The 72,089-nt window shown below is 39.3% G+C and overlaps 3 protein-coding genes across 3 annotated transcripts in view; all 3 read left to right on the forward strand.

The window, feature by feature from the left end:
- The window catches only part of LOC139738277 (serum paraoxonase/arylesterase 2-like), an 11,741-nt gene extending 722 nt beyond the window's left edge, over positions 1 to 11,019 (forward strand). Inside the window, exons 2-9 of the mRNA XM_071648923.1 lie at positions 2,968 to 3,038; positions 3,637 to 3,692; positions 4,320 to 4,491; positions 5,177 to 5,300; positions 6,666 to 6,866; positions 9,065 to 9,149; positions 10,077 to 10,217; positions 10,837 to 11,019. Coding sequence (XP_071505024.1) covers positions 2,968 to 3,038; positions 3,637 to 3,692; positions 4,320 to 4,491; positions 5,177 to 5,300; positions 6,666 to 6,866; positions 9,065 to 9,149; positions 10,077 to 10,217; positions 10,837 to 11,019 — 1,033 coding nt within the window. The remainder of the gene's footprint in view (positions 1 to 2,967; positions 3,039 to 3,636; positions 3,693 to 4,319; positions 4,492 to 5,176; positions 5,301 to 6,665; positions 6,867 to 9,064; positions 9,150 to 10,076; positions 10,218 to 10,836) is intronic.
- Positions 11,020 to 21,603: 10,584 nt separating this feature from the next.
- On the forward strand, positions 21,604 to 43,453 carry LOC139738278 (serum paraoxonase/arylesterase 2-like). Its single transcript, XM_071648924.1, has 9 exons — positions 21,604 to 21,668; positions 23,476 to 23,546; positions 25,048 to 25,103; positions 25,477 to 25,648; positions 26,244 to 26,367; positions 27,215 to 27,415; positions 28,637 to 28,721; positions 29,431 to 29,571; positions 43,197 to 43,453. Exons 1-9 carry the CDS (start codon positions 21,604 to 21,606, stop codon positions 43,377 to 43,379), a joined length of 1,098 nt encoding a protein of 365 aa, XP_071505025.1. The 3' UTR covers positions 43,380 to 43,453.
- A 13,580-nt stretch (positions 43,454 to 57,033) lies between these two features.
- LOC139738279 (serum paraoxonase/arylesterase 2-like) lies at positions 57,034 to 67,893 on the forward strand. The gene is made up of 9 exons (XM_071648925.1): positions 57,034 to 57,259; positions 58,792 to 58,862; positions 59,340 to 59,395; positions 60,338 to 60,509; positions 60,908 to 61,031; positions 63,613 to 63,813; positions 65,147 to 65,231; positions 66,203 to 66,343; positions 67,714 to 67,893. The coding sequence occupies exons 1-9, from the start codon at positions 57,195 to 57,197 to the stop codon at positions 67,891 to 67,893; spliced, it is 1,095 nt and encodes a 364-aa protein (XP_071505026.1). The 5' UTR covers positions 57,034 to 57,194.
- The last annotated feature ends 4,196 nt before the right edge of the window (positions 67,894 to 72,089 follow it).

The following is a 72,089-nucleotide window of genomic DNA, read 5'->3' on the forward strand; positions in this document are numbered from 1 at the left end:
ATCATCTGGCTAATTTTACGCAATGCGCGCCCAAGATCTACATTGCTCAAACATGCGCTTCACGCAGCTCTACTGTGCAAGGAGTTGAAAATGTATTGTCAGTCTAATTTTGCAATTGAAAATACAATTTTAATTATCAAAGATTTAGCACGCACTTAGCACACCATAATAAATGTAGGCATTAGGAGATCCAATAATTTGCATGTAAAGTTTTTGCAGATGAGCTCAAATTTTGAACTTTTGGAGGATGTTGAGGTAAACTGTGATACCATCACTGCCAAACTTCGCCCTTAATTCAAAGTTATGATAAAATATATAAGATTTTCTTAAATGAATATAAATAATAATAATAATAATAATGGATGCACACACACACACACATACACACGCTCACATTATTCTATGATCGAAATGCTTGTAATAATAATGTCTTGCTTACAGTTACTGTTTGTCCCACTTAAACCAAACCAATGTTTCACTTCTCTCAAGAAAAAAAAAACCAAACAAACAACGATAACACAAATATGAGACTTATAGGAATATAGCGTAGCAACCCATTATGTGGTTAGCATCAAAAGTCTTTGGGTCCGATACATGTGAGCCCCATTCTAAATATCAGAAAGTTATTCGAGAAAATTCATCAAATCACTATTTTTGTCCCACCTCACCCCGCTAGCTCTCCCCTATCTTTAATTATCACAGACTTACATGCAGGGCAATGATAACAGAATAAATATGTTTTAAAAGGAGATTAATGATAAATCAAACAAAGATAGAAACATGGAGCTACTATAGCTCCATGATATCCTTGTATAAACACGTAAGTTCACTACATTTTGAAAAAAAAAAAATGTTAACGCATGCACATGGACTTTTAGGTCACCGCGTTGCGTCACACACTGCGTACGTCTTAACAATAATGTGCGCGTATGGATCGTTGCGTTACTTTATTCTTCACGCGACCTAGTAGCGCACTGCGTACGTTTCTATTTCTTTGGTTACTAGATCTACATAGCAACGACTTCGAGGGTCACCGTTGTCGGCGGCGAACAGGGTACTTGCACTGCGTCCGCATGACGTTCGGGCCGACGTGGAGCATAATAATAATGATAACAATAATAATGACAATGATAATGATACTACCACTACTACTACTAATAATAATAATGATAAGAATAATAGTAATAATAATAATAATAATTATTATTATTATTATTATCATTATTGTTATTATTATAAATATAATTACAATTATAATTATAACATTAATAATTATTATAACAATAATAATATCTTTTGTTGTTATTGTGTACATAATGTACTTTTGATTTATTTTGTGCCAAATAAATTAAATTGAATTGAATTGAAAATGGCGAAGGCGAACAACAAACAAACACATACCAGATAAAGAATACAATTGTTTCGAACATTATAGAATGCAGTTTTAGAATCCTCAGTGTGAGAGGAACAGATAACTCTGTTATACGATTCATGTTTTTATTTTCTTGTTCATGAACATACAAAATAAGAGACAGTAGGTCGTCAGTAGGCCTATATACGTAATAGACCGGCATAAAACACCCCAGAAAGACTGCCTAGAGGCTATCCTTAATTTTGCTCCTAAAGTTGATCCTACTTGTCCTTACAGAATACCACTTATCTTAAGATCTCATTTACATCTAATTACATCTAATTAACATATCAAGTTACGCCCCTATCCTAAGCTGGGAGAGAAATAAAGACCCCTGACGTCACTATCCTATTTCTCCTCCTACGCGCGGTGTTACAGAATACCAATCGCGTATTTAGGAGCGAGAGCTGTCCTAGGATCCTTACAGAATACCACCCCTGTTCTTCTCGTTTGCCATGTTTCCATGGGAGTTGTAAAACCCGGGGAGGGTTTGGGGTTGGGGGGATTGGGATTTGATATGGCAGCCTTAAAAAAAAAATAGATAAATAAGATCGAAATAAAAAACAAAACTTTTGATTAAATATGCAAGAAAAAAAAATAGAGAGACCACTCACTCCCCCCGTGATTACACAGGATTCCCCACAAGTGTTCTCCATCCGCCAATGGAAAGAAGAGGTCACGTAGACATTATGTCGCTATATGGAATCCCATTATAAGCCTATCAACAAGAAACCATAACTGCAAACGAACCATATGTTATTTACGTTATCGATTTGCATGATTAGTAAATGAACCTTGGCCCTTGGAGTGACGTTTGCCGTGATAATTTCTCAGACAATCAGATTAACAGTCACGCTTTACAGTTTAACAGAGCTACCAAGTCTCACGCATTCTGCGTGAGACTTAAGCATTTAGGGCCTGTCTCACGATCTCGCGCATCAGATGAAGTCTGCAAGTTGTGCCAAAAATAAGGAGCATAGCTCAAAGGATTAAAGTGATAGTTGCAATTGAAGGCATATTTCCCTTTTGTCTTTCAAAATTAGTAAGAAATAGTCACTGAAGTATGCACCAGATCGCTTCATTAAGAGCTAATAATTTAAAAAAACTCCCTACCATGGGAGGGGCGACACCCTCCTCGTTCGCGCGCGCGAGCGCCGAAACGCCGAGTCATGAAAATCTCACTCATAAAAGTTTTTTGAACTTGGCATCTCTGATTTAATGACAATCATTATGATAACATAGGAGATTATATAGCGTCCGATTCTGTGACTCTGCGAGGATAAGTATTGATTCTATCCAGACCAGGTTGTGTTTGAAGTAGTTTTAGATAGTTTTAATGCAATATTCAGGAAAATCCATGTTATTTAGGACTATGATTAAACTCTATAGACAATGCGATTTTGGTTGTTTAATTTCTTTTTAGCTTCCCAGTTCATGGAACAGTTTCAAGTAAATTTGCTTTACATTTATGAATATTCACTCGTTCAGCTGACGGTGTCAGTGGTCAATTGCAATCATTTTTTTATTCTTTAGCCGATCTGTTTTTCTTTCCGCAGGATAATCATGGGATACCACAGGACGGTTTACAATCACGCACCTGGGAAATATCAGTTTGTGTCAGGAATCAGTAAGTCGCCTTGGTTTTCCTATTCCAGAGTAAAGTGCATAGTAATTGTAAACCTTTCATCTCTCTTCCTCCTCTCCTCCATAACACATATCATATTCTTCAGAACATTTCGCTAGAAATTAAGGTGTTTCATATGCCATATTAGAATTTATCAGATTGACTATCAACCTGGTATGTTAATAAAACGGCAAACCTTACGCATAAGTGCACACATTAAAGAAAGGGATGTACAGCGTAGTTGGGAGTAGAGTGAAAAAAAAAAAAAAAAACATGCGTGATTTTACAAATCTATTATGCTGGTGCACTCGCCTGTGCCACTTTGAAACGTGTTGAAGGTGTACATGATGGTGTTCATGATTCATGACTGCTTGTAGGAAAAAATTAAATTGAAACAGTTCATAACAATTTGTTAAAAGTATTGAAAATGGAACGCAGAAATCAATTGAACTGAACTGAAGATGTTCCCCTTCATTACGCGAAGTTCTTACATAAATAGTTGTGCATGTCACTCTGAGAGATATTCCAGTGGGAAAAAAAAGTCAATTATACATTGTATCATGTTTTTCGATAACGGAATACTGTGTTAATCTCTTACAAGATACTGGCTCTGAAGATCTGGAACTTCTGTCGGATGGAATCGTACTCATATCTGCAGTAAGTCAAAAATTCAGAGCAGACATAACCGTCCTTTGTACACTCACAAATAGAGATAGAGGACGAGAAAGAGAGAGAGAGAGAGAAACACATAACTCTGCATGATTGTTTGAATAGGTGGACATGGTTTAAGTGGTATCTCAGCAGGACAAAATATCTAGTATATTTGGCACATATCAATTACGATTATCTGCAACTTTACCCATCGCTACCACGATGCGTCATAATCGAAGACTTATGCACCATGGGCTTACAATCGAAAATAACTTTCAGCCATAGGAGATTTAAAGCTACAGATATGTCAATGAGATATAGCACTTTTTCTGTTCTATAAACTTTGTCCAAGTCCAAGTCTCCTAGTGGACTTGAATTATAGTGACTGACAGTCTTCGATCAGCCAAATTGCGCAGGAATAAGGAAGGAATAACTTCATTTCCTGACCAACAAGCAGTAGACCTGGCAAAACAAATTCCCTTACACTTCACGAGGGTATAATTCGTACGGTTAATATTTTACAACTCTCACATACTAATCCAAGAGAAGAAAAACTTTGTAATAACCGGATACCTGTATCCCTACTAAAACTACTAATCCCTAAAGGAAGCATGCACTCGGCTTTTCTTTCAGGGGTATCTGACATTCAAAGATCGCGTGGACGGTGCACCTGCCGGGCACATCTACGCCTACGACATCAACCGGCACAATGACGGGGTGAAAGAGTTAACGATCACGGGCGACTTCGACGTTGCAAGTCATCTTCATCCACACGGAATCAGCGCGTACGAGGATTCGAAATCGGGTAATTTTTTTGGCAACCTTTGTTTGGTTTAGGGCACGGGGGGAATGGAAATTGCGCCAAAACAAAAATAACAGAAAGCCCGAGTTCATGAATTTTCACGAACAGTGTCGATGTCTGTACGATCTCGGTTCAAAATTTGAGCCTTTTTCTGACATTGAATTAGAAAATGACCAATCAAAAGATGGAATGACAAATCATGAATTCCTTTTTGACTATACAGTTTTAGCTTAGGAAGTTGGGATTTCAAAAAAAAAAAAATATGTTAACACGATGAATGGACATTACTTGGTACGTCGTGAATACGCTGACCTACAGTTTATGGCAGTCTAGTGATTTTTGTATTTCAAGTACATTCTAAGTTTCGTGCTCCAGTTCATTGTTCATACTTTAAGTGTATTAGTGGAAAACCACTCTGCCTCCCCCTTTCCTGTAGTGAATGAATAAATATAATCCGTTTCTATCATATCATAATATTAAAACAAAGAAAGTGTCATTATTGAAATAAAGAATAACTACCGCAAGCTAGATGGTGAATCTCTTCAGCCCTGGGCCGAACCGTGATAAATTATAGAGGTATTTTCATCACCGTACCGTTAACTATCACCAATTTATATCCTTACCAATTTGCAGTTTGTAAGTGTCAAATTTTTCGCACAATTTATAGTATTATTTTTTTTTCATCTAGGAAAGACATATTTCTTCGTTATCAACCACCGCGTCGGGTACGATGTCGTCGACATTTTTGAATTTCATCGCAGTTCGATGTCGTTGTCTTTCTTGAAGACCAGACGAGATCCTCTAATGATAAGGTTAGATTGCATTGATTGTTGGATAATTATAGAAAAGAGATTTGTGAACGTAAGCTAATATGTATATATATATATATATTTCGAATTCAATTATACCATTCTTTGTCTTGTCTTGTCTTTGTCTTTGTCTTTTCCAGGAGAATTCTTATCCAATAAGACAATCTGATAAGTTTCACTTGTATAATCCCAAAACAGTGATGGCTCTGAAATCTGTCAGACACACCGGACCCGATGTTTGGAATTCTCTTCCTTCTGAAATTCGAAGTTTAAAGTCCACGTATTCTTTTAGGAAGGCTGTAAAAACGATGTTGTTATCTGAATATCAGTAATTCCATTGTCATTGTCATATACACGAAATTCTTTCGTACAAATATCGACACAATTAATCTATTGTGTAATAATGATTATGTAACCGACCATGACCTGTATCAACTGTCCACCTGTACCTCGTTGAAGAAATATTTTGTCATGTCTTAATTGCTAATCAGTGATACAGGTGATTTTATTTTGTATAAACCTTTAGTGAAAGCAGACAAACCTCTCCCTTCCCTTTCTCCATTCAACTATCCTATCTCTATGCAAGTCATCCCTCCCTCCTATTCTACTTCCGATGTACATTATAATATTATGTTATGCTACGGGGGCTGCACGCAAATCAAGCCACGGTTATGCTGTAGCCCCTCTGTATTATTCATTGTAGTATGTTTTGTTGTACTTTTGCTGTACATTGTACACAGGCAATGAACAAGAAAATACTTATATATATTATCATATTTATGTTTGTACATGAATGTGTATATGTACAATGATGATACAGACACCAATAAATCAAATCAAATCAAATCAAATCAAATCTTATTCGCAGCTGAGAGACTTTTACGGTCTCAAGCGATGTTAGTTCGTTGAACAATCAAGAAGCAACTAATCGTATAGAAAGTAATTAATCCTTCAAACTAAATATGGTTCCAGCTCTGCATGCGGTCAGTCTTCTGGACTCGAACTCCATGGCCAAATTGGTCATTGGAATTTTTTGAAGTCAAAAAGTACATGAATACAATATGCATATCATATGATGGGTAATTAGTTTTGTGTGCGTGTGAGTGTGTATGATTGTGTAACCATCAGAGACTTACATGTATTTCAAAGGTATGTTATCTTCAGCATGTTTACCTTCGCTGAGATAGATTTTGAAGAGGTTATATTTCATGAGACAAAAAGCCTTTCTTTGTCTATGCTGATATTTAGGACGATGGTATATGTCAATGAGGGTGATTGTGGTACTGGGATTTACATGAGCAACTATTCTGTCTAATAACTCGACTAATTTTCATTTTTCCTTATTTCAATATAAACAAAAATATATAGTGCGAACAATATCATAGCAACTGGCCCAGACTCGTTTTACGTCACGAATGAGGCGGACACGTTGCATCCTACCTTCAGAGTGTCCAAAATGATCTTGATGGTCAAGACCGGATGTGTTCTCTTTTGTGACGTCACTTCCTGCCGACAGGTGTCTGAGGCGTTGTTTGAACCGAACGGAATCGATCTATCTGCTGACGGAAGGTGCATACGAGTAACATATTTGCTCATTTCCTGGAACATGACATAAGACTCTACTATGAATTGATATGCATGTCACAGATAATGTACTTGTGTAAGATATGCAATTGATTTTGAATTTAAAAAAGATGTATAATGTTGAAAAAGCTCTGTCCATAAGTATTGAATAATAACATTTTGTGTTATGACACAATGGAGAGCGTCAGCTAATTACAACTGCTATACATTTAGGACCTACTATGCACATTGCATGGACAGAGCTACAGCTATATTCCCAAGTATTTTTTTTTATCATTACGGTTGGCACTCACAACACTGGGTTGGTAATGTTTGTTTAAATCAATAATGTAGGGTAATATGTCAATAGAACGATTAGTTGCAGTAAAGACAATTCGATGCAAGATTTATTGATTTGAGGAAATTTAACTTGAGGCTCCGAAAGGGAGACTTTTGAGTTTCTGATAACAGACGTCGACTGCAAATTCTGATGATTGAACGCGATAAATGATCATTTTGTTACGTTAATAACAAGCTCATATGACACTTCTGAAACCACGAATTAAACAGTCAAGTGATACTTGATGATATATGCTGAAATTCGGAGGGAAAGTTCACTTTATTCTTGATAATATAAACACAGCTCAATGAACAAAATAGGGAGCAGTCGTTATATTAAAGTTATGTAGGACCTAATGTTTTTGAGCACGTACAACAATGTGATGTGAATTGGCAAGTGTTTCACTTTATTCAGTTATCGTCAGTAGTTGATAACAGTGGCGTATCTAGGGGGGGGGGGGCAAGGGGGGCACGTGCCCCGGGCGCCACTCCTTGGGGGCGCAAAAAAAAAGAAGAAGAAAGAAAAAAGAAAAAAGGAAGAAAAAAGGAAAACAGAAGAAGTAGAAGAAGAAGAAGAAACAACTCACCGGAAGGGGGGGAAGAATGGTGGGGGGGGGGGGGGGCAGAAAACCAAATCAAAAAATGATAAAAACAAAACATAATGATGATTCGGACAAAATGACAATGTTTATTGTGTTCACACAAGAATTCCATGTTATGTAAGCTGAAATACAACAATTTTCGGCTCGCTCGCTGCGCTCGCTCTCTAAATTTTATATAGAAGAAGGTGAGAACAAAATGTGATGATGGCGCGGGCAAAATGACAATGTCTATTGTGTTCACACATGTCATTTTATGTTTAGCAGGCAAAATGTTTCACGGAGCAGCGGCTGCAATTTCTTTCGTTCTGAAGCGATCGCCAATTGGATCAAAAGAAGGCGCCAACGGTTTCGAAAATACGGGGGGCCAAAAAAATCAAACAAGATAAGAACAAAACGTAATGATGACGCGGAAATATACAAATTTCGGCTCACTCACTCGTACTATATTTTGATTAGAATTGTAAGATTTGATAAGCAAAAAATGACAAGAGTTCCATGTTTTGTAAGCTGAAATACATAAATTTTCGGCTCGCTCGCTACGCTCGCTCGCCAAAATTTATCAAAACAAAAAGGAGATAAGAACAAAACGTCATGATGACGCGGAAATATACAAATTTCGGCTCACTCGCGCGTACATGGGGGGCATTTCATGAAGCAATTTGTCAGATATCTCGTCTGACAAATTGTTAAAAGCTACTGAAATCCTTGCTTCTGATTGGCTGAGAGCAAATTTTGTCCGACAAGTTGTCGGACAAAATGCTTCATGAAATGCCCCCCTGATTTAGAATATTTTTTTTTTTAAGTACTCAGTTTCTTGGTATAGATAAATCGTTATCTATAAGGCCGTCACTATCTTGATTAGAATTGTAAGATTTGATAAGCAAAAAATGACAAGAATTCCATGTTTTGTCAGCTGAAATACAAAAATTTTCGGCTCGCTCGCTGCGCTCGCTCGCCAAAATTTATCAAAATTCATTACATTTAAATCACTTTCAAAAGACCCCTTCTAAGGGCTTGAAAAGCATATCATGTGGACTTTGCTTAAAGTCCCTACCGGGATCGGGTTGGGGTTGAACACTAGTCTTTTTTCAGAAATTAGGGACGCAATTTTCGCGCTTGCCCCGGGCGCCGTTTTCCCTAGATACGCCACTGGTTGATAACATTATTTTTGTTTTATCTCTGTTGATATTGGTCCTCGCCGTTGGCAAATATATAGAAAGAAGAGATCTTCACTAAGTGTTGTACTATTTTCGTTCTCTCCAGATATCTTTACGTCAATCAACCGCTTGAACGGAGAATACGGGTTTACGAGAGGAATAAGGCGGACAACAGTCTCAAAGGGAACCAGGTAAGCGGAGTCCGTGTTATCTTCTCTAAACAGCAAACTGTAAGCACGAATGCCTCAAGACCCGGTAAGGTGGGAAAACATCAACGTTCCCTCCGAGGTACATTTGGGAAATTTGGGGTCAAAGGTCAGGCTAAAAAAGCTGAGATTCTGCCAGTCAATGCTGAAATGACATTTCTTTCTCCATGCCTTGGAGATTACTCGATGCATACTCAAACGAGATGTACGCATGATGAGTGCGTTACTTCTCAATAATTCTTTAGGGAAAGATAAAGGCCATATGGTCAAATGTAAGGTGAAAGTGTTAAAATGTCAAAATATTTCCGTATTTGAAACTAGCTAAAATGTTGTAGGTCTGAGGACAAAGGGCAAGGGTGAAAAGTCAAGTGATTTCCAAAGTGCTTACTCTCTGAACAATTTGGCGATCCAAATGAAATCTTGTTAAAGGAATGTAGTTTCTGGTTGTGCAAAACTTTCAAAGTTCACATTTCAGTTTTGTTGTTGTTGTTGTTGTTGTTGTTGTTGTTGTTGTTGTTGCTTTTAACTGATCATGTGAGACTGTGGCTACATGTTGTCAAGGATGCAATATAGCCCAATTGGGAGAGTCGTACGAAAAGACGGAGGCATAAAATACCAGTCGCCATAGTGACATTTGCAGTTTCAACTTATGTTTGCTTATTTTCATTGTTCACTAAGATTGCGTGATGATCACTTTCTTCTGGTTTTAATCCTATTAAATCTTGCTAGTCCACCATGATGATTTACTTGTCCGTCCTGAAGTCCATCTTCTAAAAGGCTTTTTGTTTCAGTAAAGGGGTTTTGAAAAGTGACATGTCTTTGCCCCACAGTGACAGAGATGAATAATGAGTTCACTTTTGAATGCCAAACCTGCACAAATCTCCCTCTTTCGTTCCCTCTTACTCTGTGCAGGCGATCCAGACCATAGATGTTTGGACGTCGCCGGACAATATTTACGTGGATGCGGACGGCGATCTCTGGCTTGGGTGCATACCGGTGCCTCACATAACTGGGGCATACATTAACCACGAGGATGTCCTGGTCCCTTCTCAGGTAGGCGCTATTGCGAGGTCCCTTTTCGCTTCAATTCCCATTTCAGATGACTCTGCAAGGGGGGTGGGGGAGGGAGGTTCAATGATGAAAGAGGGAGAGAAGAGAAAAAGATAAAGAGAGAGAGAGAGAAAAGGGGAGATGTGTGTTTGTTGTGTGTGTGTGTGTGTGTGTGTGTGTGTGTGTGTGTGGGTGCAGTATTGCTAGCAAAGAATATTGCCTCAGCCATTCATCAGGCTCACACACGCATGCTATCCAGATGCGTTCAATAGGCCTACATAATAATTATGAATTTAAAACAGAGAGATAGTCTTTTATGTAAAGTAGGTACATGTACATGTATTTGGAAATCTTTAGAGAGAAATTTGTTACAACTGAATTTGTAGTCTATGTATGTGTTATGTTTCATCTAAAGGGAGGGAGTAGGCTACTGGCTGAGGTCACCATCTTCACGTCCCGAATTTTTGAGCGAACGAAAATGTAGTCGAAGGCAAGGTTATAATCGATTTCAACATAAAGAAAAAAAAATGTTTGAACCAGACAGCGACTTCTAGTATGTTAAAGAAAAAAATGGAATGTTTTAAATGGTGTTTGAAAAGTGTCATCCTTTACGTTTCGCCAGGTGCTTCGTGTAAAACTTGGCGGAGCAAAGGACGCCCCCTATCAGAACTACGAACTGAACGAAGTTTACAGCGAAGACGGGAGTAACCTCACCTTGTCTACAAGTGCTGTGCGCCACGGGAATGTTTTGCTCATCGGGTCTTTGCACGAACGCATGATGCGGTGCACGCTTGACGCGCTGTGACGCAACGTAATCATGGCCGACGTCCACATCGTTGTACTCCCCTAGGACGTTCCGAAAAATCCGTACGACAAATTCGTTATTGTAGTCAATGTACACCATATCACGCTACGTTCGGTGGCATTTCAGGGTCCCAGTGCTCAACGTCAAGTTGCATTTGCTCACTTCCTGTATGCAAAAGAAACCAAACAAAAATACTGGAATAGAGAGAAGTACAGAATTGCGATAAATAAAACAGTAGTGCTTAGATTGAACACAATAGCGCATGGAGCAAATAAAAATCCATGTGAATAAAACCGCAAAAATTACGAAGCAAAGAGCAAAGAGTTCTTTCCCCTGGTCACCCCCCCCCCCCCCCCTCCTTCGTGGTTGGTGGTACGGTTCAAACAATGTCTAAATCCAGATCTTGATGGGAAGACGCAGCTGACAAAAACGACGTTTAAATGTAAGCATCGGAGTAGAATGTAATAATTTAGTACACCCGTTGAGGACGGGCTGATTTGGCGACAACACGCATTTCCCACATACGTATTGTCCGAGTATACTCGGGACTCGTCTTCAACGGGTTAAACAGTTTATAGAGAATAAATCTCCCCCTTTCTATGTAATAATTTGAACCTTTAAAAGCTTTTTATATAGTACTAATCAATGCTGTAAACATACTTGCCTATATAATATCATTGAAGATAATGCCGCGCCAGTAATATTCAGAACAAATTTTGCTTTTCCATATGCAGGTTCCTGGAATTGCAAGTCTGTTTGATGATGCTTGTATACAAGTGCCATACGTTACCATAAATATTATAAACATGCACCTCAAAAGTATTTTATGAAGCCAGGGCCCCATTTTATCAATAAATAAAATTGATTTTGAATTTCCTTACCGCACACGCTGCCATAGACTTACAATTGATATCAACTACATGTATTTATGATTAATTTTAACTCGTCATAAAACAGGGCCCAGGAAAATGAAGACGTACGATTGGTATTTTCTAAGTACCAAAGGTTCGGACGTTTAAACTGACTCCCCGTTTGGGAAATGAAATTGATTGTTGTCAATACAGAATCAATGAACAACAAGAGAGAACCCACGACCTGGTATACGTATGTGATCATCAAGCAGGGTTATATGACTTGTACAGTAATATAGGAGTACTGGATATGACTCATACCTTTACTTGTCTTTCATTTCTGAACCAGTCAACCCGATGAATTATAGGGACCATTTGTAAAAGATTTGTGATGGTTGTGGTATTATTGGTAATATATTGACAGCTATTGAAGTATTCTTCTATCATTATGCATGTGTTTTATAGGGTTGTGTTTATTACCAGAAGGTTTATTATTTTGAAGGTTCGTTAATCCGAAAATGAAATGATTCTCAATTATCCGAAATTGAAAACAACGTTGGATACCAACGAACCTTCGAAGTTGCAAACTTTAACCATTTCTATATAATTATGTGAACTTTTCACACTAAATGATTGTGTATCACGGCTCTCGTGGTGACATTTGTGTTGGCATATTTATTGAATACCAGTATATATGCCTACCTTAATGTGTTGTACGAATTAAGTGCGTCTGTCTGCGCCTGTGTAGTACCAAGTACTGCATTTTCGTCCACTAAAATTGCAGCTCATGGCTGTAAAACGGGAATAAATTTTTGGTACTGGGACGTTCTTCAAAATTGTGTTGTGTTGAATGTGCATTACTTTGTTCTGATTTACTCTTCTTATTCGTGTATGGTAACTAACTAATGTCCACTGCAAGTTTTAGCGTATAAAGTTTTAGCCTCTTTCATATTTCATGATAGTGTTATGTGCATGGTTTCTAATTTTCTCGCAAAAAGAAAAAAAAATAAAACTCGAATCCCCATCTCAACCAAAAATATATCATCCCCTTTAAAGGGACTGTACAGTAGTGGTTGAGGTGGGGATTCATGTTTTGAACATTTCTAAGTGAGATAATGAGAAACCTCTTATGAAATATGAAAGAGCATGTGATTTTAAGAAGGATTCAACGTTCATTTGATGAAAATTGATTTTCAAATGGCTGAGATATCCCCAAAAGTGATAATGATAAAAGGCGACATGCCCCACCTTTATTAGGATATCTTTGTTTCACCTTGTTTTTGGATATCTCACCCCTTTCAAAACCGATTTTCATCAAATGAACTTTTGATACCCCTTAGAATTGCATGCTCTGTGACATCTCATAGAGTTGTTACTGAATATCTCGAAAAACGTTAAAAGCTAAATCCTCACCCCGACCAGTTTACACACCCTTTAAAGTGTGTTGCGGAGCATTGTGACATCAGCCTGCATCGTGAGCATGGTAACATAAAAGTGACTTGCTGACTTGCCGCAGCAGTAATACACATGTGAAGAGAAAATGAGACATCTTGAAGATTTCCAACTAGCTGGCTCTGCTAAGTAGGCCTACATCCTGATTCTACTAAAAGCTGAGAGACCTACATCCCACACACAGTGGGCTAGAATGGCTGTAATGTGCGCCGAAATTTATAATCACTGAATTTAACTATTTGCTCATTTTTTTTTCGCTCAACGACGTACCTAAAGGTGAAAACACTCGTAGAATCCAATCAAATTATTTTCAAACACATGTGACGATATTTAGATGCACATTTCTGATTGGCTGCCAAAAACCAATTAAAACTACATATTTTCTCACATTACAATGATTTCTCTACTTCAGAAAATTGATCATACAATATTCACAGTTACTCTTGTACAGCAAAAAGTTTAAGAATAAAGTTAGAGACCAGGGATATTGTGCAATAGCGCCTGTTGGGAGTTATTCGTTATGATAAGACATTCGACATGAATGACATACTTTCTTGAAAATAAATCTTCTAATGCATGTTACAATGTAAAAGACTAACTTTATTTTCCTCTTTTTGCTCGTTTCGGGTCATTAAAATCATGAAATCTGACATCGCCGGTTGAAGACCCGAAAAAGAAGGGCTGTGGTGCTAAAGGGGAGAAAAAAGGTAGTATATTTTGGATCTTAATTGCCCAACAGGTTTTTTGTTTGTTTGTTTGTTTGTTTGTTTGTTTGTTTGTTTGTTTTTTGTTTTGTTTTGTGTGTTTTTTTTTTTTGTTTTTTTTTTTGGGGGGGGGGGGGGGGGGGGTTTAGGGTTTGGTGATCCGATTTCAATTTTTGCTGGCCCCAGGCCAAAAGGCCTCGCCAGTGCAGAGAGCCCTGCATATAATGGTGCATGAATGGTTCCTACCTTACTGATATGAAAGTTATTGATATTAAGGAAAAAAAAGGCGTACGTGTGTCCTCTGTAGCCCTCTGTAGCCGGGAATTCAACATTTATTTGATGAAATCGGTTTTGAAATGGCTGTGATATACAAAGCAGATCGCTTCGTTTGACTTTGTTTTTGGATGTCTCAGCCATTCCAAAATCGATTTTCATCAAATAAACTTTGAATTTCTCTCAGAATTGTATGCTCTGTACTATTCAATAAGTGGTTTCCTGGGTATCTCGTAAAAAAGTAAAGATCCAATCCTCATCCTCATCCTCACCAGTACTATACCATACCTTTAACTCCAAATCAGAGTCACTCTCTGCTGTGTCAGCAGAAATGTGGTTTTATTTTTCAGTATTTTCTGAATATTAGTAAGTGCAATGCTAGTTTCAGGAAGAAAAGGACTTCCCAAAGAAAAGAAAATTCTCTACAGTCCAGCGCATATACCAGACTTATTTACCAGTTTACTTTTGAAGAAGAATAATTTCATATTAAAAAATACAAAAACTCCCAGCTTGCTTCACAAGTGTGGGTCTACAACATAATTCATAAAAAGATTTCTGGCTTTGGCGTTCATTCAAATGAAAGAGACTATATTTGCACGGGCATTGGAGCTAACCTTACCATACGTCTGCATATTTGGGTCATCCCAGGAGTCGAAAAGCCCACGAGTCACATAGCCCATTAGTTCGACATTACAATACAGGGCTTACTGTATCGGTCTCGTGGACCTTGTATGCTTAGAGTCGAACTCATGGGCTGTATGACTCGTGGGCTGTATTACTCGTATGACTCATGGACTGTATGTCTCTTGGGACGTATGATTCGTGAATGTCGAAATCATGACGTGCACCCCTCGATCCATATTACCCCAGGGCCGGAGCAGAGTTTCAAAAGTGTGGGGCCCCACTTCCTGGTTTCATGAGCTAACAAGCAAAAAAAAAAAAAAAAAAAAAAAAAAAAGGTCCTCAGCTCATCTCTCCCCGTCCCCGTCCACTTCCGGGTTTCTTCAGCTGACAAGCAAAAAAAAGAACAACAACAACAACAACCAAAAAAAACCAAAAACAAAAGGTCCTCAGCTCATTCTCTCCCCTCCCATTTTAGTGCCACTTACGTACTTCCGGGTTGAAAAAAGTGTGGGGGCCCAAAGTGATGACACCTATATTCCTTTGTATGGTGCGCCGCCCCTGTACCCTATACATCACAACAGAAGCCTATTGCTACCTATTACGTATGCTAATTATACATGTTTGTTTGATAGATACTTTATTTTCTGCAAATCAATATACATAAGTTACATAATCATGAAAATGCAGGAAATATACAAAGTAAATTAAACGCAAAGTCGTTTGACTTGCATAAACCAAGATACATACTAAGTACATAATCATGAACACGTAGGACATATGTAAAGTAAATTTAACACAGTCTTTTGACTTGCATAAACAACGATATGAAAGAAATTTAATATACAGTATGCATGTCTATGCAGCAGTGATAAGAATAACATTTATAGTTAAGAAACGATTATGCAGAGGGCCGCCATTATAAGCATTGCTTGAAAAGATGGCCGGCCCGAGGAAAAGATAAGGACGTACTAAATTCGTAACAATATAAATTCTGCTGCGAAGGTAGCAGGGGAAAATAAACTCTAGTGTGTGATGGTGGTGGTGGTGAATGTGTGTGCAGGTGCTTGAGGGTGCACAATAGCAGATAGGCTGGAATTTAGAATAGTGAAATTGGTTTACTGAAAGAGGGGACGATATGCGCTGTTGCTATCAGGAGACCAACATTAGTTACAGGTTTATATAATTTATTTGTTTTTAGTTCATATTTGAAATATACTGTAATAAAATGTACTTCTTTAAGTTTGCTTTAAATGAAAACAAGGAGGCACACTGTTTCAACTCCTCAGGAAGAGTGTTCCATGTATCCGGACCTTGATGTCTAATCGACTTTTGAGCAAGTAAAAGCTTCGGATTACTTAAGTGAAAATCATGGGAACGACGGGTAGGGTATGAGTGAATATGGTCATTGGTTACTAGGGTATTATGAAAAAATGGTAATGCATTTCGAGTGTGTTTATACATAAATATGGCAGTTAGGTATAAATGTATATCATGGGCCTTCAAAGTTTTTAGGCGATAGAATATGGGGTCAGTGTGAGCCAAAAAATGTGAATGTGTGCATATACGAAGAGCCTTTTTCTGGAGAAGAAAAATTGTGTTCAATTTTGTTTTGCTACTGTTGCCCCATACAATATTACAGTACATTACATATGGTAAAAATAAAGTGTTGTATAACATAATTAAAGTTTGATCATTAATTAAATATTTTATTCTTCTTAAAACACCAGTTACTTTAGATATTGCTGTTGTAATATTCTGAACATGAGTATTCCAAGTTAGATTGCTATCTAGGGTTACTCCTAGGAACTTGGTTGAATGTTTCTCAGCAATGTTTATATCATCAATAAAAATACTTTGAGGAAGGGTGGGTTGGGATTGCAACGTATGAAAGTGTATAAAACATGTCTTATCAATATTCAATGAAAGCTTATTACTTCTAAACCACTTCGAGATGTTGCTTAATTCCGTATTTAATGTGTCAACCAGTGTTACAATGTCCTTGTGGGAATAAAAAACATTGGTGTCGTCTGCAAATAAGATGAAATTTAAACGAGGAGAGGAGTTGATAATATCATTGATATAAATCAAAAAGAGTAGGGGCCCAAGGATAGATCCCTGAGGGACACCGCATGACACGTTTGAATATGTTGAGTGAGTGAATTTAAATACAACATATTGTTTTCGATGACTTAGATAACTTCTGAACCACGACAGAGTAATCCCTCTCACACCATAGTTATATAATTTTTCAAGTAAAATATCATGATCAATAGTGTCAAACGCTTTACTAAGGTCCATAAAAACTCCAATTATGTGCTCCTTTTTAGAAAGCGCATCAATAATATTATCAACAGATTTAATTATAGCATAATCGGTAGAAAATCCTTTCCGAAAACCAAACTGATTCGCATTTAATATTTCATTTTCAATCATGAACGAGTGGAGACGCTTGTAAACTACTTTTTCTAAAATTTTCGATATTGCAGGTAACAATGAAATGGGTCTATAATTTTTCACTATTAAGGGATCTTCTCTTTTATGAATGGGGATAACTTTGGCCGTTTTGAAGGAGTCTGGATAATTTCCGTTGAGTAGGGATAGATTGAATATATGGGTGAGAGGGGCTGCTAGGGGGTAAATTATTTTTTTCAACAAATTCACACTTAAATTATCAGACCCACAGGATTTACTACATTTCAAAAATCGAACAGTATCAATAATTTCCGATTCATTAATTGGAGTAAAAAACAAAGAATTTTGATTACTTTCAAATAAATAATCTTTATAATTCTTTGCATCATTTGCAGGAATAGATGCTGCTAAAGAAGGACCAACATTAACAAAAAAATTGTTAAAAATATTTGCAATTTGGTCAGGATTGGTAATAACATTATCGTTATGAGTAATGCTGTCAGGACATTCCGTAGGTTTCTTTTTGAGTATTTCATTAACAGTCCGCCAAAGAGCACTTTTATCATCCTTATTAGATTCGAGTTTATTTGAAATATATGATTTACGTGAGACTCGAATCAAGGTAGTTAATTTATTTCTATATGTTTTATACCTTTTCACATTTTCAGGAGTAGGTTTTCTCAAAGATATTTTATAAAGACGGTTTCGAGTGAGAATGGAACGTATAAGGCCTTGAGTAATCCAGGGTTGCCGAGCTTTTTTCCTTCCTTTTCTTTTGGGAGTTAAAGGAATGTGCTTATCACAATAATCTAATAATTTTTGTAAGAAAATTTCATAAGAAGAATTAACATCTTGGAGTTCAAAGACGTCATTCCATTGTTCTTCAAATAAATCTTGATTCAATGAATCAATATTATGTGGCGTTACATTTCTATGCATTTTCAAATATTGTTTGGGTTGGTGACGTATTGGGGTTGTTACAGATTTATCATTTATCATAAAAATTGGTAGGTGATCGGATATATCTGAGTAAATAATGCCGTTCGTACAAGTTTCCGTTATTACGTTAGACATTATGTTATCTATTAATGTTTTGCTATGTGTGGTGTTATTTATTCTGGTAGGTTTATTGATGTGGGGATGCATTGAATTGGAAAATAATATGTCGTGGAAATGGGTAGGTTCCAATAAATCTATATTGTAATCTCCCATCAAGAAAATGGATTTTCTCTCTCCAAAGATTTCATTAACACAATGGTCGAAGTTATCAAAAAAAGATTGAATGTCATTTTGTGGAGGACGGTAAATAGTACCAACTATAATATTTTTTTCATTTTCATTTAGGATTTCAATAAATAAACTTTCTGCTTCCTGAATACACAAATCAGTTCGAATTTTAAATTCAATTTGATTATTGACGTACATGGCAACCCCACCTCCTTTGCCATACTTTCTATCATTACGAATAAAATTGTAATTTTCAATGCCAAATAGGTCCGGGGAATTGGTGTGCAACCATGTCTCGGTAACTCCTATGACGGAAAATGGGAAATCATTGAGGGAACTTAAAAATAATTCAAATATTTCAAAATTTTTATTTAAACTTCTTATATTAAAATGAATTAAACTGAAATTAGCACAAATCTGATTTGCGGTATTGAAAGGAAATTGACTGTTAAATTCGTTGATAGTGAAGTATTGGCTTGTGTGGTTCACTAGCTGTTGGTCATCTATTCCAAAATCAAAATTCATTTACAATGAGTGACATTATGTGATAACTGCATATCGTGGTGCAACGTGGAGTGCAGTGCATATCGTATGCACGGGGTGTATACGATGAGGTGCATCGGTGCGTGGTGTGCTGTAACAAACTATAAAGGAGTAATTGAAACGAAATACTTAGAGCCAGAGTCAACATAATTACGTTACTACTAGTAGTCATAAAAAACAACAACAAACAAACAGGGGAACTTAGCTATAAATCTGCGTATAAATGCACATTTAACTATTATTCACCTCATTGAGTCCTCATGTATTACAATACTGCACAATAATGAACTACATCGACTCTTACAAATCATTAGAATGGTAATCCTTGCATTTAGTGAAGAATATAAGATATTTAAAAGCCAGACACTTATGTTCATATCACCTGATAGATGTGAACATTGAAATCCTACCCACCGACTGAGATGAATATGTCACCGCTTCTCATGTTCTTTTTTGTCTTTCTCTTCCTCTAACTCACTATCTCTCTCTATCTCTCGCTCTCTCTTTCTATCTCTTTCTCCATATCTCTCTCTTTCTATCTCAGCTTTGGTTATTGGTAGTCCCCCACCTATTGTTTCCGAACCTCATTGAATTCAGTGCATTAAACAGCCCGTTTAGCAAAAACAAAAAATAAGAATCATTATCATTAACAAATAAAGATCGCAACGTTCCATATCTTGACACTTTGTGTGCCTGATACTTAAAATTTCGCTTCTTGATTAAATTTTAAAAAGGGGAAAATGAGTCACCTAAATTAAATTCAAGAAAAATCATTGCTCAGCGTTGTTCTAGTTATTCTTATACTTTTTGGTTAGAACTCGAAAGAAAAAAAAATAATGATTCAATAACCAAAAATCCCTATTTTTGCGCACTTTCGCTTACACTTGGCTTACTGTGCCACATTAATTGCTCAGAGTTGTTCTAGTTGTTCTTATAGTCTTTGGTTAGAACGTGAAAGAAAATAAAGAATGATTTTATAACCAAATCCCTATTTTTGCTTACACTTGGCCCACTGTGTCGCGTTGCTTTGTTTTTTATTTGGTGCTTTACGTGGTCGTAGGGGAAATGATAATACGTGTTTGTACCATTATCATTGTGTTTTCAAAATACTCTAACGACATAATATATTCAAGCAATTGACTGATTATACATTGGGAATGTGTAGAGTTGACTTGTGTGTAGCTCCTTGTGTCTGTGACATGAATGGAAGTGGTTCGTAAGTAGAAAGAGGGAGTATAGTTGGATGTGGAGGTGTGAATAGAGTTGTGAACATTGATGGTGCGAAAAATACTATACTCCATAGGCACTGATAGGTGATGTGCTATACTCCACCATCAGGGCAAATACAGACATATTTACCTGTTCTTTTTGCGAGAGGCAAACCTAAGCTATTATTTCCCGATGAGGCTGTCAGCCCAGGCAAGGTATGCTTATGCTGACGGTCTCCTGCTTCCTAATTGAATCAAAGCCAATGTATGCCTATTGCTTTAGTAGCTATAGATGTTTTATAGATTTTTCGTATGCATGTATAGTATAAACTGCACGTTTGTATTGCTCAATTTGTCATGTGGTTATGTTTTGTTTAGATTTGTCACACCGATGTAATTCATTTTGATTTCATTTGAGAAGCAAAATAAATACGAACGAACGAACGAACGAACGAAGGAACGAACGAACGAACGAACATAATCATACGCTAACAATCAGAGCCAACTTCTTGCTTACATTTTATTCTTGGCTCCTGCTGGATCTTCATTCCCGTCATGATCATACGAAATAATGCAGCGCCCATAACACGCATTAAAGGCAACTTCATGCATGTTCATAGAATCATGAATACAATGTAATAAAGCATGAAATAAGTTGGCTCTGACCCTGGATAAAATATTACTATGTCTAGGTCTCTGACTGTAGACATTTTTTTTGCGCCATCAGTGTTCAAATACAAAAAAAAAAAATACACAAGGGTACTACTCAGTTCAAAGAGTTCAAAGCTTGGCATTCAGTAAAGGCATTCAAAGTGAACAAAAGCTAGGTCCGCTGACTCCGACCTCCTTCCCGTCACGGTAATACGAATAAATGAAACACACAAAAGAGCGCAGAGAGCTTTTCAAATGCGTTTTCTCTCTTTGATTTTTGGCACCTGATCTACGTGATGTAGCCGGCCTCACCCAACACGCGCTTCTGGATCCTTACCTACGCTATATTTAGGGAACGTTATTTACCCCGAGACTGCAGCTTTTAACCTCTATAAACCTCTGAATACTTTTGACATATTCTTCATGATTTTGAACTAGCTTCGGCAAGTACTGTACTAGAGAGGGAACGTGCGTGAGCTGATTACGAGTGGACTCGCCTTGCCACATTAAACCTCACATCGCAGTCACCTTCAATACGTAGAAGGCTCCCGTATCTATCACGTTCGACTGGGTACATCGTTTACAAGTGCCAGCTGCATACAGATTCCCGTGGAAAATACGATAGTTTCAAATAACACAATGTTGACGAAGGTCATTGTCGTCCTGCTAGCTGCAGTAGCCGCGCGCCATGTGTTCAACTTTGCGTGAGTACTGCACACGGAATACTTCTTTTCATTTTGGGGCTATTCTATTGTTTATTGTGTGTGCACGCGTTTGTGTATGTGTGTTTGTGCGTATGTGCGTTTTGTCAGATTGTGGTACATACCGTGCACCAACATTTATATCAACAAGGAGGTGAGTTTTGGAAAAAGACTATTTCGCAATCAAAACTTTTACAATCTTCAACAAGGGATCAGGCGTGAGGATAAGCGATGAGATAAAAAGACCCAAGACGTGTAAAAATCGGGAACAGCCTTTTCCAATACACTCACGCACACATCAGGCCCTTCATCTTTATATAGGGCCTACGTTTCATTTGACTGGTCCGTATAGGCCCTAATTGAAAAAAACAACAACAACAACAACAAACAAGAACATCCCTCCCCCCCCCCCCCCACGCTGTATAGACAATCTGTAATGGCTGTTATGTTCTCTGACACAAACTGGTTTTTCACGGCCGGTGTACACAAGAGTATTGTCGCATGAGTGCAGAAACAACATCGTACAAATTCAGCACATTGGGTCCCAGATGGCGGCTGCTGTGCTGTGAATGGCTTGCCAATGAATCCATAATTTTGCACAGAGCAGTGCTATGTACAGCCTACCGTACGTGTCATCTCGTAGAGCTTTTGCAGAAACGCATAATTGCCCACCCCACCCAAAAAAAAAGGATAAAATAGTTCTATTCCCCTCGTTTGTCATGCATCATGGGAGTGGTGAAGAGGGGTGTAATGGCAGACCACCCCCCCCCCCTTTAACAATTCTCCACCCAGTAAATTGCCGAGTTTTCAGCCCGCACGCCCCAAAATTCTCCCCATCCGCCACAGAAAAGGGAAAGTCGTGGCCCATTACCCCTTGACCCAACCACGAACACTTTTCCTGACCTCGACCCCGCCCTCCCCCCCCCCCCCCCCCCTCCCCGTGACCCGTTCAAGTTCACAATTCATCTACATCGTTTCGGTCGGTTTACGTGGCCGATGCCCCGCCACTGCATGCGATCATACAATAGGTTATGGAATTCCACTATGGCGTGTGAGACTCTTTTAAGGTGATTATCAACAACAAAAGTTCTATGACTACGATAAATGTGTTATCAATAGTAGCGATTTGTATGATTACGGAATGAACCTTGGCCCGTGAACTGACGTTAACCATCACGATATGACTGATTTATCTGACCATCAACTCAATACTGAAAGCCACCAACACACTCAACTTACAGACAGAATGACCTAGTTCTCGGGCACTCGAGTTTCTTTCAGGCAGGTTTTCGTCTGGCTTAAATGCAACGTTCGGCACATCGCAGGGTATACACGAACTACATAAACAAACCTTACAGACAATGCAATTCTGACTGTTGTTTAACTCGGGTTGTGGGCGTGTGTGTCCGTGTGTGTGTGTGTTTGTTTGTTTGTTCGTGTGCGTGTGTGGTTTGTTTGTCGGTTTGTTCTTTTTTAGCGAAATCATCCCACTTTCTAGCACAATTTCAAGTTTCATTGTTTGATGATGACGATGATGATGATCCACAGCATTGCGCCATCTATTCTATATCTGTTGTACAAACATTCAATGGCGTATAGACTCCTCCAGAGTCCAAGAGAGTTAGCAATTTAATGCCTGCATGGTGAAAAATGTGAGTCTTGAGTGAGGCTTTGAAGTGATCCAGTTTTTCAATTTCACGGAGGAAAGATTATTTCATAGTTTCAAGAGATTCATGCTTGTAGTTGGTGTTACTAAAGGTCACCTGCGAATTCCATCTCTTTATTGACGTCATCTCTTCTCTATCCGCAGGAAAATCATGGGATACCACAAGACGGTTTACAATCACGCACCTGGGAAATGTCAGTTTGTATCGGGAATCAGTAAGTCATCTCGTTCTTCTTATCCAAGTGTAAATCGCATAAAATGATAACTGCGAGTGTCTTTTCTCCACATCCTCCTACCCCCCCCCCCCCCCCCATCTCGCCATTTCCCAAGAGCGACCACTAGGAAATAAGTCATTTCGCAGGTCTAGAGCACTTACACCCTGGGCAATTACCCCGGATACTTCCCCTGACCGTAACCCTAATCCTAATCCTGAACCTAACCTTAAAGGGACTGTATAGTATACTGGTCGATGTGGGGATTCATGTTTTGAACATTCCTAAGTGAGATAATGAGAAACCTCTTATGAAATATGAAAGAGCATGTAATTTTAAGAAGGATTTAACGTGTACTTGATGAAAATTGGCTTTCAAATGGCTGAGATATCCAAAAAAAGTGATAATAATAAAAGGTGACAGGCCACGCCTTTTATTAGGATGTCTTTGTTTCACCTTGTTTTTGGATATCTCAGCCATTTCAAAACCGATTTTCATCAAATAAACTTTTGATACCCCTTAGAATTGCATGCTCTTTGACATCTCATAGAGTGGTTTCTGACTATCTCACAAAACGTTAAAAGCTAAATCCTCACCTCGACCAGAACTGTACATACCCTTTAACCCTAACCGAAACTCTAATCCTAAACCTTACCCTAACCCTAATCTTTACTATAACATTATCACTGACCAGTATTTAGCCGGGGTAATTGTCGGGGGGGGGGGTGTTGCCCTGGTACGCATTTTGCAACATATGCAATCCTTTACATACACCCCGGCACACACACACACACACACACACACACACACTCACACACACACACACACACACAAAGAACAACAGGAAGCCTCTTGTTTAGGACACGCTATGGGTGTAGAGGATTTTCTGAAAACAGATGATGTCTTTGGCTGTTCGGAGCCATCGAAAAAGAAAGTGGGGATATGGTTACAGGAGTACAGTGAATCGGAGATTATGCATTGCACATCAAACCTGATTGTGGCAGTGTGAAACTCAGACTCGGCATGAAAAGAAAGGGGGGAAAAAGACACGGGGTATACGTTCGTCAGATATTTAGCTCATTGTCAGTGTCGACCTCTTGGCTAATTAATGTGTGTCAAACTCCTTTTTAGTATACCTAATATATTTTCCTATTAGTAGCCAAGAACAACGTTTTCGAACGACCCAACGCTCAATGCATGTAAACTAGATTTCATTATTTGAACAGCATTGAACGTGTTCAGTGATGTATAGAACTTCATAGCTTGATACTGGTCTTGAGGGAATAATTATGTAGAAGATTTTTGCAAACCTGACACAGGTACACTCGCTCGTGCTCAATCACACATTCCCCTTCGCTATGTACATTTTAATTCCGAAATTGCCTTTTTATGTCACTTGGAGAGACAATCAAAGTGACAGAATATCAATTATCAATATATCAATTTCTTCTATTGTGTTTTGTTTTGTTTTCTTTTGTTTTTGTTTTCTTTCTTTTTAATCGAGGTTCGGGGTCTGAAGATTTGGAACTTTTGTCGGACGGAATCGTTCTCATATCTGCAGTAAGTCTCAGTTCAAATCAGACGTAACCACCCTTTGTACAAAAAAAAAAAGAGTACACAAAATTCATATTATTTTAGCTGGACATGCAATAAAGTCCCTGGACAGGACAAAATGTAAATCAATTCAGCACATCGCCATTATCTGTAACTATGCTCGGGATTGTTATAACCCTAACATGCCCAAAGTAAAAGTGGTCCTAATAAAATTTGGTCCCACCTTTAATATGGATATCTTTGTTTCTGGATATCTCAAGCCTTTTATAACCGATTTTCGTCAAATAAACTTTGAATTACTCTTAGAATTGTATGCCTTTGATAATTCATCGAAGTTGTTTGTCATCATCTTGCAAAAAATGTTTCTCCCTCTTGTCAGGGGTACTTGACGTTCAAGGATCGCGTAGACGGTGCACCTGCCGGGCACCTTTACGCCTACGATATCAACCGGCACGATGACGGAGCCAAAGAGCTGACGATTACGGGCGACTTCGACGTCGCCACTCAGCTACATCCTCACGGAATCAGCGCGTACGAAGACTCAAAATCGGGTAACTTTCCAGGCAACTTTTGTTGAGAAAGCAGGAAAATATGGGGAAAAGGATAACCAAAGCTCACACATACCCCAAAACAGTGACCATGTTTGTACCACTTTATTTCAGAAAATATGGTAGTTAATGGTATACTTGAACTTGAATCATCGACAACGCAAATATTTTCTTAAATCGAATCTAATCGTGCATCAAAAGAATTTAAAAAGATAAAAACATTATTTCGTCCATTTTTCAACAGTTTGAGCAGAGGAAATTGGGACTTCCATGGAAAACATTTCGCCAAGATATACGAATATAATTACTTAGCTATGTTAGCGCGTAGTTCTACAATTTGTTGCACCAGTCCTCTTGTTATTTCTTTTTTATATATCGTTTATTTTTCTTTTGTACATATTCCTGTCACTGACAGCAGCTACATGTAGGTAAAACACACACACACACACACACACACACACACAAACCTGTCGTGTTCCCCGCCGTCCAGGTGAAAATCACCCATGTAGTCAAAATCATGTTCCTGACCATCCACTGATTAATATCCTTTTTGATTGGCAGATTGTAAATTGTACCACATTATTCCCATGTCATCTAGGGAAGACATACTTATTCGTTATCAACCACTACGTCGGGTACGATGTCGTCGACATTTTTGAATTTCATCGCAGTTCGATGTCGTTGTCGTTCGTGCAGTCCAGGAGAGATCCTCTAATGATAAGGTCAGAATTGACAATTGCAAATTTTTATAAATCATTATGAGTTTTTTTTTTCAATTTTTTATTTTATTCCCTCTCCTTTGTCAAGGAGCTTTAATTGATGTACATTGTTCTGCGATTGTCGATCTAATACCCCTATTCCACATAGAAATTCTCTCATTGGTCACTTATCGAAAGCTAAGTTTATCGCTTCCAGCCAGCCACCGAAGTGTATCGAATCGCGGTCCGATGGATTCGACTTGTGTTGGTCGACTATCAGGTGAGTGTCGGACATGTGGTGCGTGATCCTAATCGGACGATCTTGCCCCATCGGATCACCGCCCGACATGTCTGACACTTATACCTGATGTGATGCATGGTCCGATGAGTGACGGATGAGGAAAAATCTCTGTGAAATTGGGGTATTATACGCAGTTTGGTGCATTTCATGTTGTCCAGCAATCTTTGATAACATGTTCATTGAACAACAAAAAAAAATGAATGGAAATAATCTTACCAGGTAGACATAGATCCAGCTCTGCGATCAACACTTTTGCAGTGGAGATTTTTCTTTTTTAATCGTATTGGATTTGATTTGAAGAAGGTATAGTGAATATATATCAGAGACTCGGTCACTTATGTTATCTTCTGTTTCGGAAAGACAAACAAGTTTATATATCGTTAGGAAGGCTTACATAAGAAAAAACATTTCTTTGAAGCTGCTGATATTGACGGCGGATGATGTAAGTCAAGGCGTGTGATTGTGGCACTTAGATTCACATGAACAAGACTGTTTTCCTATTCTGTTTTAATGACTCGCTTTATACGCATTATGCACCGTTAATTTTTTATTCGAAACGAAAACATGTAGCGTGAACAATCTCGTAGCGACAGGCCCGGACTCGTTTTACATCACGAATGAGGCGGACACTCTACATCCTACATTACGATTGGCCAAAACACTCCTGATGTTCAAGACCGGATATGTCCTCTTCTGTGACTTAACTTCCTGTCGACAGGTGTCTGAGGCGCTGTTTGAACCTAACGGCATTGATATGTCTCCTGACCGAAGGTACATGCGTAAAACACATTCGCTCACTTCTTGGAACATATAATATGAATTGATACGCCGTCACAGATGATGGATAATATGCACTTGATAAAACAACAAAAAAGAAAATAATCAAGGAACAGTGGGTAAGGCATTTTGCATAACAGTTAAACGATCTTGTTGTAAACAATGTGGGAGCATTTTAAAATTAATACAGCGTCACAGCTTCGCTGGTAAGAGCTAAAGATATCCTACCCGAGTATGATTGCAATAATGGCTCTTGTTTAAAACACAGAAATGATTGTTGTTTATTTACGTCGATGAAGGGTAATTTGTGAATCAGTTGCATTAAACACAACTAGACCCAAAAGTCATTCATTCGAATAACTGGTTAACCGTAGCCGCCAAACAACGTGCCAAAAGAGTGATTTACAAATATTGGATAAAAACTTCAATCGTGATTCTAGACAATAGAAAGTGTCCACCATAACTGGCCATTATTATTATCACTATTATTATTATTATTATTATTATTATTATTATTATTATTATCATTATTGTTGTTGTTATTATCATTATTAACGACAACAACAATAACAACACCGGCTAATGTGATATGCCTGCGGAGGCGCTTTTAGAAAGGAGACAATGGCGAATCCAGAGGGTGGCGCACCGGGCGCGCGTCCCCTCTTTATTTTTTTGTTGAAAAAAAAAAGAAATAAAAAGAAAAATGGGGGCGGACGTGCGCCCCTCCCCCCCCCCCCTCCTTTAATTTTTGTAAAGGCGCTCTCCCTTTATGGAATTCCTGGATCTGCCCCTGGGAGACAAAACTGATCCTATTCTTGATAAGCAAACCTGAAGGGAAATAGCAAACAGTTGTTATATTGCAGTGGCGGATCCAGAGGGGGCGCACCGCTCCCCCTTTGATTTTTGTTAAAACAAAAGAAATAAGAAGAACGCAATGGGGGGCGACGCCGTGTGCCCCCCCCCCCCTTTATTTATTTTTTTTAAAGGCACCCCCTCTTTACGAAATTCCTGAATCCGCCCCTGCATTGAATATTATTTTACGAAACCTTCGCCAATTTCAGCCGCCACAATATTGCGGGTTTCCATATTGTGTTTCTTCTTTAATCTATATATTCATCCTCCTTTGTGAGATAACTGTTGATAAGATGGTCGCAGTTGACGAACATGTGCAAGAAGAAATCGTCAGAAGTGCTTTATTATTTACTTGCTTTCCAGATATCTTTACGTCGACCAACCTTTTGAACGGAGAGTTCAGGTATACGAAAGGAATAAGGCGGACAACAGTCTCAAAGGGAACCAAGTAAGTCGAGTCCGTCCACTGACCTCTATAGGAAATATCTGGATATCCTATGGGCTGATCGCTTTGAAGCCACTGCACCACCATCTTACCACGCATATTGCCTATACATTTGTGAACAGAGCTCACGATATCACGTGATCTTGATGACGGTCTCTGTTGGAAAATGCATTCAAATCCCTATGGAGTGTGCGTGGTAAGATGGCAGCGTGGTGGCTTCAAAATATTTGCTTGTACAACTTGAACGGGCCAAGGAGATGTCCTGATACCTCTCATAGAGATCAGTGAGTCCGTGTCATTTTCTCTAACCGCCAAAGTATGAGCATTGCTACTGATAGTATCTGAACCCTTCAGATTGCGTCTTGAAGTAAAATGCAGCTGTAACATGAAACAGACAGTTACAAATATGTTTTGACGAAATTATTTGCCTTTTTCTATTTGACTTATGTTTGTTCATTTTCCTTAATTTATGAATTGTATGATGATCACCATATGTGGATTTTATTCTCGTTAAAGTTTGTCGTCCGCCATGAAGATTGCTATGCCCGTTTTAAAACCAAGGTTATCATAAAAGCTCATTGCATTTTGTATAAGGTGACATGTATGTGTTCCAAGGCTCAGCAGCTGAGATGAATAGTGAGGTAACTTCAAATTCCCAACTTGCATTACCCTCTACGAACCATGCTTCCTCCTTCGCAATAACTCCATTCAGGCGATCCAGTCCATAGACATTTGGACGTCGCCGGACAACATTTACGTGGACGCGGACGGCGATCTCTGGCTTGGGTGTATACCGGTGGGCCACACAGCTATGGCGTATATTGACCACGAAGATGTCCGGGTTGCTTCTCAGGTACTGAGAGGTCCTTTCAATTCATGACTCTGCTTCTGTGGAGAGTTTCGATGTGAAAGAAAGAGAGAAGAGAGGGGTTAATTTGAAGAGTTTGTTTGCAAAAACCGATAAGTCCATTATTGAAGATTTTGAGGTACGGTCTCTGTCATAAAGTACAAAATAATATCTTTTAAATGATACATTGGTCACTACATATAAAGGTACATTTTTGAAGTTATGGTAAAAAGAAGCAAAAATTTCTTATTATTCTCTTTATTTTTCTTGACCTTTGATCTCAAATATCTCCATTTGGCAAATATGGACTTATCGGTTTTTTGCAAACAAACTCTTCATTTGTTCGAGTATGTCTGTGTGTGTGTGTGTGTGTATGTGTGTTTGTGTGTATGAGTTCAGTATTGTCAATGAAAGAACGAAACAGATATCTCATGATATGCGTGTACATATATCCAGGCTCACACATGCATACTATTTACACAATATTCATGATATAATTACATAGTAATGATAATCCAAATACAGAGAGACAGATAGACAAGTCATTACTTAATATCTGTATTTGAGTGAGTGGCCTATTGCCTGTATTCAACGGCGTAAATCCGTACTGAGGAGTGGGGGGTTGGGGGATGATCGGCGATAGTCACCATCACCACTATTACAAGCCCAACTGGACCGGCGCACCCTTGGGAGGGGGGGGGGGGGGGGGGGGAGAAGCTTGGTGCCCCCCCCCCCCCCCAACACACACACACACACACACACACACACACGCACACACACACACACACACACAGTGGCGTACCGTGGGTCAAGACATAAGGGGGCACCTCGTGGAAAAGTAATTTTCAGGGTGTGTAAGCTTATGCGTGCTTGCGTGTGTATGTGTGTGTGCGCGTGTGTGCGTGCGCTGTCAGTCTGCAAACTTAATCAATACATAATGATATGTCATACATTCCACAGCGCAGTCATTGAGCAACATTATAAGTTTTTTAGAATGACGGTGGGAAACAACAAATTACTTGGAGCAACATCGGGAGAATTGCATAAAAATTAAATGCGAGCGAGCGTTGAAAATTTTGATATTTATTTTTTTACAGTACAAAAAAATGCCGTTTGCAGCTATATTTTTTCGCTTTCGGAATTAAGGGGGTTGCGCACCAGGCTCAACTGCTGGCAATTACCGGCAGCAACATCAGAAGATCGGCATAACGATTAAATGCGAGCGAGCTTGAAAATTTTGACATTTTACAGTTCAAAAACTGCCGTTTGTAACTATATTTTTTCGCTTTGGATATTAAGAAGGAGGAGAGGGGCGCACCGGGTGCAACTGCTGGCAATTACTGGCAGCAACATCAGGAGAATGGCATAACGATTAAAATATAATGCGAGCGAGCTTGAAATTTTGACATCTTACAGTCCCAAAACTGCCGTTCGTAGCTATATTTTTTTTTGCTTTGGAAATTAAGGGGGGCGCAACGAGCGTAACTGATGCCAGTTACTGGCAGCAACATCAGGAGAATAGCATATAACGATTAAATGCGAGCGAGCGAAGCGAACGAGCTTGAAAATTTTGACATTCGAAAACCACAAAAATGCCGTTTGCAGCTATACTTATTCGCCTTGGAAATTAAGGGGGGGGCACCGGGCCCAACTGCTGGCGATTATCGGCAGCAAGATCGGGAGAATAGCATAACGATTAAATGCGAGCGAGCAAAGCGAGCGAGCTTGAAAATTTTGACATTTTACAGTCGCAAAACTACCGTTTGTAGCTTAATTTTTCGCTTTGTAAATTAAGGGGAGCGCACCGGGCGCAACTGATGGCAGTTACTGGCAGCAACATCAGGAGAATGGCATAACGATTAAATGTGAGCGAGCAAAGCGAGCGAGCGTGAAAATTTTGACATCTTAAAGTTCCAAAATTACCGTTTGCAGCTATACATTATCGCTTTGGAAATTAACGGGGCGCACCGGGTGCAACTGTGGGCAATTACTGGCAGCAACATCGGGAGAATAGCATAACGATTAAATGCGAGCGAGTGAAGCGAGCGAGCTTGAAAATTTTGGCATTTTACAGTCGCAAAACTACCGTTTCATTTCATTTCATTTCATTTCATTTATTTATTTCAACACGGCACATGATTCAGCCAGACGGCTGTTCTTCCTCATGTCCGTGCATCATGAGGTAAAAATGACATACTTTTTTTTTAAACATATACACATGTACATGAAACATATATACAAAATACAATTAGATGAAACAAATCAGAACAAAAGTAGAAAAAAAAAAACATTTACATAAAAAAAAGATGAATACATGCTTGGTTTACTTGAAAAAAAAAAGAAAAAGAAAAAGAAAAAGATGGGGAATGTGTACAATATCACTGTGGTGTCAGATACAAATTCAAACTCCGTCTATAACCGCTAAAAATTGCTTGCTGTTTTACGCATGTTGGCAATGTATTCCATAATTATGGACCTTGATAACTAAAACTCCTTTGCCTAAAGCAGGTTTTGATATATGGTAACTTGAATATCAGCGTCGATTCCTTAAATCATAACCAAAAATTTTCAACTCAAACATTTCACTTATATATTTAGGGGTTAAATTATAAGCGACTTTATACATTGTGCACAACATATGTTTTTTTCTTCTCATCTCAAGTGTGTCAACATTAATTTGTGAGTATAACAAATTAGGTGGGTATCTCGAATTCACCTTCAACGCTGCTCTTAGAGAACGATTCTGAAGAATTTGAAGACGCTGAATATAACTCTGATTAACATTTGACCATATAACATCACAATAGTCAAAGTTACTTTGAATGATGGATTTATAGAATGTAGTAGCCGTTTCAACTGATATAAGATGTCTTATTCTCTTTAAGAGATAGAAATCTCTGATAATGCGTTTACTCGAATGTTCAATATGATGGCTCCAGTCTAGTGACTGATCAATATACACACCAAGATATTTACAATAAGGAACTTGAGTAATTCTAACATCATTTACAATCACATTCAAATTCACATGTTTAACCTTTTTTTTAGGTCCTATCAACATAGTTTCACATTTTTCCAAATTAAGGGCTAATCGGTTACATATTAGCCAATCTGCAACACAGGCCATATCATGGTTTAAGTTTTCCTCCATCTGTTTACATTTTTACCAGACACATAAATACACGTATCGTCAGCATATAATGCAACCGATGAACGTTGTAAGCAGTTAGGCAAATCATTGATATAGATTGTGAACAAAAGTGGGCCAAGATTGGACCCTTGGGGGACTCCACATGTTACGCTAAGTGATTTCGATTGAAAACCATTCACCTCAGTATATTGTGTGCGATTGCTGAGGTAATCCTTGAACCATTCACAGGCATGGAGAGCCATGCCAATCATTCGCAGCTTGTCTACAAGTATGGCGTGGTCCACTGTACCAAAGGCTTTTCTTAAGTCTATACTGACCATTTCTGTCATTCTACCACCATCCATAGAGGAGAGCCAGTCTTCTGTAACCTTCAATAGCGTGGTCATTGTTGAATGTTGCGGGCGAAAACCTGACTGGTTTTTATCAATGGCGTCTACTGAATGCAAATAGGAGTAAACCTGATTGTACACAATCTTTTCAAGCATCTTCACAATGATCGGCAGAATGGAGATCGGTCGATAATTATTGACATCTGTCTTCTTTCCTTTTTTATGAATAGGGATGATTTTTGAACATTTCAGTGAAGTCGGAATTTTACCAGTTTTAAAGGACAAATTGAATATAAAGGCTAATGGTGCAATAATATACTCAGAAACGGCTTTTAACAGACTCAGAGGTAGCGTACCCCCTTCACTGGATTTTTTGTTCGGTAGAGCCCGCAACGCTTTTTCAACATCTGATTCAGAGATTGGCTGAAAACTAAAGTTTGGTTGATTGACTGGTACATACTTCCTGTAGCCAAAATTACTATCGTGTGTGACGCTCCTCTGTATGATTTGACCAACTTCACTGAAATAAACGTTAAATCGATCTGCAACCTCTTCTGATCTCATCAATGCACCATCTTTACCTTGTAAATACACTGGATCTTGATCTTTCTTCTTCGATGGCATAACATGCTTCAATGATTTCCATACCTCATGAGAATTTCTATCATTTGTTTCAACAGTCTTAGTGATATACTCAGATTTAGCCTTTCTTATTTCTGTAGTGACCTTATTTCTTAATATTCTATACTCACTCCAATCTCTGTCTTCTTTCGTTTTCTTTGCTGTTTTCTTTTGTGTATTTCTTACATGAATCAACTCTAATATCCTTTTTGTCATCCACGGGGATTTTTTCTTTCTTACTCTACGCTTTTTAATGGGAGCATGTTTATCAACAATAACCGCTAACGTATTTTCAAAATAACCATAAGCATCATTTACATCATCTTTAGTTCTCAATTCATGTCAATCAATATCAGCAATTTCTTTAACGTATGCTTCCATATCTATACGCTTTACGTTACGTACCATAATATACTTGTGTTGGTTTGGGGGGTTGGCGTTTGATCTGTATTCCGATCCCCACGTACAATGGATTAAATAATGATCACTTAGAGATACATGAATAACTCCACTCTGTCTTATTTTATCAGGATTATTTGTAATAATGAGATCCACTAATGTTGAAGTCACATTTGTTACTCTAGTTGGTTCAGTTATGACTTGCTTCAAATCAAAATTATCCAATATCTGACAAAACCGTTTCGACTGCCACAAAGTTCGATCTAACATATCACAGTTTATATCACCAATGATAACTACGTCCATGTTGATATCGTCAATTCTTTGGACAAGTGCCTCAAAATTCTGAAAAATTTCTACAGCAGAGTTTGGCGGTCTGTACCATACCAACACAAGAATATTTTTCATGTATGTAAACTTCATTTCAATCGGTAATATCTCCAACCTTTCATCTACTAAATCTAAACGTAATTCGTGATTAACGCACGACTTAATACATGCGGCAACTCCTCCATTTCTGTCTCTGTCTTTGCGTATTAGATCATAACCATCTATTTTAAGTTCAGTATCATCAATGTTTTCATTTACGTGCGTTTCACTTAGTGCGAACACATCAGGGAGAATTTGTTCATGCAACAATCGAATCTCTTCTATGTTTTTCAACAAAGACACGCAGTTGAGATGAGTGAATGTGAATCCTTTACACTGACGGACTTTTTGAATCTGAACATCTGTATGGTAATCTTTACAAGGACTTACGTAACAACCTTTCTGCTCGTTTACAACGCCTGATATTGATATTGGTCCTGCACAGGTATCATCTGACAAGGAATGAAACGGAATTTCTTTAAACAAACACAGATCACAAATCCAGTCAGAGTCAGATTCAAATATTGTTCTATGTACATTTGTGCACTTTAGGTGACACCACTTCTGGCAATATGCACACATCAAACCATTTTGATTATTTCTAACCGGAGTGCTACATGCAATGCATGGAAATCGAACCGGCATATTACAGAGATACAGAGTATATCGCTCACTTGATTCTCTTACAGTCAGTTGTGCCTGCGTTCCAGCTTCTCAAGATCTGCAGTTGTGGTTATTGGGAATTTCCTGTCGTCGTTCGTCAGAGCCGTGATTCTGCCATCCAGGGTCCAAACTCGTTTGACCTTCACATGCTTTCGCACCTCATTGATGAGTCGTTGTCTGGTCGTCGTCAGGTCCTCGTGTATGTAGACACGCGCACCTTTGAGATCAGCTCGCTTCTTGTATATTTCCGCTCTCTTGTTGTGGTTCGCGAACTTCACTATGATCGGTCTCGTCTTCTGCCCATCCCACTCTCGCGGAGTGACGCGATGACTCCGATCGATGTGCAGCGGCGCGATGTCGATCTGGAGCTTCTCCCGGACGACGTCGATGACCAGCTGATCCGTGTCCTCGTTTTTACGTTCCGGAATTCCTTGAAAGCGCAGGCAGTTCCTGCGACTGTATTGTTCTTGCCCTTCACAGACTCGTTCGAGGTGATCAACCTTTTTCTGCAGTTTGTCAACTGTTTCGGCGAGTGACGTGATCTTTTGTTGTTGTTGAAGGAGGTCCATTTCAATTGCCCTGTATACCTCCTGGGTTACTTGTTCCCGGATTGCTGCCACAATAGCCTCCACCAGTCGACTACGTGTTTCGTCATTGTTCAGAGCTTTGTCGACATGGTCATGTACAGTGTGCAGGAGTTTAGGGTCTGGCTGGACGGTTGACTGACCAGCAGGACCATCGTCACTATCTATGGCTCCCGATGCACCCGTGCCTGCCGGCAAGACCGCTGGTGAAGGTCCGGTCCTCCCTTTGTTACGAGTCATCGGCATATCTGGGGCTGGCTTCCGCGTTGATTTCTCAGGCTCCATATAACGATATCATTCCAGAAAGTTTCGAAATATGTCACTAAACAAACCACGAAAATATTGCGAAGTTCCGGTGCCGGTCCGGGCGCTAACCGATCGATCTCTTTGTAGCTTAATTTTTCGCTTCGGAAATTAAGGGGGGCGCACCGGGCGCAAGTGATGGCAGTTACTGGCAGCAACATCAGGAGAATGGCATAACGATTAAATGCGAGCGAGCAAAGCGAGCGAGCGTGAAAATTGTGACATCTTAAAGTTCCCAAATTACCGTTTGTAGCTATACATTTTCGCTTTAGAAATTAAGGGGGCGCACCGGGTGCAACTGTGGGCAATTACTGGCAGCAACATCGGGAGAATAGCATAACGATTTAATGCGAGCGAGCGAAGCGAGCGAGCTTGAAAATTTTGACATTTTACAATCGCAAAACTACTGTTTGTAGCTTCATTTTTTCGCTTTGGAAATTAAGGGGGGGGGGAGAACCGGGCGCAACAGCTGTCAGTTACTGGCAGCAACATCAGGAGAATGGCATAACGATTAAATGCGAGCGAGCTTGAAATTTTGACATCTTACAGTCCCAAAACTGCCGTTTGCAGCTATACTTATTCGCCTTTGAAATTAAGGGGGGGGGGGGCACCGGGCCCAACTGCTGGCGATTACTGGCAGCAACATCGGGAGAATAGCATAACGATTAAATGGGAGCGAGCAAAGCGAGCGAGCTTGAAAATTATGACATTTTACAGTCGCAAAACTACCGTTTGTAGCTTAATTTTTCACTTTGGAAATTAAGGGGGGCGCACCGGGCGCAAGTGATGGCAGTTACTGGCAGCAACATCAGGAGAATGGCATAACGATTAACTGCGAGCGAGTAAAGCGAGCGAGCTTGGAAATTTTGACATCTTAAAGTCCCAAGACTACCGTTTGTAGCTATTCATTTTCGCTTTGGAAATTAAGGGGGCGCAACGGGTGCAACTGTGGGCAATTACTGGCAGCAACATCGGGAGAGTAGCATAACGATTAAATGCGAGCGAGCGAGCTTGAAAATTTTGACATTTTACAGTCGCAACCCCCCGTTTGTAGCTTTATTATTTCGCTTTGGAAATTAAGGGGGGAACCGGGCGCAACAGCTGGCAGTTACTGGCAGCAACATCAGGAGAATGGCATAACGATTAAATGCGAGCGAGCAAAGCGAGGGAGCTTGAAAATCTTGACATTTTAAAGTCCAAAAACTACCGTTTGTAGCTATACATTTTTGCTTTGGAAATTAAGGGGCGCACCGGGTGCAACTCGTCGGCCTCATGCCAAAAGGGCCTTAACACCATAGACTTTGTACACTATTAGTGCCCTTTTGGCATGAGGCCGACGAACTGTGGGCAATTACTGGCAGCAACATCGGGCGAATAGCATTGCGATTAAATGCGAGCGAGCGAGCTTACAAATTTTGACATTTTACAGTACAAAAACTGCCGTTTGTAGCTATATTTTTTCGCCTTTGAAATTAAGGGGGCGCAACGGGCGCAACTGCTGTCAGTTACTGGCAGCAACATCAGGAGAATGGCTTAACGATTAAATGCAAGCGAGCGCAGCGAGGGAGCTTGGAAATTTTGACATTTTACAGTCCAAAAACTGCCGTTTGTAGCTATTTTTTCGCTTTGAAAATTAAGGGGGAGGGTGGCACAACGGGCACAACTGCTGGCATTTACTGGCAGCAACATCTAGATTTTTTTCTTCTTTTTTCTTTTTTTTGGGGGGGAACCCTCCGTTAATTGAAGGTATCTAGATATCTCCACCCACGGAACTTTTGCATCTTTTTTTCAATATATTATATCAATTCAATCATAGTTTATTTCCAATCAACGAAAATCAAAAAAACATAGTACAAATTTCCAATCAACGAAAATCAAAACATAGTACAAAGTATACATGTCATGAAATGATATTGTTCAAACATTTGCAAAAGATTCATGTAGTATCCGAGATAAATTATATAACAACATATATTTATATATATATATATATATATATATATATATATACAATAATTAGGAAGAACAATACATATATACTTCGTGGGCGTGCGGGAAATAGATTCGATTATGGAAAATAGTGATCCACTAAAAAGCAAAGCTTGTGGGACGTGGATCGCTAGATAAATAATGAGTAAATAATATATTATTCGAGGTTTTTTATAGCTATTATATTATTTGAAATCCATGAACTACTGGAGAAGAAGAGGTCTGCCCATCAGGCCCACCTTGCACAACCATCATGCTCTGTAAAGAAAGCTGCCTTCCGCTCTGCCTGCAGCAATCTCCAGCGCAAGCTGCGATTCATCCAGAATGAGTGGTGGACCAACCTCGCCTCGAAAGTTCAGCTTTGTGCCGACACCGGTGACTACGGGGGCTTCTACGAAGCTCTAAAGGCAGTCTACGGCCCCTCGCACCAAGTGGTCAGCCCCCTGCGCAGTTCAGACGGCCAGGCACTACTCACTGACAAAACATCCATCTTGAATCGCTGGGCAGAATATTTCCAGACCCTCTTCAGCGCCGACCGCTCTGTCGACGAACCTACAATTCAACAGATCCCTCAGCAATCTGTGAAAGAAGAGCTAGACGAAGTTCCCACCCTCGAAGAGGTCATCAAGGCCACAAACCAGATGAAGTGTGGCAAGGCTGCAGGCATCGACGGCATCCCGTCAGAAATTTGGAAGCATGGAGGAGCTGCATTGCTTTCAAAACTTCACGAACTCTTCCTATGCTGCTGGGAACAGGGAAAGCTACCACAAGACCTCCGAGATGCTGTCATCATCACCCTCTACAAACACAAAGGTGAAAAGTCTGACTGTTCAAACTACCGAGGGATAACTCTCCTCGCCATCGCCGGCAAAATTCTAGCAAGAATCCTTCTTAACAGACTAGTACCTGCTGTGGCAGAACTCCACCTGCCAGAGAGCCAGTGCGGCTTCAGATCGAACAGGGGTACTACTGACATGGTATTCGTGCTCAGGCAGCTCCAAGAAAAATGCCGTGAACAAAACAAGGGCCTATATGTGACCTTCGTAGACCTGACAAAGGCTTTCGATACTGTGAGCAGGAAAGGCCTTTGGCAGATCCTGGAGCGTCTTGGCTGTCCACCCAAGTTTCTTAACATGGCCATGCAGCTTCACGAAGATCAGTGTGGCCAGGTAAGAAACAGAAATGAACTCTCGGAACCTTTCCCAATCACAAACGGTGTGAAGCAGGGCTGCGTCCTCGCACCAACTCTCTTCACTATCTTCTTCAGCATGATGCTTAAACGGACCACGGATGACCTCGGTGACGAGGACGGCATTTACATTCGATACCGCACCGATGGTAGCCTGTTCAACTTACGACGTCTACAGGCCCACACCAAGACCGTAGAGCAATTGATTCGAGAGCTACTTTTTGCCGATGATGCTGCCCTCGTAACCCATACAGAGGCTGCCCTGCAACGTGTAACATCCTGCTTTGCAGAGACATCTCAGCTCTTTGGTCTCGAAGTCAGCCTGAAGAAGACAGAGGTTCTCCACCAGCCTGCCCCCCCAGGAAGCGTATTGCCCACCCCACATTACAATCTGTGAGAAAGAATTGAAGGCAGTCATAATAACAGTTCACCTACCTGGGATGTATTATCTCCTCTGATGCAAAAATTAACAAGGAAGTGGATAATAGACTGGCAAAGGCTAATAGTGCTTTTGGCAGACTCCACAGACGTGTCTGGAAAAACAAGCACCTCAAGAAAGTCACAAAGATCAGTGTTTACAGAGCTGTGGTACTTACCACCCTCTTGTATGGCTCTGAGTCCTGGGTCACTTATAGACACCACCTACGACTCCTGGAACGTTTCCACCAACGATGTCTGCGCTCTATCCTCAACATCCATTGGAGCGACTACATCACAAACGTGGATGTGCTTCAACAAGCAGGGATCACCAATGTCGAGGCCATGCTGTTGAAAACGCAGTTGCGATGGGCAGGGCACGTCACGAGAATGGAGGATCACCGCCTACCCAAGATCACTCTCTATGGTGAACTCTCCACTGGGCACCGTAACAGAGGAGCACCAAAGAAGAGGTACAAAGACTCTCTGAAAAAGTCTCTATCTACCTGCAACATCGACTATCGGCAGTGGTCATCCCTTGCCGCTGACCGAGGGTCCTGGCGACACACAGTTCACCAATCAGTGTCCTCCTTTGAGAACAACTGTAGGGCTACTCTCGAAGAAAAGCGAAGAAGGAGGAAGAACCGTGTTGCCACAACACAAAACCCGGACTTGTCATTCCCCTGCAGCCGTTGTGGTCGATTGTGCCTGTCACGAATTGGCCTCTTCAGCCACCAGCGAGCTTGCGCCAGACGTGGACGTCAATGCCCCTAAATCTTCGTTTACGAAGCAAAGCCAAGAAGAAGATATTATTTGATATATATTATTCAAATCATTTGTAAAAAATATACATGTAGCTATTTTGAGATACGCAGGTCGGGAAAAAAAAAAGAATAAAATATCAATGCTAATGCCCGGACACTGTTCACTGAACCACATTTTTTTGAAACTGAAGTAACAGACCTGGTGCACACTTTAGATGAAACATTTTGAAATGTGTTAATCTAAAGTGTATTTAGTAGAAATTATAAGGACTGAACGGGGAGGGTATAGGAAGCATCGGGTAGGCCTAACTCCCTCTTACACGAGGGAGATTTGTATTATTTTGCAGAATTGAAATTCTGCCATCTTTGGATGAAATATTTAGACAGTTTTCTATCAAAAAAAGTAAGAACATTTCCACATCTCGGGAGTTACGAGGAGCAAAATGATATGTTTGTCCCCAATACTTTTATGGGGTACCATCCCCCCCCCCCCCTCGATGCCTCTGCATATTATGAGGGAGCTTTTGTACGTGAAAGATCTGCTGCACGCTCTTTGATAAAATACTAGGAAATACGTCAATCTCAAAAGTGTTCAAAGTCTATCGAAAGGGATCCAGTAGCAGAGCTTTTGCATGCTTATAATTGCAATTCAACGATCTTGTGCATAGTTCTGGCGGTATTTGGACAATTTTCCACAAAGAAAATTCAAGATTTGTCCTCATCTCGGGAATTGCTTGGGGGACAAATGATTTGTCTGCCCCAACACTTCCGCAGGGGTGGGGCAAATTCCTCTTTGCCCCCCCCCCCCCCCCCCCTCCCCCGAGATAGATTCGACGCCCCTGATCATTCCTGGGTATGCCCATAGATGTATCAGAGTCATCATCGTTTCAGGAATGATTCAGGAAAACGGAGGGGGGTTCAATTATGGCGGTATGGTTTTTGTTATACCCCCGCCAAACGAAGTTTGAAGGGGGTATATAGGAATCAGCGGACGGTCGGGCGGTCGGTCGGGCGGTCGGTCGGGCGGTCGGTCGGGCGGTCGGTCCGTTGCAAATCTTGCGTCGCGAACTACTTCCTCAGTCTTCAACCGATTCCCATAAAACTTGGCACAGATGTGTGCCTTGGGTTGTAGATGTGCAAGACGTATTTTTTGACAGTACCCAAAAGTACGTTGCCATGGTAACGGCATATTATGGGCAAAAATGGGTACAAATCTTGCGTCGCGAACTCCTCCCACAGTTTTTGATCAATTTTTATGAAATTAGGTACAGATGTTCATCTGAATATGTTAATGTGCAAGACACATATTTCCGCAGTGGCAAAAAGTGCGTTGCCATGGTAACGGCATGTTATTGGTAAAATATAGGGCAAAATGCTTTCAGGGCAAAACTGCTTCATCAGTGTTCTTCCAATTCTCATGGAATTCATATTGAATGTTTGTCTTAGGATATAGGTCAGCATGACACATTTCTTGACAGTGACAAAAAGTATGTTGCCATGGTAACAGCTCACATATTATGAGCCAAAATGATGGAAAATTTTGTGTTGCAAACTACTTCCTCAGTTTTTGCCCAATTTCCATGAAACTTGGTACAGATGTGTGCCTTTGGTTGTAGATGTGCAAGACGCATTTTTTGACAGTACCCGAAAGTACGTTGCCATGATAACGGCATATTAATGGCAGAAGATCAAGGAAAGATCTTGCGGATTTAACTACTTCCTCAGTTTTTTGACCAAAGCTTATGAAATGTGGCACACACCTTGATCTTGGTGGGAAGATGTGGAAGACATATTTTTCGGACGTGTCGGAAGCTGCGTTGCCATGGTAACGGCATATAAATGGCAGAAGATCAAGGAAAGATCTTGCGGATTGAACTACTTCCTCTGTATTCGACTGAAGCTCATGAAATGTGGCACACACATTGGTCTTGGTGGGAAGATGTGCAAGACATATTCTTTGGACGTGTCGGAAGCTGCGTTGCCATGGTAACGGCATATTAATGGCGGAAGATCAAGGAAAGATATTGTGGATTGAACTACTTCCTCAGTTTTTGACAAAAGCTTATGAAATGTGGCACACACAATAGTCTTGGTGGGAAGATGTGCAAGACATATTTTTCGGACGTGTCGGAAGCTGCGTTGCCACGGTAACGGCATTTAAATGGCAGAAGATCAAGGAAAGATCATTCCTTGGGTAAGACTGTCGTCACGGGGCGGGGGTATTAATCACCTTCAGTGATATTTCTAGTTATTGTTTGTTTTCGTACATAATTTGCAGATGGCCCCGAGTTGCTCTCGTCATAGCATATTTACATATAAGCCTATGCTATTTGACGTTGTCAACGTCTGGACCATACCTTACACTTTGTATGTCGATATTACTTTCTTCGCGAGCGAGCGCTTGAGAAAATTATGTATACATTAGCCTACAAGATGGAATACTGTTCAGATCTGTTACCTCTCTGAAGGCGGGCGTACGAACGACGTGCAATAAAAATATATCAAAATTGATAAAAGCACATTTCTGCTTCCTCCATTTTCCCCTCAAATTTCAGGGGGATGATTGTACAGGCCACCCCCCCCCCCTCCATTTCGGGGGGGGGGGATATATCCCCCCATCCCCCCCCCCCCCCCCGGGATTTACGCCCATGCCTGTATTGAAGGGAGAACTCTACTTCCTTGACACGATTGGATGGCGAAATTGGCTTCAAGAGCAAAAATTCAATTCCGCAATCAATTTCAAAATAGAAAAGAATGGCTTGAATCAGACAGGAGCCCTCTCCGTTGAATAAAAAATGAATGTATGCTTTCATGGACGGTCTTTAAAGCAATGTCATCCTTTGTGTTGTGTAGGTGCTGCGAGTTAAACTTGGCGGCTCAAAGGAAGCCCCATATCAGGACTACGAACTGAACGAAGTGTACAGCGAGGACGGGAGTAACCTCACCTTGTCTACAAGTGCTGTTCGCCACGGGAATGTCTTGCTCATCGGGTCATTGCACGAACGCATGATGAGATGCAGACTGGACGCGCTGTGACGTAACATGTTCATGACCGACGACCGGATTTCTTTGCGTCACCAAGACGTTCCGAAAAATCCATGCGGCGCTTTTGTTTTGCCCCACAGATCGTTATTGTATTCACTGCACACCATAGTAAGCTAAATTCAATGAAACTTTAAGGTCTCAACTTCAAATTCCATTAACATTTTGTTTACTCCTTTCTTTTAAGGAGAAAGAAAGACGTTGGACGTTGAAAAGAAAAGCACATCGATATGATGGAATTGAATTGCATACAGCAGTCTACGATTCATATAGCGCATCGCGGGAAAAAAGCAACGCGTGTGAATGAAACCACAATTTGAAATAAAGAATTAAAGTGAAAGGGGCATGATTACTCTCAGGCTACCCCACCCTTACCCCCAACATCCACCCCCCCCCCCCCCCCCCAAAAAAAAAAAAAAATTGTTGGTGGTACGCTGAACAAAATATCTTGCTGAGAAAAGAACAGACAAAAAAAAAAAACAAACAAAGCAAGCAAAATTTAATACGTAATTATGACTGGAATAATAATTATTCAGTTTTGCTTTAACCATTTGTTTATACAGAATAAATCTTCCGTTTGCCCCTTTCAACTTTGTTTTTATCTTTCTTGTAAAAAAAAGTTATTTGACGGTAATCAATGCTACAGCTGTTGCTGTAAACCATCTTCCCGGTTAAATAATAATGATTATGGTTATAATCTGTATCATATCATCGAAAATAATGCTACGCAAGTAATGTTCTGATGAATTTTGGCTCCACAATATTCGCGTTTTTGAAACACGTGCCATGCATTTGTATGATAATGATACATGTTGATATTGAAAATAACAAGAATATCATCATTGTCCTTTGAAGCTAGAGAGCAGATGTAAGATTAGTGTAATATTGTCTCAAAGAAGTGTTGAAAAGGGGACTGGCAGCCTACGCTAAAGATGAATCCATGTTAGGGAAAATAAAGTAATTTGTTGTCAATACTGCTGTATATACAAGTGTAGAATCATATCATAGCAACGTATGACTCAGGGGTTCGGATATAATGAATATTAGTCTCCCTTAACAAGTCTTTCTTGTAATATGAAACAGAAAATCCGGTTAACTATATTGGAACCGTTTATCATGTTTATATAACGGTTGACATATTGTTGGTAATATATTACTTTTAATGTGTTCTTTTATATGCATGTGTGTTTGTATAGGGTGATGTCCGTTATAGCAAAGATTTGTTAATACCAAATATGGGGGGGGGGGGGGAGAAAAATAAGTATTATTGTGTCGGTGTGTTTGTTTGTTTGTTTGTTTGTTTTTAATTCCGGATTAACGAACTTCAGAATAGTAGGCTTATTTCATTTTGGGATTTCAATACAAACCTTCGGAATAACATGAATAACGATCCTTATTTCGGTAACCATTATATAAGATGTGAAATTGTCACACTAAACGCCTATGTATCATGAGGTTCCTGGTTCGTGTTGGCAAAGTTATTGAATACGCACGTGCTACAGTATGTCATGTGTTGTGCGAATTTACTTGTGCGTCTACCATGTCTGTTGACGTCATTGTAATACCAAGTACATGTACTATATCTCAGATGACTCCCTTTGCATGCCATAGCTGTAAAACGGGAATAAACTGGTGTTGGGAAGTTTCTCTATTCGACTCTTGTGTGTTTGATATGCATTTTGTTCTCATTTACTCTTCCTGTTCGTGCATGTATACTTCTCCACTGCAAGGGGGTCATCCCACGAGACCGACAATCTGTCGGGGTCATCCCACTAGACCGACACCCATGAGTCATACAGCCCACGAGTCCTACTGTCCTCGAGTTCGACACTAGGTAAATAATTAAAGCCTATGAGACCGACACTAGGTAAAAACGGCCCACGAGTTCAACAGATACAACGCGGAGTTTAATGTGTCGGTCTCGTGGGCCCTGTTTGCTATAGTGTCGAACTCATGGGCTGTATGGCTCGTGGGCTGTATAACTCGTAGGCTGTATGACTCGGGAGTGTCGGTCTCGTGACGTGCACCCCACTGCAAGTACTGTACATACTGGACTATAACGGTAATGGTCAGATGGTAGACAAATTATTTCATTCGGGAGACCTTTGATGACATGCCGTGGGGAGATTTTTTTTTTCAACTTCACCATACGGGAACCTGGTGGCCTGCGTATTAAGTTTATGGGCATTTCAGAATTTAGTATGGAACGGGTTAATTTATAATCAGCAAACCCTAGAGAAGCAACGCTGAAAGAAGGTAATGTGTTCCAGTTGGGCAAGATCGCGGGCGGGCCCCGGCGGATGTAAGCGCGGGTTCAAACTACCAATTTCTCCGAGCTGTTTCAACGGTTTTATGAGGACGGGTTGTTCCAGACCCTGTTTGTGTGTAACCATCTACTTACTAAACAATCTGGAGGGGGAAAAAATGGGGTTAAAGCAACGGTCAACTCCACAATCAGTTTCAGCAACAACAATAACAACAACAACAGCAACAACAACAATACTTGTCTTTATTATGTTAGTAATGGTCGTGAGTCCGTAACTGAGACATTGAATGCAGACTTGTCGATGATCGATGAATGGTTAAGAAGGAATAGATTAGCTCTTAATGTCAACAAAATACTTAATGTGAATTTCTTTTGATCGGAACTAAAAAACGACTCAAGTCTGTCAAAGTTCCAGATGTACTTATTCTAAATATTCCAATTTCCCGGGTCAGTCACTGTAAGTACCTGGGAGTTTTCATAGAAGATTATCTTAGCTGGGACAAACATAATTCGGCGAAAAAGACAGCCAAAGATATTTATTTGTTGAAGAGAATAAGATATTGTGTTACTCAAAAAGCTGCATTTACATTTTACAAATCTATTATACAGAGTAGATTTGAATATTGTAGCATATATATTTGGGGAAATGCTGGGAAAGGAAGACTGGATAAATAGCTGAAATTGCAAAATAGAGCTCTCAGGATTATAATGGAGAAGGATTGGAGTTTTCCCAGTCAGGACTTGTTTGATATTGTGAATATTGATAATCTTTCTGATATAAGAAATAAGCAAATTTTGTATATGACGTATAAGATTGCATATGATGATACCGGGAGAATTTTTTAAACATTTTGTATTTACAGAATATTATTATGGTTTACGAAATGTGCATAAATGCTTTGAGTTATTTAAAACGCGAACCAATATTAAGAAACGGAGTTTTTCATTTCGAGAAATTAAAGAATGGAATCGATTGCCTAGGAATCTGAAAGAAATGACCTTCACTAGATTTGAATTGAATATATAGTTTTTGTTTAATAAGACTGTTTCCAGTGATGGAGTCATGTGTTTGTGCATGTTTGTTTGTTTATTCTTTTGTAAAAGTGACAACAATTGTACAGATTTTGCGTAGAGTAATTTGTGTCCGGGGGGGGGGGGGAATAGGGAATGTGATTTGTAGCCTGTAAGCTCAACTGTGTGGTTTTTTTTCTTCTTCTTCTTCTCCTTCTTCTTTTTCTTCTTCTTCTTCTTCTTCTTTTTCTTCTTCTTCTTTTTCTTCTTCTTCCTCTTCTTCTTTTTCAGTATGATTTTGTGTATTATGATGTTTTTGTATTACGTGATGTATCTGTTTTTTAAGATGCACGGACTTGTTGAAGAACAGTCTGTAGCTGAAATAAGTGACCGTGTGGAAATAGAATAAATGAATGAATGGATGAATGAATAAAGGAATGAATGAATAAATGAATGAATGAATGAATGAATGAATGAATGAATGAACAATAACAAAATGTTTTGACGTATCAGAAGCCAAACGTATGTCTGGAAAATAGTGGGTATTATCTACGCTATTTCATGTTTTTATCTTAAAGAGGAAATCCACCCCAAAATGAAATAAACTTCAAAAGAAAGACAATAATATTCCCTACAGAACGATACAAAAATGACAAAATTCGGATGAGAAATGAGGAAGATGTGACATTTTGAAATTTCACATTCTTTCGAAAAACCTTTCTTCACCAGTCCTTTTGAATATTAAAAACCACACATGAGCGAGTGGATGATATACCCTCACAAATTTTTCATGTATGTTATATATGAATTCCTGAAAATTATAATTTTGTAGCTAATACAAGTAAAAGCGCGTTCCTATTCCAAGATATATACAGTGTCAACATTTGTTTTCTTTTATTTTGGGTGGTTTTAAGACAAGTTTGATATTTATCCAGCTGAAATATGAGATTTTTGACATTTCTGTCTCTAAAGTGAATAGGAAATTGTAAGAGCATGACATCGTCAATTTGAAAAAAAAAAATCCATACAGATCGATACAAAAATGACAAAATTCGGATGAGAAATGAGGAAGATATGACATTTTGAAATTTCACATTCTTTCGGAAAACCTTTCTTGACCAGTCCTTTTGAATATTAAAAATCACACATGAGTGAGTGCATGATATCATACCCTCACAAATTTTTCATGTATGTTATATATGAATTCCTGAAAATTCTAATTTGTAGCTAATACAAGTAAAAGCGCGTTCCTATACCAAGATATATACAGTGTCAACATTTGTTTTCTTTTATTTTGGGTGTTTTTAAGACAAGTTTGATAGTTATCCAGCTGAAATATGAGATTTTCGACATTTCTGTCTCTGAAGTGATTAAGAAGTTGTGAGAGCATGACATCGTCAAGTTGAAAAAAAAAATCCCTACAGATCGATACAAAAATGACAAAATTCGGATGAGAAATGAGGAAGATATGACATTTTGAAATTTCACATTCTTTCGGAAAACTTTTCTTAATCAATCCTTATGAATACTCAAATCAGCAAATTGACCATATCATGCTCTCACAATTTCCTTTTCATTTCAGATACAGAAATGCCAAAAATCTAATATTTCAGCTGGATTTTTTTTTTTTTGAAGTGAAGCATTTATCGGGTTTTTAAGATGCAAGTTTAACCCACGTCTGCTCTTCATACAATAAGTAATTAACTAAACAAAAGTATTTGATAGTGATTAAAGCACAGGTGATAGTAATAGTGCACCATGCAGTGGCGGATCCAGATGGGGGCGCACCGGGCGCGTGCCCCCTCTTTATTTTTTGTTCAAACAAAAGAAATGGGGGCGTTCCCACCCCCTTTAATTTTGTAAAGGCGCCTCCCCTTTACGGAATTTCTGGATCCGCACCTGCCATGACAAATTAATGATGTCATCTTCACGAAGCATTTAACATAGGATTGTACTTGCACTCATCTGCAGTCCTATCCTTTCATTTTTAAGGTAACACATAAACACACAAGCAGAATCATAGCAGCAGTCATTCTTCATTCTATCAATCTAACGACACGTCCCATGAGTCATACGGCCCACGAGTCCTACAGCCCACGAGTTCGAAACTAGGCAAATAAAGCCCATGAGACCGACACTTATAGGTAAAAACAGCCCACGAGTTCGATAGATACAATACGGGGTTTAATGTGTCGGTCTCTTGCATTGTCGTGGGTCTTCTTTGCTTAGTGTCAGACTCATTGGCTGTATGATTCGTGGGCTGCATTTAATCTCTTAGGCTGTATGACTCGTGGGTGTCGGTCTCGTGACGTGCACCCAATCTGTCTGTAAGACAAACATCACACAATGCAGGATATACAGTACTTGTGAAGATATTGTTCTGCAAACCCCAAATTTATTCGATGAACAAAAGGCTGCGTACGAAGCTGATCATGACGTGAGGGCAAGTTAATAAACTTTTATATGAAAATCAACACTCAAGGTGAAGAGCCTACCCCCTTCTCAATATTACCTTCTGAGATTAATTCCAGGACGGTAGTGAGTATTGCACATTGTTTCTGTACTGAAACATCAATGCCAACACTGTCAAACATGTCAAAGGAGACCTCCAGATGATTTTAAGATTTCTACATTTTTGTTCAACTATAAATTACTTATATCGAGTACAGAGTTTCAGGATTTATAATGATTCGGATGAAGAATAAGAATGTTTTCAAAAATTTTTAACAAATTAAAATGAACAAGGATGATGACATTGCAGCCTCACTATGAAGAATGCATGAGTTGGGTCTCAAGGAAGCAAAACAAAAGAAGAGGGCACGCATAGATTATGCACAGGTAAACTTGTAAGCAAGCAATCTTGTAATGGAAATATACTGCTACATTTCTGAAATATGTGAACCTCCTATATCATCATCATTGTTCGGTGTAATTTGTTTAAAGTTTTTCAAAATATTGTTTCTCTGCTCAAGGACCCCAATAAATTCCACAGATCTACACATGGAGCTGTCGATGTATGTACTACACTGCAAAAAGTCCGGTGTTAAATAGTGAACACCGAGCTGGTGTTAAATTTTCGGTGCTCATTTATGGTGTTAAATTAACACCTCCGGGTGTCATTTCCAAATTTTAAACTGTTTTTTTTTTTTGAAGAGTTTCTTAGTAACTGCACTTCTTGTTGATTTTTAATTTAAACAAGACGATCAAGAATTTTACATTAAAATACTAGATTTTTGAAAAAATGTGAAAATAGATTTACACCAAAGTAACACCAGCTGCATGGTGTGGTCTCTTATTGAAGCTGGACGGGTGTTAAACCATTGATATTAACACCAACAAATATCAAATCAACACCATGTGGTGTCATTTTTTAATTAAAACCAGTACAGTGTCAAAATAACACCAAGTACAGTGTCAAATTAACACCACGAAGTGTCAGGTGAACACTTTTCAACACCATCACAGTGCATTTTTAACACCTGTGGGTGTGGTCCTTTATTGAAGTTTGATCGGTGTTAGATTTAACACCCGTGGTGTTAAATCTAACACCGATGTTTTTACAGTGTACATATGATGTGAGATTATGAAAATTGCCTGGAATGGGATTGCCCCTTTAACTGTTCAGAGCAAACATTCATAGAAAGGTTAATAATACAACAGCGGGTACAAAGTGCCTGTGCTACGTTTAAAGCCTGCCCATGCCACCTCCCGTTTACCGCTATCAGCACTATTGCGGCTAATAATCATCTCTGGTGAATTACCAAACTATACAAGTGAGCAGTGTGAGGAACATATACTACAAAATAAATCTACAACTGCAGCAAGTCACATCTTTATAAATGAGAGACAGTGTCGCTATAGTGCATTCAATCTACGCTTGCGTTGACACCATATTTTGAGTAACCTAAATGTTGCCATCGACGTTGATATTGTCGCTCTGCCAGTTAATAGTGTTCAACGTAGCGTGAGTATGGAAACATCCATTTTTTTTTTTGTCATTTCGTCATTTTTACGTTTTTATGGTATTTGGTGAAAATGTGGTTTACCATTATTATACACTGTATGTCAACATAGCAATACCTTTGAAAGGAAATCAATGAATTGCCATAGACGCTAATGCTAGAGATACCAAGTCCAGGATTTACATGCTCATTGGCCTGTAACGTTGATATGTTTTGCAGGTACCTATTTTCCCCAACAGCATGGGTTGCAGCATTTCAATCACATGATTTGCAACCATGCTGAACAGCTATAGACAGCATTACATGTGTTACAAATGACCTTGGTATCCGCGTATGGAAATAGCAATAATAGCAAGCTCATGAAATGACAATGCTGAAAAGCATGAGATGGTGACGAGAACAGATGCTTAATACACACAAAGAACATCGTGTATCATGATTGTAATGTTCTTTTTTCACATTGTAGCTATATGCGAGTATCTATACGTATTTAAAGGTACCAGTTCAGACACGAACTGCAGCCTCACTTGCGCACGCATACTGGTACTGATTGACTTTCATGAAACTGGAATTCGATATCCATGCATAACAAGCCAAAAAAAAAAATCAAACATCTAAATAAACATACAAATACAATCATATGAACGCTAGCACAAATTGTGCTTCAGAAAACTTAAAATGAAAACATCTATTGGTCTGACATAGTACGCTATGATTGATTATCTACTATTAAGTGCGCGATTCCACATGTTGGCTTGCACTGAGTAGAAAAGACGGTCAGAATAGAATAAGTGAAATGCCAAGATAAATTCCAGGGAAAAAGTCATAAAAAAGAAATCCGAACATACGCTAATCTCAATATTATCTATAAAAAAAAATTAATAAATCCACCCATTTTCTGAATCAAAAATATCTTGCACGAATGAATATCCAGAATTAAATGAGACAGCAACTTAAAGGTATTAGCCCACATTTGCAAACCCACGAAAATCAAAACTGCATAAAACAGGTCCAATATGACTTTAAGTACAAGTTATAACAGTAACATACCTCACCTGTTGCTCTTTGTCTATACCATTCGATAAAAGAGAGAAAATCATCGTTTTAAAATCAATTTTCAAACCGGGTCAACCCGACCCAAAATCGAATTACGAGCGCGGGCTAGCTACGTACATTAACTTACATAATGTCATGTATCGCATGCATGTAGTACGTGCGTGGACCGGAGCCCTAGCGAGCGTTTTTATACGCATGCATACGGTGCATTTTCATTTAGTTTTATGAAAGTAATGGACTAATTGGAACGAAAGTTTCCACAGGTGTTACTGCAATCATACCCAAACTCCATGCTAACTATGAGACCAATTGCTGCAGGTTTGCAAATGTGGGCTAATACCTTTAAGACACTCTGCCAAACAATTCCTGTGCAATCTATTTAGAATAAACACGACAAAATCCTAGCTTTAGTCTCTACACCATACGACGATTTCTGTATACAACTACGTGTAAAAGCTAGCCTGTAAGATGCCATATAAATGTTCCTCCAGCACCACATACAATTCTTGCGGTCGGCTACACGTCACTTCCGGTTGACTGGAGTGAAAACAAACAGCTTGCAAGCGCTAAGCCTGCATATTAATGCGCATACTGCATGCTGTGCACGTGCGACGCGTATAATTCATGTGCAACTCTACGCAGACATGGGGACTGTTTTTCATTATTCATTTTGTCATTTGTGCCATCATTCATGAGATACATGCATCATGTCTTGCCAGCAATATTCTAAAAATCTGGATCCTGTCGATCGATCGGTCCCGGTATTTTGCCAAGCTGGAAGGCATGCCGGACTGGACCTGTGCCCGTATGAAATCGCGGCAGGACTCTGGATCAACGAACCGACAAAATGGCCAGATGTGCAGTAGAACCTCTTTGAGTAGGCCCTACCCCGATATCTACGCTTACTTAGTACCTCATAGAAACTTCAGGTAGGTCTAGTATTAGGCCTAACGTTAGTACTGTAGTGCTTAGGGTAGCGTCTAATTTAGAGTAGGCCTAGGGCCTAATCCTGCCGCCCGCACAGCTGCAGTACCAGCCTGCGCTAGCGCTATGCTCGCGGGGCGCCCCGGCAGAAAACACGTACAGAATACCACTCCAGGCTCACGCGACTATTGACCGATTCTGTGACGCGCTACAAGTGTATTTTTGGCATGCGCGCAGCCATACTGGGTGTATCATCCGACCCCCCCTCCACACTCCCCCACCCCTCTCCCTACATTAGCACGCGCGAAAAGCCACTGTAATTGCTCTCCCAAAACCAAACAAACCAGTTGATGACCCCAAGAGCTACAGACCAATCTCCCTTCTGTGCGTCCCTTACAAGCTTCTGGAACGTCTCCTTCTGGCGAGGATAGAACCTGTGATTGACCCACAATTACCAGATGAACAAGCGGGCTTCCGCCATGGTCGGAGTACAGTCCACCAAATTGTCAAGCTGACCAATGACATCGAAGACAGCTTTGAGAAGAATCACAAAGCTGGCGCCATCTTTGTCGACCTCACTGCAGCCTACGACACTGTGTGGCACCAGGGTCTGACTCTGAAGTTATTAAAGACAATCCCTGATCACCACATGGTGAGGTTCCTCTGCAACATTCTAGCCAACAGGAGGTTCGTTCTGAAGACTAGTGATGGACAGTCCAGCAGACCACGCCAACTGCGGAATGGAGTTCCTCAAGGCTCTGTACTATCCCCCTTGCTCTTCAACATATACATCAGTGACATCCCCTTCACAACCTCACGACAGTATGGCTATGCAGATGACCTTGCCCTTCTTCACTCTGACAGAGCCTGGTCAAATGTAGAGAATACCCTCACTGCAGATATGTCGCAAATCGCGAAGTACTTCAGGATCTGGAGACTCAAGATTAGCATGTCCAAGACAACGGTAACAGCCTTCCACCTGAACACCAAGGAGGCTAATCGGCAACTCAGTGTCATTCTTGATGGAACACCTCTTCCATACAATGCTACACCAACCTACCTTGGAGTGAAGTTGGAAAGGCAGCTGACCTACAAGGAACAACTCAAGGCTATAAGTGCAAAAGTGTCTTCAAGGAACAACCTCCTTCACCGACTTGCAGGCTCAAAATGGGGTGCCAGTGCAACCACTCTCCGCACTAGTGCGCTAGCACTGGTATACAGTGCCGCGGAATACGCCTCCCCTGCGTGGTGTAGGAGCTCTCACACCAAGAAACTTGACTCAGTTCTGAATGACACCATGAGATTAATAACAGGATGTCTCCGGCCTACACCAACAGAATTCCTACCTGTTCTCTCAGGCATCGCTCCTGCCCCCATGCGCCGAGAACATCACACACATAGGCTGGTAACCAAGGCCTCCAGCAGCCCGGACGACCTCCTCCACGACGTAGTTGAGGGCTCTGTAACTCTGGGTCAGCGGCATCAGCGACTGAAGTCTCGCCGCCCTTTCTCCCGCCATGCAGCAACGCTGAGAGGATCAGACTTCGACATCTGTCAGACATGGAGAACAAGCTGGGAACTTGACACCCAACGACCTGCCCAACTCGTTGTCACGCCCGATACATCTGTCCCCCCAGGAGCAAACCTCCCAAGGAGTGAGTGGGTGTCTCTAAATCGGATTCGAACGGGAGTTGGGCGTTTCAATGCAGCCATGCATCGTTGGGGGCTACGCCCGTCAGCAGCTTGCCAGTGTGGTGCACCAGAACAGACTGCTCAACACATCTTGAGTGAGTGCCCTGATTTCCGACCTCCTGACAACATGGACCTGACACACCCTACTCCACAGACTGTAATTTGGCTACAACAACTGAAGGACATTACTTAGATGCTGCTGCCTCATAAGCAAGAAGAAGAAGCACGCGCGCAGAATGAAAAACTGCTTTAGCCAATGGGCGTCTCGTACTGAGTGCGCGAATGCTTGCTAGTGCGCGAACCTTTGTTACAAGTGCGTGATAAACATGTTGCCCGGGGGTGGGGGAGAGCAGGGGGGGGGGGGGGGGTCGGCTGATACACACCATGGCTGCGCCCTGTGCCGTAAAATGTCTGCTGCCCTCAACGAACCCGAATCGGTCAATAGACTATGGTTTGTTTTCACTCCAACGCTATCCATGACCCCGTGACACGCAAAATACCCGGATGTCCGACCATGAGCATAGACCTTATGCATATGACGTCACACGGTCTTACCCAGTGCCGTATATTTACACACAACATCGGTGTTTCTTTTACTGTCTTTTCTATTGCATGTAATCCACAGCCCTAGATCGGGAAATTTAAGCTTGTATAGCAAAATCGACATTTGAGGTATGCATTGCACTCACCAGGTTAATGATATATCCAACATTTTGGCACAATTTTCATGAAAAAAGATGGAACTACCAGCTGTCGTAACAGCTCATCAACCTACGATTCCGTTAGCCAATCACATGCGAGGTAGATTTCTACGTGTTTTTTACTGAAACACGTACCTCGCATGTGATTGGCTAATGAAATTCAAAATGGCGACATACATCCAGCGAACGGCGATGTTGCGCTATGGATAGAAATTTCTGCGATATAACCTAGGAATTCTCTAGTTACTGTGAGTATTTCGATCGCACAATGTGAGAAAATTACCCAAATATTGCTGCATAATGTGTCATGTCATGTCAAACTTGTTTGATGGTAAAAAAAAAAAACTGCCACTGGCCTGGGGACTAGCGGCGAGTGAGGCGATCGCCGCTAGCGCGCGTAAGAAAAGCACATAGCTAGCTGCACGCGTGCATTGTCAAGGACTTCGCTTGCCCTCTAAGATGGCGTCGCGAGAGGTTGTCAAGCGAGTGATGACATCCAGTCAATGCATAAGGTCTATATAAGTTGTCAGTAATGTGAATATGGATATCCGCTGTTTTATTGCAGCCCTCTACGCAGAATATGGTAATATCAACGAGAAATTTATGCAAGCCAATCTAGTTCTTTAAAAAAGTGAACAAGGAACATTGAGAAATGATAATTAGTCAACCGTCGACGCTTCCCACTACGTTGAGTACAAACTGTTTTGCGAGAGTCGCGGCTTTCATGGCGGAATCGGGAGCCGTTCCACTCCGCAACAGACGTCGGGAACAGCCGTACAGTGCTCTTTGTGGCCCATGGAGTGTAGAATAGATAACCACGCACACCCACCCACATGCACACACACAAACACACATACACACAGGATAATGTCGTAAATGCAATTTGATATCGACATGTACCGTTAATGCACCAGTTTTCGACAGGACCCAGATTTCGACACCCAGCAGATAATTCTTATTAAATCTTATACTCAATACAAACGTCTGACTTCCACAATCAACCAAGTTATCAATCACATTTCTAGTCTTATATAAACACCGTTTGTCACTTGTCATCATAATCCGACGGTAGAATATTTAGGAGAAAAGCAACAAAGTGTCAGCAGAAATTTTGATGTCGGACATTTTCAGGGGTTCAAACAATATGACGCATTTTGTATGCATCGCCGTAAAATGAAATTCACCCATGCCGGTTATCTTACTTTAGTATCAGTTTGTTTGCCAAATCCTGATGTTTGATTTCATAATCGTCTTTAGGCTGAATTCGTGATAAATGAGCAAACTTGTAGAAAGAGTTGGCTTTGAGAATGTGGCACCAGATTTCGACATTCCCATAATAAGACACGTTATAGAGCAAACAACAAGTTCTTGCGCCGGTACTTTGCTGGTTTGCGTCCACAATGCAGTGTACGCATACTGTACGCGCCATGTGATTTATGCGTGATGCGCGCTGTGGTTGTGTCGAAAAATGATGCTGGGTGTCGAAATCTGATGCCAGCGACGGCGTGACGGAAATCGCTAAAATTGAACACGAGTGCATTCAAATTGGAATTCGTTCAAGGCATATTATTATTGGCCTTTGTAGCTCAACTTCATATCGAAATTCCGAGGTAAAACGGTACAGTATTGATGGTAAACAAGGAAATGTGCTAAAGTGTCGAAAACCGGTACCCTTACTGTACTCTTCACAATTTGTAAAGCGTGCTGTAATGTTTTGTTGGCGTGTTGAAAATCATCGCTCTTTGTTGGCTCAAATTACAAGCGAAGTGCGGAGAGGGCATGTCAAATACGTGAACTTGTTCTGAACCTGGCCTTCAATGAGATGTACATAATAGACTCCTACACTCAGTCGCTCTCCGATCTTTAGGCCCTATGTTTGCAGGAAACGTTATTCACGTATCGTTTGCCTTTAACCCCAGTTCGCTTCAGAGATACTTTTTGCTATTTCTTTTTTTTTTTTTTTTTTTTTGCCTAGTTGTACCTGGCCTGTACTGGAACAGGAACGAGAGAGTACAAGCCTGAGCCTTCTAATTCTATAGTGCTGGGCTGTCTTACAGCAGAACATAACGGTTGTGACCCGCATTTATCGTTGCAGACCTTGGTTGGCGTGTACGTGTGTACGGGAGCATCGCCATAGTACAAACTGCACGTATACTCGCTTGGAAACCAGCACAATTTCAAATTATGTTGTAACATAATGTGGGTGAAGGTCATTGTCGTTCTACTTGTTGCCTTTTCCACTCGCTATGTGTTCAACCTGGTGTGAGTATTAGAAACAGAGAATTTTTCCCTTCCTTTTTCCGTAGTTTTGAACTGTGACATACAGTATGCCAAAAGAGTAAAACCTCTGTGAAACTGTTAAGGAATCAAATCTGCGAGAATTTTCAAGGTTGAAGGGCACAGACTACACAAGAAGAAGAATAAGAATAAGAAGATGATGATGATGGTGATGATGACGAGGAGGAGAAAGCCAAGAAGAGGAAGAAGGAAACGACTTCTTATTAACTGTCGTTAAATTTAGAAGTTCTCGTTGTTTTTGTTTTTGTTTTCTTCTTCTCCTTCTTTTTCTGACTATATATAGGCCCTTAAACTATCGCAGAGTCGGCTATGTGTCGAATCTGGGACATTATACATCAAGCCCACTTTATTAAAGTGTAATTTTTGACCATGTTCAATTTGCCTTTATTGATAACATTAAATAAACAAGTTTGAAGAGGTTTCATCACAATCACACTTCGAGCTGGTAGAATGACAAATTCCACTATGCTCCTTTACGAGACAATTCATATAGTTTTTGATGTAATGTATTTATGAGCAGCCAATTATTTGTATTGTATCTATACTTGGGGGGAAAATGGCAATCTACGACTTTATATTAAAGGGAGACGAAAGAGAATCGAGAAATGATCAAGATTTAATTAGTGAACAGAGAATGCCTCTCCCAACAGAGGGATTGGTTGGTAAACTATAGCGTCATAATTTAATCGCTTGAGTCATTAAGAAAATTGATGAACACTGACCCACAAATGGACGGGTTCATTATGATCTATCTATTAAAGGACAATTTCACCTTCATAGACATGTGGGTTGAGTGAATGCAGCAATATTAGTAGAACACATTAGTGAGAGTTTGAGCAAAATCGGACAATCCGTTAAAATGTTATGAATTTTTGAAGCTTCTGCTCAGTCACGGCTGGATGAAAAGACTACTGTAGCTTGTGATGACACATGAGTACAACGATATAAAGCAAGAATAAAGAAAATTCAACATATTTCCATTTTTCTCGCATAACAAAAGAACACTCGACTTCTCTCTTTCAGAAGGCAGGGGAATAATATTACCTTTAACATACATCAGTAGCAAGTCAAAGAAACGTGCACTTTATTCAAAAGGTAAAGTTTTGTGAAATTCTCATTTTATTTTCCTTATATAGTTGTACGCATGTGACATCATACACAGTAGCAGTCTTCTCTTCCAGCAGTGACTGTGCATATACTTAAAATATTCATAACTTTTGAACATGCAGATTGTCCAATTTTCCTCAAACTTTCACTGATGTGTTCTACTAATATTGCTGCACTCTCTCAATCCTTATGTATATGAAGGTGGACTTGTCCTTTAACGGGAAACTGGCACATCCTCAGATTCACACACACACACACACACACACACACAGCTGACACACTCACACGCCCGTGTCTCATAAATACGTTAAACTCGAAGTTGATATCATTCACGGTCACCTTCTAACGTCTTTGGCTCAAAGACGCTTTTTCCTCACTCTTTTCCGCAGGAAAATCATGGGATACCACAAGACAATTTACAATCACGCCCCAGGAAGATGTCAATTTGTGCCAGGGATCAGTAAGTCATCTTGGTTTCATAATTACTGTGTAATTTGTATTGTCTGTAATCCTAAAAATCAATACAACATACAAATACACCAAAAAAAGTCATCTTGGTTTTATGATTCCAATATAAATCACGCCATATGATAAAAGCTTATCTGTCCTCAGTATTTTAAAATCTGCGATTGTGGTTGTTATTCATGGCCGGAAGAAAGCCTAACCCGAGCTGACGAGCATTTTTGTCTTCAGATAATATAAAGTTTATTGTCAAGGCATGCATAAAATTGAAACTAATAGATATGTTTGTAAGCCTGTGTTTTATTTCGTCTTTTTTTTTCGTATGTTACTCCTGCCAATCTCTAACATGGAGAGAAATTTACGCAAAAGAATATTCAAAACGTTTTCGTATTGGGTTACTCAGTGTCTATCTTGTTCTTTTAATTTATTTGTTGTGTTCGTTTAATCGTTTTCTTTAATGTTATTTTCACTTCAGGTGTTGGCTCAGAAGACTTAGAAGTTTTGTCGGATGGAATCGTGCTTATATCAGCCGTAAGTTAATATTAAAAACACTTTAAGTACATGCTTGTATAACAATGTGTGTGTGTATTTATGTATCAAAGTAATGAATAGTGTTGTGCCGGCTTTACTTTGAAATCTCGGAGAAAATCTTAGACTTGTCCGCTGCTTTACTTATCAATGTGTCTGCAGAGTGGCCAAACTAAAACAACAATGACCAAATTTAGTGCAACCTTTCCAATTATTTTCTTCTCACTTACTTACTTACTCTCTCACTTATTTATTTACTTACTCACTTACACTACTTACTTAATCAATTAATTTCTTAATTACTTACTTATTTTAATACAGCCTGTACTGTCCGTTATGCAAATCGGCATGTAGGGCAGCAACGAAGATTATGCACCACTGCCTGTCCTGTGTAAGACTAGTCACAATAACGATTCTAATAATATTGATAATATTGGTTTGATATGACTCGATTTAATGTTTCTGCATGGTAACATAAATTTACATAACATTATAAACGTGACAATTGGACATCTAGTTGAATATCAAGTTACACATTCAACTGTAGAATCAACACCGCACGGCTTCTGTCGCGTTTTTGCAGCGACTGGGCTGTGTATAGTTAATTCTAACATTGAAGACATGAAATGAAAGGCATTAGAATTGGGGGGGGGGGAATATATGGTGGGATGGGACTCCTATTCAATATAGGTTTGCGATAACAGATGTATTTGTCGATTCTTTGCTTAGAGAGAGAAGGGGAACCAGTACACAGCTTTGGACAATAGAGGAGATGTGGAAAATGGGTCACCATACAAACTGGAGGGGTGAAAAAGACAAACAAAGAAAGAACAGACAAGGAGAAAATAAAGGTGGACATTATTATAAGTAATTATTTTGTGTTTATGGTGCATAGATCCGTGTTTCCCTACTTCAAAAGGAAACACGCATTTTCCCATCTTATAGGGGTGCCTGCTACCAAAAGATCGCGTTGACGGTGCACCTGCCGGACACATGTACGCTTACGACATCAGCCGTCACGACGACGGGGCCAAAGAGCTGTCGATTAAGGGCGACTACGATGTCGCCACTCGGCTACATCCTCACGGAATCAGTGCTTACGAAGACTCGAAATCGGGTGAGTTTTTGCAGCTTCCCTTGTTTAAAGAAAGTGTCACAAACGAAAGTGTCGTGGGAAATGAAGCAGAAAGCCAAATTCCTAATTTCGTTCTTTTACAACACCTAACTCGAATATATACAAAATACATACATTTATAGTATCGTAACTTGCCAGCCCTGTTGTAAACTCGTATGAGTGAGATGGAAAACAAAAGTAGTGTCTGGTTTTTGTTAATGTAGAATCATTGATTAATGGCTGACATGAATATCTAGCCCAAATCAAGTGTTTTCCTATGAAAACAGTAGTATACTTTTGTGTTCGTTCTGTAGGATTATTTTCTTTTCATTCCTTTATATTCTTTTCTAGCGTTAGTTTGAAAATGTCAAAGTTTATCACATTATTCCTGATATATATAGGCAAAACATTTGTATTTGTCATCAACCACCTCGTCGGGTACGATGCCGTCGACATCTTCGAATTCCATCGCAGTTCGATGTCGTTGTCTTTCGTGAAGTCCAGGCGAGATCCTCTAATGATAAGGTGAAATTCATACATATACGGTGTTGTAAATATATATTTTGTAATCATCTGCCCCTTTTCAATGTCGATATTATTCCTTCCTATGTCTGTGATACAAAATGTTATCACGGAGTGCTCTTTTTCCTTTTCTTTGTAAGATACATCGTCATTTTTACCATCCCGTAATAATTCAATAATCCACATTTTGCAGCTGATTGAGAAATTACCCTTCATCGACGTAAATAAGAACCGATAAGTCTAGTATTTTAGTGGTAGCCATGATTTAAAGAGATATTTCACGAGCATCATGCAGTGTTTTTGTGAATAAATCTCAATAAAAAGAATAATCAAGCAATAATTATCCATATATAAAAGACGCAGTACTCGCTGCTATAAGAACCAGCAGTGGTTGTCGGGCGAAAGCTCGGTAGTCTATTGCATAAGGCACTTGTCTATCATAATCAGGAGATCCTTGGGTTCGAGTAAAATCCGAGTATTTTAGCTCATGATTTGTTATCATAGCTTCTCCTAAAGCACTGAAAATATCGGCGCTTATTTACGTCGATGAAAGGTAATTGTCTATCAGTTGCAACGAAAACAACTCGAGAAGAACACCAACATTTGTAGGATCTATACCCCCTAGTCTTAAACCAAAACAAGAAAAAAAAGGGAAAGTGAATGTGAATCTTTACAGCCTTACGAGACCAAAGCCTTCCTCACTTAAAAGTATGCAGAGGGATTCATGTCAGTACTCTTTATATTAAAGAAACGAATAACTGATTGTATAGTGTATATAAAAGCAGATATCTATTAGGATCCATATACACTTATAGCAATGGATGTAATATGTACACAGGAAAAGGACCCGTGTGCGTAATGTCTGTCGAGATCCGATAAACCTTCACCCTTTGCACGGAAACGTCGTCGTATTGTTGATCTTGTACTTTATCCATCTTAAATAACTTTAGTATTTCAAAACAACCTTACAATGACAGTTGAGTCAGGCAGGCCTTTGACATAACCGTACTTCTCGGATATGTCGAGATTTAAAAAGCCTCTCTTTTTTTCGTTTTAATGAAAGAATTGTCATTTTCATTGTCTATTAGGTTTTTCCGTGTCCCTGGAAAAAAAGAAGCATACGTAATGTTCTTTGGTTATCAATCATACATCGTTATCGTTCTTGATTACCTTGGTCAAAAATAGTGAAGCAAAAAGGATTTACAATGATACTTTTTCCATTACCAAATTTACGTGCTGTTTCGACAAGGATGTCTTAGAAAAACTGGTATGTCTCTAATGATATAGCTGATAATTATCGTTCTTGATTACCTTGGTTAAAAATGGTAAAGCAAAATTATTTTCAGTGATACTTTTTCCATTACCAAATTTACATGCTGTTTTGACAAGAATGTCTAGGAAAAATTGGCATATCTTTGTTGATATAGCTGATCAAAAGCAGTTACTTTAAAAAGTATAACAATGACGAACATCTCAACGATATCCTTTGAGGGCAAAGGACATTTGTGACCGTCACAAAAACCAATAAAATGTTGCACGTCCTGCTCACCTTGTAGATGATATCATCTGAAAGAGACATTCTTCTTTCATATTATTCTAAATTTTAGGATCATAAAACGCATTGGAAAATGTGTTTTTATACAGTTTTTCTTAAACTTTATTTTAGAATAGTGTGATAATAATAGGTAGGTTTTAGAGACAACTTTATAATTCTTTTTTAAAAATCCTTCACACACACACACACACACTTCATTTTCAACTCTAACAACTTTTGGAAAGAAAATTAATGTCACTGCTTTGAATGTTGGTATTAATTATGGATGGAATATGTTTAATGAGCATGCTTAATTTCAATTTAATCTGATAATCACTTCGTTAGCGTTTCAAAACCTATCTTCTTTTTGATAGGTTAGGAGAGACTATTTGAAATGAGTAATATACCATTTTAAAGCCTCAAGTCTACGCTTTCAGAATCTGATCTTACTTAAAAATCCATCACTGTCCATATATGGAGTTATTTGTTGGTTTTGGATGTAGAGTCATTTTTGTATCATGTGGATTTTTTTCCCGCTATATTAGCGTCGTTAATCAGTATCAATTTTTCTTCTTTTGTTTCCTCTTATAGAACACAATGTTTTTTGTTGACTATAATATTGGTAACCATGGTAACGCTACGTGGCTAAGACACGTCTATCATTGCTAAATCTGGTCAACACTAGATGACGTGTAAACATTATTAGCAAGCATCAAATTTAAACTCAAAATAGTCTGCTCTATCTTAAAAGAAAAAATAAATGATGATAAATAAAGAATAAAAATGGCAAACCTTCTGTTAGGACAATAAATTCTAAGTCACATGTATCCTGAAAAAAATGACTACATTCAGACACAAAAAAAAAACATATTTTGTTGTTTATTGTAAGAATGGTAGTACTAAAAAGAGGAACATATTAAATACTAGCTGAAAAAAGCACTTGATCAACATTCGCTACACCAAGACAATGTCTCTTAATCGTATTTTATTTACCGCATTCATGCACTGTTTTCATATTCCATCATTTCATTTTCGGGGGAAAAAAATCAGCTTGAATAATCTCGTGGCGATAGGCCCAGACTCGTTTTACGTCACGAATGAGGCGAACAGTTTGCATGAGATCTGGAGATTGGCCAAAGTTTTCCTGCTGGTCAAGACCGGCTGTGTTCTCTTCTGTGACGTCACTTCCTGCCGACAGGTGTCCGAGGAGTTGCTTGAACCGAACGGAATTGACCTGTCTCCTGACGGAAGGTGCATATGAATATTTGTTATGTTATATTTGATATATACCGTAATTATCATGTCATGACGCTCTTGTTCCCATGAAGGACACCATTTCATTACATTTCATTCTATTTCATTTCCGACGAAAGCATAGAATATGACATTTGCATATGAAATAAAGTAAAGAAAAACGTGACTTGTGCATCTTCAAATGAGATTTAAGTGCACGTCAATTTTTTTTTCAATGAAACAAAACATAATTTCACATAAAGAAATGCATGGGCAAACTGTAACTCCATCCTAACAGAGAAAAAATTCGGAAATGGAAGGGACTGCTAAAAAGCCTAGTTTGTAGACTGCTGGCCCCTAGGTGAATACTCTTCATGCGTCCGTTGTGCAAAAAGTAATGCTTTTTCCACGAGCATTTTATAGGTCTGGATTAATGTTGCAAATTACAAAATATAACTAAATAGAATGTAACATTCATTTAAATCCGAAGCAAAGTAACGTCCCACCTGTAGTATTAAACTTACGGATCACCCAAGGTGCTTCGTCTTCTTTTATAACATGGATCAAATTTGATGTTGGGACGACAAGAAGTGTTCACATTTTACTGATAAAATGTTTGTAAACTGCATAATTATGATGATTGTAATAATTATTTTGTTTTGTACGCCATAACACCACGCAATACTGTGATAACTGGAGATAAATATTCAGATAAAGAAACGTTATTTTTATTCCGGTCTGCCAGAGTCTTTCGATATATATCTTATATTACCACAGATACGGCTGTCTGAGTTTATGGAAACACCGAGCTGCTGTTACCACGCAGCTTTATCAACAAGTTTTTCTGTAAATGGAAACGAACACAGGATTTGCGATTGCCCTGTTGCATGGGCCAATGCCCACGCAGCTATGATGTTCCAAACGTACGAGTAAAACGGATTCGTACGATGTATAATGCTGAAAATGATCGGCTTAATGTCAGCATATAGCTCGTATGTTGTTTCGGATGTTACTCCCGGCTGGTTCCACCTACCACCTACTACATACGAATTCTTCAAAGACAAAGTTTGCTTGCCATCAATAGCAGCGACAAATTGCGTGTAAAATGATACTTGTGATCGTCAGTTACCTACGACATTTCAGGGGATAGCAGCAATCAGCACGTCGTGCAACAGCGCCCTCTTGAGTCCTGGGTCTCTGTGCCTCTAACTTTTCATTAGTGTGATCTCACGAAAGGACTTCTCTGTCTCCTATCGCAGAGATTAAATGAAACGGTCAGAGTTGACAATTTGTCAACTCAAAGTTTGCCAAGTAAGATTTTTAGCACTTGTAATATTTTTGTTCTTCTCAGGTATCTCTACGTCGATCTACTGTTTGACAGGAAAGTTCAAGTATACGAAAGAAATAAGGAGGACAACAGTCTCAAAGAGAACCAGGTAAGTCAAGGTTTGTTTGTTTGTTGTTGTTGTTTTGTTTTGTTTTTTGTTTTTGTTTTTTTTTGTTTTTTTTTGTTTTGGTCTGCAAGGAAATTCCTTTCAAATCGTTCAATTCGTGAGCACGAGAAGGCACTTTTTCACAAAACCATAGAGATTTATGTAAACCTCGTATGTCATGTTTGTATCAAGCTGACATGGCATCGATAAGACGTATGAGCAACCGAGGAGCACGTACGAAGCTTTCGAGTTTACCAATAGCAATCAGCAAGTTTATCTTTGTTGCGCGGGTGCATTGCTGTTTTCGAGGCCTCGTGGGTTTTGTACCAGGCCTGCGTAGAATGGAAGCCCATTACATTCTTCGTCAAATTATATTTCTTTCTTCCACGGCGTGTTAGATGAAGGCTGAGTTGATTGCCAACTCCCAACATCCTCCATCATCAACGTTTCAAAATTAAGTATATGAATATAAGAACGACCCAAGTCCATGGAAGACCATTTCGACTAAACTAAAAAAAAATTCATATCTTTTTTGTTTGTCCAATAATATTCTATTTAACTGTGATGGGAAGGCAACATTGTATATGCAAATTAGAACATATATTATTATGACAATTAACATTAACATTAATTGTGGAGAGGCCATTTTGTGTGGTGGACTTGGGTCGTTCTTTGATTCATATGGACTTGGGTCATTCTTTGATTCATATCCATGATATTCTGCTATAGAGATGAGGGAAGGACGAGAGAGGGCGCTATAATATGAATGTAAGAATGACCCAAGTCCTTCATTCTTACATTCATATAAGATTTAACTCATTTATTTCAGGCACTTCCGGGGGTAATTAGGATTTATCATTTATACACAAGATGAGTCCATGCATAAGCTACAATTTCCCATGTCAAACTGAATTTGGCAAAAAATTGGACTTGGGTCGTTCTTATATTCATATACTCAATTACCTCCGATGCAGGCAATCCAGTCCATAGATCTGTGGTCATTGCCGGACAACATTTACGTGAACGCGGACGGTGATCTCTGGATTGGGTGCATACCGGTGGGCCACACCGCTATGACGTACATGGACCACTCTGAGATTCGGGTACCTTCTCAGGTACTGATGCGATCTCTCTCGTTCATTTCCTATTGCTCTACCATAGTGGAGATTCGAGGATGTGAAAGGAGAGATAGATATATATATAGTGTATAGAGAGATGGGAGGGGCGTGTGCATGTGTATGACTTTAGTATTGCTATTCAATAAAAGAACAATAACGCATGCACACATGTTTAAAACAATACTCACGCGAGCAAACTACGTACATTATATAAAAAAAAAACATGTTTATAAAGAGAAATAGAGACAATATCACATAGATTTATTCAACCAGATACTTCATAAAGACTCGAGAGAGAGAAATTAGCGACAACCGAGTTTGCATTCGGCGTATAATATTCAACATGCACGTTTAAGAGGGTAGATCACAATCCATCTTCTGAACTATTTGGAGAACGATATTGGCGTCAACAAAGGCAACGATCATGCCATGGTCTTTTTCGAAATGGAAAAGGAATATCATGAACTAGACAGAAAACTCTTGCATGTTGAAGAAAAAGAAAAAAAATATATATATAGGGCCTAAAAACTCTAAAGGCCCATGATATACATTTATACGTATAGCTGCCATATTTATGTATAAACACACTCGAAATGTATTACCATTTTTTCATAATGCCCTAGTAACCAATGACCATATTCACTCATACCCTGCCCGTCGTTCCCATGATTTTCATTTAAGTAATCCAAAGCTTTTACTTGCTCAAAAGTCGATCAGACATCACGGTCCGGATACATGGAACACTCTTCCTGAGGAGTTGAGACAGTGTGCCTCCTTGTTTTCATTTAAAGCAAACTTAAAGAAGCGCATTTTATTACAGTATACTTCAAATACGAACTAAAAACAAATAATTTATATGACTAATGTTGGTCTCCCGATAGCAACATCGCATATCGTTCCCTCTTCCAGCAAACTAATTCTATTATTCTAAATTCCAACCTATCTGCCCTTGTGCACTTTCAAGCACTTGCACGCACATTCACCACCATCACCCATCAGAGTTTATTTTCCCCTGCTATCTTCGCAGCAGAATTTGTATTGTTACAAATCTAGTACGTCCCTACCTTTTCCTCGGGCAGGCCATCTTTTCAAGCAATGCTTACAATGGCGGCCCTCTGCATAATCGCTTCTTAACTGCAATTGTTATTGTAATCCCTGCTGCATAGACATGCATACTGTATATTATATCATTAACTTCCTTTTATATCGTTGTTTATGCAAGTCAAACGACTCTGTTTCAACTTTACTTTGTATATTTCCCACATGTTCATGATTATGTAACTTTTGTATATTGATTTGCAGAAAATAAAGTATCTGTCAAACAAATATATAATTAATTGGTGTTTAAATCCATTACTCTTTAACAGGTTCTTCGCGTGAAACTTGGCTCAAAGGACGCCCCCTATCGGGACTACGCCCTAAACGAAGTGTACAGCGAGGACGGGAGTAACCTCACCATGTCTACAGTAGCTGTGCGCCACGGGAATGTCTTGCTCATCGGGTCATTGCACGAACGCATGATGAGATGCACACTGGACGCGCTGTGACGTAACATGTTCATGACTGATGACCGATGTCCGCATTGTTGTACCCCCCCCCCCCCCTCCCGACATTCCGAGACAAAAAAATTAAATTTTGGGGTTTGGGAAGGGTCAAAGTAGCTTGGGTTATATAGGGTTATAAAGAATTATATATCTGTAATTGTGTCATACTTTATATTTGTAGGGTGTTCTTTGTATTCACTGTACCTGTCATAGACATAATTATGTAATTGTGATGCGAGATGTGTTTGTATTGTCAGGATTATTTTAGTACAATACAATGTATCTAATGTCAATGGAAGCCAAATTTCTATGTCTGACATAGACCAATAAAGATGAATGAATGAATGAATGAATGAATGAATGAATGAATGAATGAATGAATGAACGAACGAACGAACGAACGAATGAATGAATGAATGAATGAATGAACGAATGAATGAATGGATGAGTGGATGGACGAATGAATGAATGAATGAATGAATTTGTTTTGTTTTTCTCTCTCTTTCTCTTTACAAGAGAGGTTGCCTGTGTTTGTTTGTCCGTCTGTTTGTTTGTTTGTTTGTTTGTTTGTTTATTTGTATAGGACTGTATGTGTTGTGCACCGTTTATGTCCAGCTAATTGCCTTTTGATGTTATTTAGTCTTTTTTGTCCACGAGGAGACTGCAAAATACAAGCTTAGCTTTTTAGCATGTCTCCTCCATTTCCTGCATTTTTAGTTTCAATTCAATATTCTCTTGCTTTTTTTCATGCGTAGTATTGTTAACTTCACGTATTTTTCTTTGTTACGACATTATATTGATGTTGTGTTATTTTGTGTATGAAAATGTTGTTGGAAATGAAATAAATGAAATGAAAAATGAAATGAAATGAATGAACGAAAAGAAAAGAAAAAAAAACATACCACCCTCACAGTTATTAGCTGTACCCTTGGGAATACTAGAAACATACACTGTACCTTACTCTTAACACATCGTCTCGTTAGGTCGTCTCTCTCTCGGTTACAGCTCGTTATTCCGAAGGTTTCTTATTCCGAAGGCTCTTTATTCCTAAGATTCGTCATTCCGAAGGTTCATTGTTCCGAATTTCATTTTCGGATTAACCAATCTTCGGAATGAACGAACCTTCGGAATAACGCCACAAATTCTCGGATTAACGAACCCTTTTTCATTTTCGGATTAACGAACCTGTAAGTGTAGGGAATTTGCGTGTTTCGGATTAACGACCCTTCGGAATAACGAACCTTCGGAATAACGAACAGCACCCTCTCTCTCTGCATGTGATCAACTCTGGGCTATTTTTTAATTTCCACATAGGCCTCCGGCGTCCTTGACATGCCCTCTTATCAATAAACTGGTGGTCGGAAAAGGGATCATGTGTGTATGTGTATATGTATTTTGCCCTCAAAATTGTATTTGTTTTTAAGTGTTTCCAGTAAAATTGTACATTATGTAATTTTCCTATTTTCCTCATAATTTGTCATCTACATCCGTATTCATTATTGTTTGTAATGAGTTTTGTTTTTCATTATTCCCTTAAGCACATTACATTCATGTGGAATTGGCGCATTATAAGTATAATAGTAAGTATTGTTGTTATCATTATCATCATCATCATCATCATTATCATCATCGTACGATTATCATAGTGTTTTCAAATTCACCGTTCTTGCAGAGAGTAGTTGTATTTGTTTTTGTTTTGTTTTGTTTTTCTTATTCATTAGAGAACTGTCCCACTTCGACATAGGGCAATATGTCGATCAATTATTCCAATCATCAATTGTGTAATGTTTGTTCTTGAATACAATACAAATGACATTGGAAAAGTTGAACAGTTACTATTTCGTCTTCTTTTTTTCAGAATTTTTCATTTTCAAATTTTGTGGTGGAATTTACATTACTGTAGCTGAGATAATAAAGTTTCAAGTTATAATTCTTTCTTTATTTCTTTCATGATAGCGCTTAATCCAATCACTTGACGCATCTTTACAAATTCACAAGACGACGGCTCACTATTGGAACTGATTATATCACTTCTGTCTGTATTTGTTTTGTTGTTGTTGATGTTGTTGTTTGTTTGTTTGTTAGTTTGTTTATGCCTTTTAAATAAATGCATTTTAGCGTCAAATCAATAAGCCTAATAATGGTTCCTTTCGATAGGAAATGGCCGGCAAAAACCTACATCACGATGACAGGATACTGAATCAGATGCAACGTTTGGATAATACAAACCCCATGACAGATACCTCAGGACCAGCATTAAGCATTGATAAAGGGTTTTACCACGACTGATATGTGTACCATTCTTTCTTCTTTTAAAAGTGACACGTAAACACGCTAACAGATTCATGGCAACAGTCTCTTTTCATTCAATCTGCCTGTATGACAAACATTACACAAACTAGGATATTGGTTGAATACATTGTTCTGCGAAACCCATCATCTATAAATTATATTCGATGATTAAAGAGGCTGCGCACGAAGCTGGTCATGACGTGAGCAGCTGTTGAATATTAAACCGAAGTAACAATTCAAGGGAAAAAAGAAACTGTTCGCAGTAGTAACTTTCGAGAATAATACCAGCAAAGATGTGAAAAACACCGGTACGTTTTTTGCCCTTTCTTTATTATAACTCAAGACCAATACGTTACATTCTACACACATTACAACTATGGATAGGCACCAGTTTGTGTGGGACTGAGGCAAACCCGAAACGGTAGCGAGTAGTGGTACTGTCAGACTATAAAAAGCTTGCCCATGTGACCGCCAGTATTATATAAGCAACATTAGCATATCTATACTCATGATAATTTCTGAAGCCTCTTCCAACAATATACACTTGAACAGTGTGAGACATAGACAACTCAACACTGTTGCCAGTACCTGTCTATGCGATATGAAACAGGAAATGCATATACAATGTAGTTGGAAGCCGGCGTCCCTTTAACATGTACATCACAGTCTAATCTCCACTTATTTTGACGTATTTATTTTTTTCATATCATTTCATTCCATTTATCAAGTTTTCATACAAATTATATAGTGTTGTATTTGTAACATACATCCTGAGTTTGATAAAAAAAAAGGTATATGATGATGATGATGATGATGATCTACAGCATTTGTATGGCGCCATATATCTGTTATAGAAACATTCAAAGGCGCAAACTCCTCCAAGACAGCTAGCAATTGAATGTCCGGTGAAAAATGTGAGTTTTGAGTGAGGCTTTGAAGTGATCCAGTTTGTCAATTTAACGGAGGAAAGATGGGAGGGAGTTCCATAGGCGAGGAGCAATAGAGGAAAATGCCCGGTCTCCGTATCCCTTGAGATGTGTGATGGGCTCATGGAGATTTATATCGTAATATTTTTTATTATAATTATTTTATTGTAATTATTTATATCGTAATATATATGTAGGCCTGATGTATACATAAATAAATATTATATATACGCACATTATGATATGTATGTGTGTGTGTGTTTGTGTGTTTCGTAATGAGCCAAGGAATAACAACACAAGTTCGCAAGCGTCAACTCCCGGTCAGGTTTCAGGTGTTTATTGTACACGGCAGTCACAGCCACCGCCTTTCTGCCATGCCTTATTGTGAACAGATTATCGCCAGTTTTACTGGTAACATTAACAGCGTACAGTACACATCAGGTTGGCAGGTCAATTAGCTGGTCCCTTGAACTGGAGCATTCTTAACACACTATCTTCTCCGGTAACTGTTCAGATTCTCCTTTTACTAAGGCGCCGTGTGAACACCCAGACTTCCATGGCACATAATAATCATAAACGTAAGTCCTTTTTCTGACTAAGAATGAAGTCCCACGTCCTCGCTTCACTCCAACCAGGAAGGTGGAAGAGTCTCTTCCTCCTGGTCTAACTCCAGAATCTGAAAACTTCCCAAACAGCTACCGATACCTCTATCTTCCCTGGCTGGCCGCTTGCTTGCTGTCCAAAAAGAAACAGACTCACTTCACTTCAAGACCACATATTCTTTTGCAATACTCTGGTGATAATATGAATTAATATGATTTATAAAATGGGTTCAAGAATGTAGCCAATAGGAAGCGCTGAAATGAGTCACGTGTGCTTTGGTTACTCAGTCCCATTGCACTGCGTGTTAAATCCTATTGCCGATCGTCTGTGCGCGCGGCGGCTCCTTTGAATTGCATGCATACGCGCTGTCAATCCTCT

The sequence above is a fragment of the Diadema antillarum genome, unplaced genomic scaffold (genome assembly GCF_040938485.1).
Source record: "Diadema antillarum isolate AM-2024a unplaced genomic scaffold, OU_Dant_1.0 seq00000732_RagTag, whole genome shotgun sequence".
NCBI lineage: Eukaryota > Metazoa > Echinodermata > Echinoidea > Diadematoida > Diadematidae > Diadema > Diadema antillarum.

Coding starts and splice junctions, on each gene's coding strand:
- LOC139738278 (XM_071648924.1), top strand. CDS start 21,604: ATGTTGACGAAGGTCATTGTCGTCCTGCTAGCTGCAGTAGCCGCGCGC. Junction 23,547..25,047: donor TCAGTTTGTATCGGGAATCA/GTAAGTCATCTC, acceptor TTTTTAATCGAG/GTTCGGGGTCTGAAGATTTG. Junction 27,416..28,636: donor GATATGTCTCCTGACCGAAG/GTACATGCGTAA, acceptor CTTGCTTTCCAG/ATATCTTTACGTCGACCAAC.
- LOC139738279 (XM_071648925.1), top strand. CDS start 57,195: ATGTGGGTGAAGGTCATTGTCGTTCTACTTGTTGCCTTTTCCACTCGC. Junction 57,260..58,791: donor CGCTATGTGTTCAACCTGGT/GTGAGTATTAGA, acceptor TCTTTTCCGCAG/GAAAATCATGGGATACCACA. Junction 65,232..66,202: donor ACAGTCTCAAAGAGAACCAG/GTAAGTCAAGGT, acceptor CCTCCGATGCAG/GCAATCCAGTCCATAGATCT.